At 35.5% G+C, this 63,965-nt stretch overlaps 3 protein-coding genes across 6 annotated transcripts; all 3 read left to right on the top strand.

Annotated features, from left to right (window-relative positions):
* The first annotated feature begins 15,762 nt into the window (after window positions 1-15,762).
* Window positions 15,763-37,160, top strand: LOC140801876 (importin beta-like SAD2). Its single transcript, XM_073157230.1, has 22 exons — window positions 15,763-15,990; window positions 18,214-18,349; window positions 18,427-18,514; window positions 20,064-20,219; window positions 20,926-21,088; window positions 21,188-21,372; window positions 21,456-21,629; window positions 22,645-22,790; window positions 22,914-23,037; window positions 23,118-23,298; window positions 24,597-24,756; window positions 24,848-24,889; window positions 24,962-25,080; window positions 25,159-25,357; window positions 28,286-28,417; window positions 30,944-31,047; window positions 31,191-31,370; window positions 33,591-33,730; window positions 33,825-33,964; window positions 34,475-34,632; window positions 36,167-36,290; window positions 36,391-37,160. Exons 1-22 carry the CDS (start codon window positions 15,901-15,903, stop codon window positions 36,540-36,542), a joined length of 3,093 nt encoding a protein of 1,030 aa, XP_073013331.1. The 5' UTR covers window positions 15,763-15,900; the 3' UTR covers window positions 36,543-37,160.
* Window positions 37,161-39,324: 2,164 nt separating this feature from the next.
* Window positions 39,325-51,943, top strand: LOC140802401 (2-methoxy-6-polyprenyl-1,4-benzoquinol methylase, mitochondrial). Of its 4 annotated transcripts, none has more exons than XM_073157916.1 (9): window positions 39,325-39,489; window positions 40,016-40,157; window positions 49,207-49,333; window positions 49,412-49,473; window positions 49,562-49,717; window positions 49,811-49,955; window positions 50,804-50,875; window positions 51,019-51,127; window positions 51,579-51,943. In XM_073157916.1, exons 2-9 carry the CDS (start codon window positions 40,061-40,063, stop codon window positions 51,678-51,680), a joined length of 870 nt encoding a protein of 289 aa, XP_073014017.1. In that variant the 5' UTR covers window positions 39,325-39,489; window positions 40,016-40,060; the 3' UTR covers window positions 51,681-51,943. The 4 variants fall into 4 exon arrangements, with proteins under 4 accessions (XP_073014017.1, XP_073014018.1, XP_073014019.1 ...); XM_073157917.1 differs by having other exon boundaries at window positions 39,374-39,489; window positions 40,007-40,157; XM_073157918.1 differs by having other exon boundaries at window positions 39,482-39,559.
* A 1,196-nt stretch (window positions 51,944-53,139) lies between these two features.
* On the top strand, window positions 53,140-54,840 carry LOC140802403 (oil body-associated protein 1A-like). Its single transcript, XM_073157920.1, has 3 exons — window positions 53,140-53,443; window positions 54,036-54,439; window positions 54,542-54,840. Exons 1-3 carry the CDS (start codon window positions 53,319-53,321, stop codon window positions 54,715-54,717), a joined length of 705 nt encoding a protein of 234 aa, XP_073014021.1. The 5' UTR covers window positions 53,140-53,318; the 3' UTR covers window positions 54,718-54,840.
* The last annotated feature ends 9,125 nt before the right edge of the window (window positions 54,841-63,965 follow it).

Genomic DNA, 63,965 nt, shown 5'->3' with positions numbered 1-63,965 from the left:
AGAGTAAAATAACTTGGGGCATTGGATTCGAGTGTAGGAAAGGACCGCCATGACCACCCTACAGGTGGTGTGGTTAACAGCACTATCGTGGACGATGGTGTCTCCTGTAACAGGACAGTTGACCAAAATTAATTAATTAATTAATTAATTTTGAGGCATGATGCAACTGGCTATGTGCCCAAGCCAAGCACAGTAGGTGAGACACATGCTAACATGTAGTAGGCCACGAGTAGGGATGCTCAGAAAGCCCATGAGCCCAAAGCTCGTCCATGTCCAATTCAATAAAATCAGGTCATAGTCCATCCCAAGCTCGCTTTGTATCCGACTTGACCCAACTTGAAAGTCTATTGGGCTAGCTCGAGATTAAGCCATGTCCAACCCCAAACTCGTAGTGCCTAGCCCATCCATTAAGGCCTATAGATAATGACTCGTCTTTTAAGATATGCCTATCTGCAATTTATTTGATCTGTGTTTATTAGATTTAAATTTAGATTCCTTAAATCCTATTTAATTGTTTATATGTTAAATATTGTTTCTATTATTGTGCTCATTAGATAGCATTAGCAATAATTATAAATTTTAATTATGACTAACTTGTTGAGATTTGAAACATTATAGAAGTGAGAATATTTAGAAAATTTTGAATCATATAGAAACATTCTTTCCAAGCATTTAGAAAATATCCTACAATATATAAACATTCTTTCCAAACATTTAGATTTAACTAGACATGGTACATCCGTCCGCTCACAATCCACCCAATAAAGAAAACTTGATCCAGACTTGAGCCCAGACTTGATCCAATACTAGTCTAGGAATGGACCTTGTCCAAGCCCAAGCCCGATTTTATTTTGTATGGGCCAGGTTCGACTCAGTCCATGAGCACCCGTAGCTACGAAGGTGCCATGCACCTCCATCTCTACTGCCACTACCACAGTCACCACCCTCCCTCCTCATTGCCTCCCTTTGCTGGCTTAAGTGAATATTTGAAAGGATTTGTTGCTTTTCGTCTTATATAAGCATCAACTTGCCTTATCCTTGCAGTATGTAGTAAAGAGTGTAGGTATGCAGCTTTAACCCCATAATGACCTTGTTGTAAGATCCCAAATGTAACACAATGTTTGACTATTAAGCTCGCAAACTAAACACAATTTTTGTGATTAAACTGATAAACAGAACGCAATACTTGATTATTAAGCTTGCAAACGAACACAATGCTTGCAATTAAGCCCGCAAACAAAACATAATGCTTGTGATTAAGCCCGCAAACAGAACACAATATTTGACGGAACATAATGCTTGACTATTAAGCCCACAAACTGAACACAATTCTTAATCATTAAGCTCACAAACAGAATGCAATGCTTGCGATTAAGCCTGCAAATGAAACACAATTCTTACGACTAAGTCTACAAACGAAACACATGCTTGACTATTAAGTCTGTAAATGGGACATAATTCTTACAATTAAGCCTGCAAACGGAACATAATTGGTAGGTGTTTCGCGATTAAGCCCGCAAATTGCCTAGTAAGCACACAAACATAAGACAAGTAAAAGAGCATAAGCCTGAAAACAATGCTATTACACTACCTATCTGTTAGGATTTTAGTGTTAGCAATTGTGTACAAAATATTTTAAATATTTTAAATATTTTAAATATTTTAAATATTTTAAATATTTTAAATATTTTAAATATTTTAAATATTTTTATAATGTATATGAGCATTTATACAAGTCTAGAAAGTATTTGGTTTGAAGAATTGCAAGATCAATCACATCGCGTTCACACCACGTTCGCACAGATAGTGACCGGTGCTTTTGAGCGCTTTCGAACGCAAGCACTAGTGTTCACACAGACAGAGAATGGCATTCACAAGCGTGTTCGAACGCGAGCGCAGGCGTTCGCACAGACAGAGAGTATTATTTTTGTACGCGTTCGAACGCAGTCATGGGTCGTTTGAACGCACCCTACTACGTTCAAAGCGCGTTCACACATCTAGAGGAGTGTACTTGCCCGTTCGAACGCAACCTGTGAAAATCAAGCCGCCGCGTTCGAATACACTTGGTCCCGTTCGAACTCACCTACAAAGTTTGCAATTTTTGGACTTCCGTGAGTTTGAATAAGACTTAGATTTGGCTCTATCTTTGAGATCTTATATGATCATTGTGTTGCCCTAACACTAGGGTGGTTGGGAAAGCAATTTGAAGGAGAATTTTTAAGGCTATATCGTTTCTTCAACCAACAAGGTTCGACTCTTCTACAAGTTTTAAGCTTTCGTCTTAAGAGCTATCTAGACGAAATATCAATCTCGAGGGCGGTGAATCGTGGGTTCTAGCGAGCAAGACTGAGAGAAACAAAATCGCGGGGATCGACGGGCTCTTTTGTGAGTCAGTCTTATAACTACAATTATTCTAGTGATTGGTTTTGATCCGAGTTTAGATCCGTAGTTTTTTCCTGTTTGGGTTTTTTCATGTTAAAATTTTAGTGTTCATCTCTGCTTTTGCTTTTTAATATTTCTTTCAATTTTTACTTAAGCAAAAGAGTGATATCATTGCCTAGGGTTTAGATACATATTGTGTCTCGGTGTTCTTTCACTATCCATACATATAAACATCTGAAAACCACTAGAATTATTCAAACTAAAAGTGAACATCAATATATCATTTATGCATTACATTACAACAATTCACCATTTTAAACTGCATTCTTACTAATTCATAGGAAAAATGACAATTACATTAAATAGTCTAAAATTTTCAATAGAATTTAATACAAACATCCTAAATTGTTTTCTCCAAATACTTTTGAAAATTGAATACAAAATAGAATTGCATACTAAGCTAAGACTTTCCTCGTCCTTTTCAACTTGCATATAACACCCCAGCTCCAATCAAACAAACTAAACTATTAGGTAAAAAAAATAAAAAATAGTTTCAATCTAATGTAATAAATTGAGAAGACAATGACAAATATTACAAATGCAAATCACACAGGATCCTTTAATTGCACTTTCTCGTTTCTACATATATAGAACTTTAACAATTTATCTAGGCATGCCCTAATGAAAGTCAGCACAATTATTTAGAATAAAACTATAAAGTGATTTACTGGCAATAGCACTACAAATAATTTACTGCTTATAGAAAATAACTAAAATGGTAAAGAAACCAATAAAAGCATCAATCCACTTAATAGTTTTTCTTACAAATAATTTACTGCCAATAGCACTACTGAGCTATACACCAAAATCCTTTAATTTATCCTGATTTGTATATTCTAAAATATGTATGAACCAAATACTAATTCTATGTATCAAAAACATGAATCATACAATTTGATTTGGTCAAAACTTAAACCATAGGTTATAAGTCATATTATGATTTATATTAAAAATAGTTCTGTCAAACATTTTTATAATAAGTTTTGTAGAGAGTAAATGTTGGGTTTTCCAGATTGACAATAAAATTTTATTAGTTTCTCTAGCATAAGTTATATGTGTCAATACATCAATTAAGGAAGATAATGATCAAATATGCTTTCCATTTTTTTATTTCGTTTGAGGATATTTTTCTTTATTCACACTTCTCTTCATGCATCAAATATGTATCAGTTGGATTATTATACCTTCAAATTTGCTTAAAAGAAAGAAATACATAAATTTTTGTATGTCCATTTGTATAATATCTGCATGTTTATTTGTACAATATCTAAACTAGATTATCAACAATATCCAAATCTGCTTAAAAAAGAGAAATGCATAAATTCAAAATAATATACATGTAATTGCATAGTTAATAAATAAATGCACATTCTATTGCTTATCCTTAGAAAGTAACAAGACACTTTTGATACCTTTTTGTTAAATGACACAATCAACACCTATCAATAAGTATTTTAACCTCATTTATTTTCAGTTCACAATCTGTGATTATATCTAATGCATGCTTTATTTGTAATAACCTATTCGTTTATGGGCACGACGTGGCCGACCACACTGTGGCTGGCCTCGTGCCCATGCACTAGTGTGTGGCTTGGGGGTGCCACGCACCCCCTAGCGTCGCCGCAGCCCAACTGGCGCGGCGGGCCCCAGCGCCGCCGCAGACACCGCCTCTCTCTCTATCTTTTTCTTCTCCTCTCTCTCTCTCTGGTCTCTCTCTCTCTCTCTCTCCTTCTTCCCTCAAACTCTTTCTCTCTTTTTCTCTCTCTCCCACTACTGACTCGTCGCCGCTGTCGTCGTGCTACCGCAGGTGAGCCTCCTCCTTCTTCCTCTTCCTTCTTCTTCTCTCTCTCTATCACTATATCTATCTCTCTCTTTCTCTATTTCTTGCCTCGGGCTCGGGCTCATCGGAGCCGAGCCATCGGTGAGAGGCTGGCCGCTGGATGGCCACTAATGGTCAGTGCCCTCCTCGCCGACCCAGGTCCGCAAACCCCCTCCCTCACCTTCTCTCTTTCTTCTCTTCTTCTCTTCTTCTTCTTCTTCTTCTTTCTTCTTTCTTCTTCCTTTCTCCTTTCTTTTCCCTCGTGTCCCCTCCTCTCTTCTTCTTCTTCTTCTTCTTCTTCTTCTTCTTCTTCTTCTTCTTCTTCTTCTTTCTTCTTTCTTCTTTCTTCTTTCTTCTTCTTTCTTCTTTCTTCTTCCTTTCTCCTTTCTTTTCCCTCAGCTCCCCTCCTCTCTTCTTCTTCTTCTTCTTCTTCTTCTTCTTCTTCTTCTTCTTCTTCTTCTTCTTCTTCTTCCTCGGCTTCTTCTCCTTATTTTTCTGCATAGTGCCCAGCACTGATGGTAGTATTTTAATTAATTAATTAATTATTTATTTATTTTATTGATGTTATTTATTTATGTTTTCCTTCTTAATTAATGCAAATAGATTACTTAGACATTAATTATTTTAATAATAATATATATTCTTCAAAATGATTAGTAGTAATTATAATTTGTATAATCAATGATTAATTAGGTATAAATATAGGTAATACTCATATTTATTTTTTTATATCTCTATTAGATTAATATATATATTTGTAAATTATAATTATTAAATTTATATACTAATATTTTTATGAGATACATTTTAAATAATTCTAATAATACATTATTATTTTGTAACAAATAAAATAATCAACTTATGTATTTATTTATTATTTTATAAAGTAATGACTATATAGTCCCTAATTAATCAAGGTATAATTTAATTATAATTAGGTTTTTATCTATATTTATATTTTTTATTTATAATTAAAAATCTAGCTAGTTATAAAAATAAGTAGAAATTCTAAAATCTAATAAATTATCATATTTTACTCGAACGGATTATAATGGACAACTAACTTTATGTTACTTAAACATTTTCAGATGTCGAACCCCTTATTTGAGACCCCGTGGACTTTGCTAGCGATGAGTATCACTCGGTTGGTTGACGGATGTAAGGGATACGTGGTTTGCGTCTTCGGATCAAAGTGAGTAGTTTTATCCCCTAGACACCTTTCTCAAATTAGGTTATATTATATATTATGTACATGCATTTGATATCATAGCATCGTCATGGTCGGCATGCATCATATGTCATATTTGAGAGAGAGTTATGATGATAGTATAACATGGAGATTTATTTATTCATTATCGAGGATTATACAATTTATCAGTCGTGACATGTTATCTATTTTTCATTTATGTATTATTGATGAACATTCATATACTCATTCATGACATGATGCTCTTTCTGATTTATATTATCATATACATGATTTACTCTCTGTTTGACATCACTAATTTGGGATAAAGTCTATTCACTGAGCCTTTTTCTCATGACTCTCTCTTTATTTCTTTTATAACCCTCTTATATATGTAGTACGTGATAACGACTTGAGATATCTTAAGAAGATATTTTAGAGTGATGATGAGGTGAGCTATAGATGCGAGATGGTATAAATGATAGTTTATATAGAAATTGAGTTGTACGAGTATTTAATATTTATACTCTTTTATATTAGACGATGATTTGTATAATATAGGTCGAATCATAGTGTACTCTTATATTAATTATTTTAGTTGTATCTTGATGATTTATTGTGGCCTGTGTGAGTCTTGTCAGATTATGTAGTGGTCTAGTGTATATTTATTGTAGACTTGAATATTCTTACGTTAATAGGTTTATTTGGTTATTAGTATGATTTATTTCATGATGGATTATGTGATCATAGATAGATTAGCATGTTTTATTTGATAATGTCATAATTATATGTGCATAGGAGTATCTGGTACGTGACGGGCCCCGCCCGTCTTGTCGCGTGCGCTGCGTATGCCGTGTGGGCGCGTAGGCGTGCACGTGCTCGTGCTGGGCGGGGGCATTTTATTATTCATAATCGCTTCATGTCTTTTTGTGCAAAGCCGACTTACGTTGAATACGATCTTCATATTCCGGTACAAAAATGGCATAATCTAAGCTTCCTTCTTGTCATGGTATGTATTTTGTTGATTCCATTTTCAATGCTCATTTTTTACTTCATTGATATAAATTTATATACCATATCTTTAATATATTGATGACATGAGCTAATATCTCTTCAAAATAAGGTCAATATCTTTTCAAATCAGGTCTCATGAAATTCCAAATTTTGTGAAGTTCCGCAATTGTGTTCGAACGGTCCCAGAGTATATTCGAACAGCCAAACGATGATCTCTCTATATGTAAACGCACTGTAAACGACTATAGGGTGCTTTCGAATGACCAAATCACCACTTTTGTATGTATGAACGTCTGTAGAGTGCGATGCGTTCAAACGACCAATATAAGCTCTCTATGTGCGCAAACGCGGTTTAAACGCAATGACTTAAATGCTTTAAATCTTGAAAAATTTTAAACCAAATCTTATTAAAACTTATAGATATCCTCATATATATATATATATATATATATATACTTTGAATATTTTATACATATTTACCAACACTAAATTATAACAAATCATATATTGACCTACGTTAAAGGATATACCATGGTTGGTGCTTAATGTCATGCATCAAAGGATTAGTGCTAGATTATATGATTTGAGTATAATATTTTTTTTATTTGAGTTTAAAAGGCTCATTGATCAAATTAGAAATGTATGTGATTGACAAAACTTACAGACTTGAAATCTCGTATTAGATTTTTATTTTGTGATTAGATTTGATGCCTTGATTTATGTAATCTTGACTCGGTTTTTACCATTGTTTTGACCATTGAAGTCTTGTCTTTTCAAGTGAGTTTCACATTTATTGTGTTTGCATTGATTTAAAATTATTTAAACAACAAAATCTTCATTCTTTTGTGAGATCTTTTCACTTCAACTCGCTAATTTATTGTTATTTTGTTGCACTTGTCAATTTGTGACGAATAGAGGAAGAATATAGTTTAGGATAAGAATGGATAGTATAGTATTTTATCTGGAGACTTAATATATATGTCATATGCTTGAGCCTCGTTTAGGGGTGGCAATCGGGTCGGGTTAAGCGGATTCGGGTCGGGTCGGGTCGGGTCGGGTCGGGTCAGATTCGGGTTGGGTCAATATTACCTTGACACGAACACGACTCGATTATTAAACGGGTTGCATTTGGTAAACATGAACACGACCAGATTAATAAACGGGTAACATGACACGACTCGCCTAACCCGTTTAATAAACGAGTTAAGTTAACACGACACGCTAACACAACCCGTCTAACCCGTATACTTAAACGGGTCATGTTAACCCAACCCGTTAACACAACCCGTCTAACCCGTTTAATATAAATCCTATATAAAATTTAATATTTACTAATTTATTATATATAAATGATGTATTACACAAATAAAATAACCTATTTTTAACTCAAAACTCATACAACATCAAAATTACAATAGAGTTTAGAACAAAGTTCCAACCCTTAAAAAGTGTCATACATTCATACAAACAAAATAATACATTTTCAACTCAAAACTTATACAATATCAAAATTGCAATCCTAATAATTCATGATAACAAAACCCATACAATAGAGTTTATAACAAAGTTCCAACTCTTAAAAATGTATTTTGAGAGTTTGTTGTTTGACAATTACACAAAATGTATTTTGAATCGTGGATCTAGAATGATAGCAATCGCTAAAATAATACTGTATTGTTTCTAATATTTTTCAAACTTCACATTCATCTGTGTGGCTATATTGAGATTCGCATGCCTTCCATTATATTCAATTAGATCAAAACCACATTAGAAAAGTACAAATTTGCTGTAGGGTATATAGATCCAGAAAATAGAGATGTAACATTATAAAACAACTTCAAAAAGTTGCAAATCTTTTCAGTTTTACCCCATTATTCTTGTTATGGAGGTCTACAAGTCAGATGTTAGACTGATTCTTCTAAGAATAGAATATAACCAATCTTTGAGTTTATTCTTCTCCCTTCTGTATATTTTCAAAACATCTACCTTAGTTGTATTTCTACTAATATGTTTAATCTCATCACATAAGTAACTGTGCAATATTCTAACTCCTTCATAATCAACAAATTGAAAAGGCAATTCATGCTTAACAATTGTTATTGTCATCAATTCACGGTATTTCTCCTAATCAAACTTAGAAACTTGTAAAGACATTGATTCTTCTGATTTGGCAAAGAATAATTGGCATATATCTTTAGTTTTCAACTTTGGGCATACAGATATACGACGTTTCATATTTTCAGTCCCATACTTACTATCTGATATGTATATAACACAACACAATTTGCATGTGGCTCTCTTTAATCCTTCTCCTTTTGGTAGTTTCGTAAACACTTTCTAAACACTAGATGTTTTTTTTTTCTTTACTGCTAGAATTCTCTCCACATACTATAGGAGGAGGAACCTCCTCACAAATATTTTCTCCATCTTTAGGAAATATCTCCACACTATCATCACCCATAACTAAAATGAGAGTAAGAGAAATAATATCATAACATGGAACCAAAGCTATGAAACTAAATTAAATTGAACTAAAATCAAGTGAGATAGACTTGACTAAATAGATCTAACAAGAAATTAAAAAAATAATACTATAAAATAAGTAACTAAACAATCATCAGTAATTAAAAAAATATAATAAGTAACTAAACAATAATCAGTAATTAAACAAATATATAATAAGTAACTAAATAATAATTAGTAATTAAACAAATAATCAGTAACTAAAAAAATAATACAGTAAAATAGTATCTCTGACATGGATCTAATGTCTGTCACTAGCATATATATTCCATCACTAATGTATTGATTTCTGCAAGAATCTGGATTGGACCTCTACTGCTCTACAAGTATTACTATAGCTATGCTAAGATAATCATTCCACGGAAGTGTAACCTTGACCCTAATTGTGAATAATTAGAATAATAAAAAAAATCAAACATATGCCATATGATAGCACCATGTTGTTGTTGATGAGATGCATTTGTACTCCAAAGTGAATGAGGTGTTGAGGATAATTATAGGTTAGGAAAATGCAGTGTTATAATTATAGGTCACGGACATGGCCAAGCACCATCGCATTCTTGGAACATGGTCGAGCAACACAAGCAGGAAATTGAACCAACTAATGCTTTTGAGTTTCTTACTCTTTTATTGATTCGTCTACAATTACATAGCCAAATTAGTTATGTGCTTAAAGACATACCTTACTTTAAAACCTACAGGATGAGCTAAAATTTCTTAGATCATAAAATGTTTCCATGAGATACAAAGACTTCAAAATGAGGCAAAATGTATTAAAGATAAGTACAGATCATGGTGAATTAAAGATAAAACTTTGCCTTTTAAAATTAAAAATAAATCTGAAAAATATCATGACTAAAATGTATTAGAAGTTTAGAACCTCAATCTATTATAAATTTAGAAGCTCGGGTGTCCGGCGGCGTGAGGAGCTCGATGTCCAGCGGCACGAGGAGCTCGAGGATCACCGGATCAGTGAGCTCAGGTGGCGTGAGGGGGGAGATTAGACGCCACGGGTGCCCTCGGGCAACGTGAGGGGGGAGATCAGACGCTACCGCAGCCCGCAGGTGTCATCAGGCGGCATGAGGGGGGAGCTCACGCGAGGAGCTCGGGTGTCCTCGGGCGGCGTGAGGGGGGAGATCAGACGCTGCCGCAGCCCGCAAGTGTCGTTGGCCGACGTGAGGGGGGAGCTCACGCGAGGAGCTTGTGTGTCCTTGGGCGGCATGAGGGAGGAGATCGACGCCGCCGCAAGGTGTCGTCGGGCGGCGTGAGGGGGAGCTTACGCGAGGATTGAGGTTTAGATTTGGGTGACTTGGGTTTTAGGGTATTAGGGTATTTTGGTCAAATTAAAAATTTAGAATATATATCATATATGTGTGTGTGGCGGGTTGGCAGGTTGGCAGGTCGACCGACCCGTTTACTTAAACGGGTTAAACGGGTCAAGCGGGTCAGAGGTATAAACCTGAACACGACCCGATTAATAATCGGGTTAGGCGGGTTGACCCTTTTATGACCCGAACCCGATTAACCTAAACCCAAACCCGATTAACAGTCAGGTTATCGTGTCGGATTATCGGGTCGAGTCAAGTTTTGCTACCCGTAGCCTCATTATCAAATATCATGTTTGGATCATATGCTTGACTTGCTTACTTTTCACATGAGTCGTCATATTTGAGCTTTATTGAAAAAGATATATTATCTAGAACTTATCTTTAGTAGGATCTCATTGAAAATCTTACTTGACTACTATGAGATTTGTTAAATATCTTTGCCACTTAGCTCTGCTCATGTCTAAGGTGTTGAAAATTATGTGTGATACAACTTTACTTGAAAAAAATCAATTTAATAAATTAATTATTTATTGTATCATAAATTAATTATGTTTATATACACTTGAATTTCACAGGTATTTTTATGTTTGCATGAACTTTTTTAATTTTAGGGGAGAAGTGTATCTTGATCATAGAATGATTGTATTGAACAAATTTTTATTTAGGTAGTTTTTACTATGAAATAGTATTGGACTTATTTTACAAATTTTAGCAAGAACTATATTTATTTCCGAGGTTTATAGAAGAGTACTAGAGGTTTTGGGAATAGATGCAACTCAAGAGAACACAAGGGAGATCAAGCTCTACATTTAGAGAGTTCTAGGTTTTCTGACGGAGTATATTTTATAACCAGAGTAAAGAGAGGTACATTCATTCATATGTCTTGAGTATATTTTATAACCATTGAATGAGCAAAAGTGACATCATCAACAATGATACCAACCATCATAATGATTTGATGACCAATTTGTAGCGATGTACTATGAAACATGTTTTTGTAGTGTTAACAAATATGTACAAAATAATCTAAATACGTTTATACATGTACATGAGCATTTTTACAAGTTTTGAAAGTATTCGAATTGAAGATTTTAAAATCCAGACAAAACAAGTCACTATGTTTGCATCGTGTTCGAACGCACTTGGATCACAAACTTAGACGTTTGCACATACAGAGATGGTGTTTCAGCCGTTCGAACGCTAGCTTAGGCGTTGCACATACAGAAATAGTGTATTGGTCATTTAAATGCACCCTGCATATGTTCACAGTGCATTCGCACATACAGATGTGATGTATTGGTCGCTTAAATGCACTTTGCATGCGTTCACAGTGTATTCACACATATAGAGGGGTGTATTTATGCGTTCAAATGTGTTTGTGAAAAATAAGTCAACATGTTCGAATGCACTAGGGTCACATTTGAACACCCCTTCTGAACATGATAAGTTTGGATTTCGGTAAAACTTACTAACTTGGATTTGATTTTATCTTATTAACCTATATAAGGGTTGAGATGTCTTTACCTTAGGGGAGAGTTGGTGATTACTTTTGAAAAATTTTTTTTGGAGTTACAACGTTCTTGCATCAATAAGGTTCGTCTCTTTTTCAACACACCAAGCTTTAATCTTAATAGTCATCTAGATGAATGATCAATCTCGAGGGCTACTAAGATTGGAGATTAATCACAGAAAACGGTGAATCGCAGATTCTAGTAAGTAAGACTGAGTAAAATAAAGTCATGGAGATTGACGGGTTACTTTGTAAGTCAGTCTTATAACTACTACAAGTTTAGTAATTGATTTTGATCCGAGTTTGAATCCGTGGTTTTTTTTTTCTGTTTGAGTTTTTTCACGTAAAATTCATGGTATTCATCCTTGCTTTGCACTTTGATATTTATTTCATATATCTATTTAAGCAAATTGTTGGAATCATTGCATAAGATTTAGATTCATACAAGTGTCTAAGTTTTGTTTTTTCAAATAAGTCGCCGACATAATCTATTGATGTAGTAGTTAACTATGGGGTAGTGCTAGCAAGAGATGAAACTTAAACATTTGGATGATAGATTGTCTAGGGGGTTTATAAGTGTTTACGATCCACTAATTTGTTAATTATGTTCCAACTCCCACTCAATATCAATAATAAATCAGCTAGTAGATCTCCTATGAAGATTATTTCCAACTTTGACTCTACCTATTCAAATCTATAACAAATAGAATACTTTATTTTCCATGCTTTACTCAATTTTGTTGTATCAAATATGTATAAGTAGTGATTAATGGAAAGAGGCTTGGTATCTCATTCAACCAGGTTTTTCCCCTTTCTTATTCTTCTTATACGGTATTAGAGCTATAAATCGCTAACTTTCGCAACCTCATTCTATCATGACTACTCCTGAATTTTCACCATCAACTTACCATGAATTTGTACAATAATTCTACCATAGTTTGCAATCTCTCTCTTGTGCGCGCTCTTTCTTCTCAATTTCTCTCTCTCTTGCTCTCTTTCACTCATTTTTTTTCTCTCATTACCATATAATCATTGTTTTTCTTACGGAGAGATTTAGTTTCAGTAAACTTCAGTGACAAATCAAGCCTCTAGGAATATATGTCCATATACAAATTTAAAAGATAAAACCTTCGCATGGGCTAAAGTCTAACTATGAAGAAAATAACAAGCAACACTAATAAGAAAATAAATTTGCTACTCCTTAATATCCGCATCATTCATATTTAACTTTGAAATGTTTTCACCAAAAAGACAGTGAGTACATAGCCCAGCAAGTATAATTCAATAATAGTTTATGAATAATGTGTTGCATAATAAATAGTAATGCATGACCATAACTATCAATATATTGAGGTAAATATGTACAATGCAATTTGTAATAAACTTTCATTTAATCATAACACAAGCACCTTCCGTCTCTCCACCCACATTGTAGTAACTTTCAGCTCCTGAACATGGCATATCATCATAGCTCAATGTGTCATTATCCACGTAGCAACCATGTCAATGATGTCATAATTCACATTGCAAACATAATAACAAGAAGGAATAGTTATCTAGCGATAATATCGCCCGTATATGCTTGACGAAGTTGCATATGACCAATTGTCTGTGATAATCAAATTAAGGATTCTAGTTGTAGGCCCATCATCATTACTGCTCTATATCGCACATAGCATAATCATCGCATATAGCAAAAAGTAGCTCACAGCTCAATTGACACCCTAATCGTGTATCATCAGGTATTGCTAGAACTATAACCCTACATCTCAAATATCTTTCTACTATCATCTTAGACTAGTCTCTAAAAAAGGCAATGTAAACACCTAAATGTTCTACTAGCTAACGACATCATGTGTAAACCACTAATATAATAATATATATAATATACTCTCCCTTAACCTCGGACTGAGTGGGTGAGAGGACACTATCTAGTTGGGACTACACTAATAATGATATATGTGATGCCATGTCTCCTATTACCTTATTTACATTATGATTATCAAGATAATATGTGTCATAACTAAGCATGAAATCTATTATAAATAAAATGTTTAGTAGTATATAATTAATAATTAAGTAGCAATAATGACATAAAGTAATCATCACATAGTTACATTATTCATAGACTAACATATGAACTAACTCGATTGAAATATCTTTGGAATATGACTAACTCTCTTCAACAATCGTGCTCATCTTGAATTTCAAAATCCTTCTTGTACAGTAATGAGTCTAATAATTTACAAAATAAAATAGTACACAAATTTATAGAGCTAACTTTCTTATTGTATAAATTAAGCTACACACTTTATGTCCGGCTAAGTTTGACTTGGTCTTGCATTTATTCTTTCCTACTAATAATATTATTTTGTATCAATTAAAATTTTCAATGATAGTAAAATTAGATGGAACTGCATACGAATCTAACTAGTTTTTTAAAATACAATTTTTTAAAATTAAAATACCAAACCAAATAATAGTTTTTGGGTTAAAAATTTATAAAATATTTAAAAATAGAGAAAATATAGATTGCGATTTTATAAAATTTTCATATACACAAAACACTCAACTTATTATAAATGGCATGAAATATATTTCTTTGAAATTAAATTTGGAGTGTGAATGTGTGATTCATTCCAATAGAAAGAAATTTAGAAGACCGGATAGTTTGGTCAAAAACTCCTACCATTCATATCAGTACCTTTTTAACCGCCGTGAATATATTATTGTTTGTGCCGAACGATGTTGTTTGATATGTATTACGTCGTCTTCCGAAGTCCATCCAAAAGGCATAATCTCCTTTTTTTTTACTAGTAGTACATGTTATTCAAGTGCGCCAGTTGATGTACTTACTTTTACTACTTACTTACAATCAACAAAATTTTAGAATTCCAATCTAAACTCCACTTCCGACTTCCCAGTCATATGGACAAGTCACCCTTAATTCTCTCTTATTATGTTAAATCTATCCACAATTACTAGAAAAATCAATATATATGTATTTTAAAGTACTAAATATCCTTGCATAACTGTCTAAAATTAAGCAGCATAAATGATCTTGTTGGATGGTTCCTAATAAATGTATACTTTCTCCAGCTGTTTGAAAAATTAAGGAGGAAGGGAACCGAGAGTTTTTGACCAAACTAGGTCTATTTTAAAACTTATTAATCAAAATAAATTATTCCTAATGACTCTAACTAAAATGCTTAAAATAAATGCTGTTAATATTTAGGCGGTTTAATTATGACTACAATAAAATAAACTCACGTTAATATTTAAATTTGAGGTTAATTTATTTTAGTAAATAAATTAAAAAATAAACCTATTTTGGTCAGCAGCTCAGGAAACCAAAGCCTGGTAGTTCCATTACATCAAACCCCCGTAGTACCTTCCAGATTCCATCAACTTAATGACCACCAGCTGTCACTCCTTTATCTCACCTCCCTCTAACTGTGAGAATCGCTTCAAATTTATGCCCTCGGATCACAATAATCAGGACTGGCAGCGTGCCGGCGAATGATTGGCTGCCAAAATAGTTAAGATATTTTTTGACCTTTATTTTGATTCCTACAGTCCAGGCTGCACAGGATCCAATCCCCAAGAATAACCGCGCACGTGCGGCAGTCAGTAAAAACTTGTGGCTTCATCCTCCGGGTCATCCGTATGCGGACGATTGATTGCCGCCGTCCGATTTCTTTTTGGGCGTTCCGATGCGTGCGGTTGCGTTATGCGGAGACTTCGTTTAGGTGAGTTGACTATAGTCGCAGGACGGATCCAGTCCGGACCGGTTTGGACAGCTTGGATCCGACTGTTTACTAGATTTCGGCTAACACCTGACCAAACCCTAGGGTTAAATACCCAGTTGATCTCGAGCTTTGGCTCTCTCTCTCTCTCTCTCTCCTTTTCTGTCTCTCTGTATCCAAGACGAGCTAAATCTTCTCTCGCCCCCCCCTCTCTCTCTTCTACGCTTACCGAGAAAACCCTAGTGAGGCGACCGAAGCCCTAGCCAGGGTCGCCTCCTCCATTGCCTCCCGATCGCGTCGGAGTCCGTGGGTTCCATCGGGGTCTCGTCGCCATGGATCTGCAAGGACTTGCCGTCGTTCTTCGGGCCGCACTTAGCCCCGTTCCCGACGAGCGGAAGGCAGCGGAGGAGAGCTTGAATCAGGTGAATTACCTCCGTTTTGGTTTTAATCTATAGATGGATGAGGTTTTCTGCTGCTGTTGGACGTGCGGATTACTGTTTGATTTGCTGAGGATTAGGACATGTTACAGTACTCTTAGTTGTTTCATATATCGTTTGTTTTTATGTCGTATTTATCGAATCCGTATGATCTGAGTCTTGTTAAACGTCTAGTAAAATGATGCTGTTGAAAATTTTCCCCTTGTAGTGGGCTTGGTTTCTCTTTAATCTGGAGAAACTTATCGCTTCATGTTTTGTCTTGTCAATGAGTTTCGCATCCATTTGGGATTGGCTAACATCTAATTATGCTTTAAATTGCGCTTTTCTTCCCCAAATCCTTCTTTTTCCCCATTAGGACTAATCGAAGCATTGTGGGAATAACGCATCTTACATGCTCAGATGCTCTTATTTCTATGTTGCTATTGTTGGGATTATGTGTATTTAAAATAGACCTAAGAAACACAGTCTTGGGGATTAGTCCAAACTAATTGAGGCTTGCTGGATCATTAAATTATTCTCATGGAATTTTATGCGTTTTTGTTACTTTACTTTTAATATATCTGTAATGGTATCTGATCATGATATTCATTACTCTGGTTATTCAGTGTATTTGTTGGCTCTGGGTAAATATAGTAACAATGTTTGGCTAGTGTATGCTAGTCGATCTGAATTATGAAGGATTATTGTGTCAATACAGCTCATCAATACTAAAAAGATTGACTTACAATTGCACTCTTTCGTTCAAGGGATTGCTTAATCTGCTACTAAGTCTCGTGATCTCTATTGCTTTGAAAAACGTCTACCTTAATTCCTAGGCTCTAGTATTAAATAAAATATAACTAGGCTATTCTTAGATGACTGCCTTAACATCTTGTATCATATTTTAGTGTGTAAATGGACTCTGAAGTTCAAAATTACCGTACATATTGTTGAATTAGTGGATTCGAATAGCTTACTATAATTCTTAAAGAAGTGCATCCTGACATGTTCACCGAATCCACTTCCATGTTTTTATATATTTGGAGAGAAATACAACTGAAATGATGTCAAACAGGTCTTTGAGTTATATGTTTTTCTATTTCATCTAATGCAATTCAAGCATTCTTCACCATCTGAGATATGGAATGCAATACTGGAGATACGTAAGCAATAGGAGCATTCTTCACTATCTCAGTTCTAGTGTTACTTTGTGGGAATCATGATTACCTACAACATTTTCATGATTAACCATGCTAGTAGCATGGGCTACCGAGGATGTAGATCTCCTGTCAAAAACTCATATAAGTGTTTAGTGAAAATCCTCTGATGTACTATTTTTACCTTAAATTGACTGATAGTTAAGTGTTCCATATCTTACTTTAGTAGTTAATAATATGTCTGATTATGAACTACACGTCAAAAGTGAAGATCCTAGATAACAATGTGTATGATGAGTGGAGCAGCAGATAGTATGTTGCTTTTTTCTTCTTCTTAAATTTCTTTTATTGGTTCTTGTTTCCTTTTCTTTTTTGGGACTTTGATAAAAGATATTGAAACCACCAAGATTGTTTAGGCCAGCACTCACCAGGGCACGTTGAAAATAAAAACTAAATCCAAGTTTTAGAAAAATGGAGTGCCTTGTTATCTCCTTATATTTCACTGTACTATCTAGAATCTACTTCAGTTGGTCACTTGGTTGTATGGTTATGTCTAATTTTAAATGGGTTCTTTAACATCACAAATGAGAAGCTTGGAATTCCGTACTTATTTAAGTACATCCATATTCTGGCTCTAAGGTTCTGATTTTCCCTTAATAGATAAACTGCAAACGACAAGCGTCAACTATTGCTGTTTTGTTCCCTCTCTCTTTCTCTCTCTTAAAGTCAGGTCTGAGCCCTAGTCAGGCTAGTCTAGTGCTACTTCTAAAACGATATAGTTGGTCGTCCTGATCTCATCCACGTATCAACATTAGGTCGACCGGAATTGCTGGGGCTTGGCTTTTTTGTATGATGACCATATTTTTCGCATATGAGGTTGCCGTATAGCCTCATATTTACTGGCAATTTCCATTAGTTGATCAAAATTATGAAGTAAATAATGTTATTCCTTAACAAAAGCTGAAGGATATTGAATGGGAAAATTGTAATGTTATTCCTTTCTGTCCTTTCTGTGCACATGTATCTGGTGTATTTTACGTATATAAACTGACGGAAAATTTCTTTTCCACAGTTTCAGTATGCACCACAACATTTGGTCCGATTGTTGCAGATCATTGTGGATGGTTCCTGTGACATGGCTGTACGCCAGGTGGCAAGCATTCATTTCAAAAACTTTGTGGCTAAAAATTGGTCATCTAACGAGCATGGTATATAAACAGTACAATTGAATTATTAATCAACTGATTCTTCTCATAATTAATTGGCTGTTTTCTTTCCTTTTTAGGAGAGGCCCAAAAGATATTAGAAAGCGACAAATCCATGGTTCGTGAGAATATTATGGGATTCATAACTCAACTTCCACCACTATTGAGGTATATTGTTCAATTTTCTTATGATGCAATCTGTGGTAATTAATTCCCATTGTAGTATAAAATGCTTCTATGCCAACTAGAATATATCTTCTTGCTTATATTCTCACAGATACATACGTTTTGCATATAATTTATGTTTGTACTGTAGGATACTTATGTGTCCCTCCTAATTATGTAGATATCCTTGCCTTCATAATTACTCGCCTTTATTTGCTCCTCTTTTTCTCTCATTTATGCTCTCTCCAATGTAATTGAGGGGAGCTATATGTTTGTTTTCCCACCATTCAACCCTATTTTGGGCAAACTCCTCTGTCAACATTGGGCTGTTATATCTTTCCTTACCATGTCTAACTAAACCCAATAAATATGCAAATGCCCGAGTATGATTATATATATGCTCAAACTCTCAACCAGAGTCTTTTTAATTTTTCATTGTATTTTATGTATTTACCCTCTTGATTTAGTGTGTTGTCTGGAAATGCGGTTTCTGTCAATAGTATTATTCACTGATCAGTTAGTTTATTTTGGCCCTATAAAATTTTCAATTACTGTTTCTGTCAGCCTAATGCTACCAATGGTTTCTTGTATAGAGATTATTAATTGTGCAATGGATCCAGTTAAAGTTTGTTGTCATGAAATCTATAGCCACTGTTTTTCCTATTAACTGACAGTCTTAATGATCTTAACATCTGCTATCAGAGGATCTATATATAACAGTTTTTTTTGACAGAAAGGCAAAAGCTCTGTTTCATTGAAACTTAAAAAAGCATCAAGTTGTATCTTCCAAGAGTAATAAAAACCCAATCAGAAACATCAGATAGCAGTTTACAGTAAAACGACCCAGAAAAGGAACTAAACTCCCACCTGCAGCAACAAAAAGCCTGGGTCAGAAAACTGACATCTGTACCAAAACACCACCATCTGCTACCTCAAGTCCAGATTTGTTAATCAGTAATCACTTAATTTGTTGAGTGTTGATTAAGTTTAATATTTTGTATCATATTATTTATTATAATTGTGAACTTGTTGCTAGAAACTTATAGTTGTGATAATTTAGAACTTTGATTATATATTTATGTTATTTTTTGTGGGCATTATGGTTGTGAATTTGTTAATTGTTACTATGGTTGTAAATTGTGATTTATATTATTTAGTATTTTGGTTTAGTGCACTATTAAATTTTTTGTATATAATGTATATTTTGTATTATATAAGTTTTTAAATTTTTTTTTATATTAAAAATGATAGACCTTCTTGTCACTCGCTTTGTCGCCCACCTTCTGCCTAGGCACTAGGCGGTGGGGTGACCACCCACTATCCGCTGCCGCCTTTTAAAACATTGAAATCAATTTTAGGCAACAAAACTATACCAGATAACATCCACAAAAGTAACAGTAAGAACAAACAGATCCACAAAACAGTAGACTATCTTTATGTTGTTAAAATAACAATTGTTGTTATTTCCTTTATAAGTTCTCTTGTTAAGTGAGTATATTATGTTCGTTATACTATCTTTATGATCTGTTTCTGATAATTATACTGCATACAGAGCGCAGCTTGGTGAATGTATCAAAACCATAATCCATGATGATTACCCCGAGCAGTGGCCAGGTCTTCTTCATTGGATAAAACACAACTTGCAATTACAAGATCAACAAGTATTTGGAGCTTTATATGTATTGAGGATTCTTACTAGGAAATATGAGTAAGTGGTAACTACTTGATGAATTGGAAAATTGATTGTCCATCTTGTGGTCCCTCATCAATCTCTATACTTACATTATTTGACTTACTGCTACATGGTCTGTAAGGTGTGAACTATATCAACCAATCTGGCTTTGTTTTGGTATTTGCTCAAACCCTTAGTATCTTGTGCTATTAATTTGATAGCAGTTGTAACTTTTTATTTACTTTCTCATGGAGATTTGTAAAGGAATAATAACTTCTGTTCGACGCCTACAATGTTGGAATTTAGGGTACATATATACTGGTGAATTTTCCTTTGGTGGTTTTATGTCCACTTGTCGCATGTGACACCTTATATTTAAGAAGTTGGAGGTCCTCTTTAGGTCTTTTTCCCTAGTAATCATGATTAAAGAATTTGGGGACAAAATATCAAATGAATTAAATGTAGAAATGCTTTTCATACGGTGTTTCCTCCAACATGTTTTTGTGCAACATCTTGTAAAGTGCTTCTTAGTTATTGCTAATTTACCATCGACTTTCTGTTGAAAAGCTTTTCATCTCTGTAATACTTATCAGGTATCAACAGAAATTCTTACTTGTATTCCAAAGTGTGGTTCATTGTGCATGATGTTTTCCTTTTCAAGATGTTATTTCTTGACATTTTTCTCTAAAGAGTTCCTTATCTGCTGCTAACTTGTCTTCTACTTTGTTTTTGCATTGTAAAGGTTCAAGTCAGATGAAGAGCGCACACCTCTACATCTTATTGTTGAAGAAACATTTCCTAATTTGTTAAGTATATTCAACAACCTTGTCCAGATTGTCAATCCTTCAATTGAAGTAGCTGATCTTATCAAGCTCATATGCAAAATATTCTGGTCATCAATATATGTATGTGACCCTGAGATTGCATTATTCCCTCCCTTTGAGTCTTAGATATATATGCTATGAACTTGATCTTGCCTTTTCCTTTGTACTTCTCTTTTGCAGCTGGAGATTCCGAAGCAACTTTTTGATCCAAATATCTTCAATGCATGGATGATTCTATTCCTGAATATATTGGAAAGGCCTGTTCCTGTTGAGAGTCAACCATCAGATCCCGAGACCCGGAAAACCTGGGGATGGTGGAAAGTCAAAAAGTGGACAGTCCACATCTTGAACCGTCTCTACACTCGGTGAGTCTTGTTAATTGAAGTAAGATGCAAACTCCATAAGTTGTCTTTGGTTTTTCTTTGTTTGATTGAATTACTGCTCTCAGATTTGGGGATCTGAAGCTTCAGAGGCCAGAGTGCAAAGCTTTTGCCCAAATGTTTCAGAAGAACTATGCTGGGAAAATACTGGAAAGTCACCTACAGTTGCTCAATGTGATCCGTACAGGTGGATATTTACCTGATAGAGTAATCAACCTTATACTCCAATATCTCAGCAGCAGGTTTGTTGATTAGATCTATAACTTTGTTCCTGTGTATGTACTTGTTACAATTAGTGAAGTAATTAAGCATGCAATTCTAATGTTCTTTTACTTACTGGCTTTATTGTTTTTATTTAGGCCTTTTCTATTCTCACCTTTTTGTTGAAATGTTTATATTGTTGTTGGGTCTCTAGGAAACTTTTTGTTAATTAATTATTTTAGCCTCCTTCTGATATATACATGTGATTATTGAGGACCTAGATGTTATGCTGAATCTAGAAGAGTTCATTATTTTAAGGGATTAAAAAGAGTACGTTGGACAATATAGATTGAAGGATACGGCAAAGATTTAACTATGTAAGTGTCATGCACTCCATGCCATGGACCATGCCCAAACCTTGTTGGTCTCATGCTGATACAGGAAATGTGGTATGACCTGGCATCACCCAAGGTATGCCAGGCCATTGTGGTCTTCCTGTACCTTGCTAGAAGTGTCAGGCATATGTTGCTCAACAAATAATCCTTGTTTCTAGAAATACTTCATGTACTTCTCCCTTCACAGTTATTAAATTGCAGTCAGAGTGATGGGAAGTCATTAACCATGTCTAGAAATATCAGTGAATTTCAATACCATCACCTGTATCCAAGAATACTAAAAATTTCTTGTAGTTCAATATTCTCTAATAGTATTGCAGAATGTAGATTTCCTATAATTTATTGATTTTTTCACTCTTTTACGATGATTGCTTCATGAGTAGTTTTCTTTAATCAATAGTAATACAATAATTGCATAAAGCTCAATCATAAATGGAAAGCCCTTTATCATTTAGTTTTTGGTTTATAGAATCTTGGACAATCTAGGATCCACATGCTACTGAATGAATGTTGTCAATTATTTTATTAGTTGCTTATTATCTATTGCATCATTGTCTTCTCCATTCTCTATATCAAACTAAATCATTTACTGCTTGATTAGTTATTTCTGATCAACTTTCATTGACTTAAACTTGACATGCACCTCTTTCGTCCTTTGCAGTATTTCAAAGAACAGTATGTTCCAATTGCTGCAGCCACAACTTGACATTGTTCTTTTTGAGATAATTTTTCCATTAATGTGTTTCAATGACAATGACCAAACGTTATGGAATGAAGATCCTCATGAGTACGTCAGAAAGGGTTATGGTGAGTCTTTAGGATCTTTATATTTTACTATGGGTTAGTCTTTGGATGTATATTTTTCCCAGACTATTTGTCTTTGTAATGGACAAGCATTTTCAGTTAATTTTATTGGTATTTTTGGCACAGATATCATTGAAGATCTATACAGCCCTCGAACAGCAGCCATGGATTTTGTGAGTGAATTAGTGAGGAAGCGTGGGAAAGGCAACCTCCAGAAGTTCATTCAGTTCATTGTGGAGATTTTTAGGAGGTATCTGTATAAACTGCCGTCATAATTATAATTTATGCAGAATTGAAGGTACATTTTTTGAGATAATTGCTTGTAATCAGATATGATGAGACATCCATTGAGTATAAACCATATCGTCAGAAAGATGGTGCTCTTCTTGCTATTGGAACATTATGTGACAAATTAAAACAAACTCAGCCATATAAATCTGAGCTAGAGCGCATGTTAGTTCAACATGTCTTCCCTGAATTCGGAAGTCCTGTTGGTCATCTACGGGCAAAGGTAGTGTGCCCTTTCCTTTGATCATGTTTCTAGTACTCAGTGTAGTTGCCCTTTCTGTTTAAATGATTGAAATTGGATCATCTTTATGTGACAATGAGCCATAGGTGAACATTGTTTTCTTGGATGTTTTGGCATTTCTTAATTCATGACATCATGGTATTTAACTCAATTTGCCTTTTAAAGTATTAGATTTAAGTGTAATATTGAGAACCTTGAATTTTGTGTCTATGACCTGCACATTTAACTTTCAAACACCTAGCAACATATCCTTTCTTGTATCAGTGTAACTCAGTATCCTTTTCTTATCTTAATCTAAGATATTGTTGAACTAGACTGTCCCATCTAATGTTGCTTCCTCAATTACTCAATTCATGCTACCTTGACCTTGTGCATTACGTTCACCTGCACATACTTTCTAATTTCGTGTTGTATCTAAAATCTGTACAAATGAACTATGCTGGACTGAAAGAAATGACATCTGAGAAGTAATGAACTTTTTTGTCACTTTTGGATTGGGCAGTGGAAATCAGATATGAGAAGTCAGTTCTAATAGAGTAATAGACTGCCGCAGGACTCCATAGGGTAGTGTGGGTGCATATATAAAAATACTAAACTCTATAAATATAAGCATAAGATCTGGTAAAGTGGAAGACCTGGAAGGCAGCATCAAAGATAGATATGTCTACTTGTCTAGTAATAGTTTAGTTAACAAAAGATTACTAAGATTTCAGACTTTTATCAAATTGTAAATTCTTGGGTTGCTTGAGTAAATAATGGATAAGGCTATTGGTTGCAAATTCTTGATTAGTGCGTGGTTTATAATTTTTGAATGTTGAATACAAATACCTTTACAAAGGTATGACAATAGAATGGACATACTCACTAACTCTGACAATCTTGAGCTAGTCTATTGTTCTTTCTGACTTCTCTATTATGCAGAATTGCAGATCCTTGTGTTGACACTTTATTGGGTACTGGCATATATTCAAAGTTTCTCTTGTGATTCATTTGTATGGGAATATCTAAAATTATAATCCCAGGATATACAACAATGTATATATTGTATATATGTGTGTATATGTTATCTAATGACTTCTAATTTCTGATGTTCTATGCTCCTGTCCTGTGTTGATTGTTGGAAGTTCTATATATTTATTGTCTATTTGTCTTCCAATTTTGTGGTTCATTTTTCCTGTAGTTTAGTATGGTATAGATATTGAATCAGTTCTTAGGTTTGAAAATATTTGCTTTGGGAATGCTGTATTGTCTAAATTGATTCATGTCCTGTGAGGCAATAGGCAGCATGGGTGGCAGGACAATATGCACATATTAACTTTTCAGACCAGAATAATTTTCGGAGAGCAATGCACTATGTTGTCTCTGGCATGCGTGATCCAGAGCTTCCTGTAAGAGTTGATTCAGTCTTTGCACTTCGCTCTTTTATTGAAGCATGCAAAGGCAGGTTATCTTGAATCTTGCAACTTGTCTAACTTTTTTTAACTTCTTTTTTTCAACCATTGAAGTTCCTGCATTTGGTTTTCTGATGCAGATCTAAATGAGATTCGGCCAATTCTTCCTCAATTACTTGATGGTATATAATATTTCATATTTCTTTAGTTATATTCATTGAAACATGTACATTATCTCTTATGTTTATATGCAGAATTCTTTAAACTTATGAATGAGATTGAGAATGAGGACCTTGTGTTCACTCTTGAGACAATTGTTGATAAATTTGGGGAAGAAATGGCACCATATGCTATTGGGTTGTGTCAGAATCTGGTATGCTTTTCATGCCTATTGATGAATTTAATATGTTTTGCAGCAACCTATCTAATCCTTTCTGATTGATTTTTGTAGGCTTCTGCATTCTGGAGGTGCATAGATACCTCTGAAGCAGATGATGAGGCTGATGATTCAGGTGCTTTGGCTGCTGTTGGCTGCTTGCGTGCCATAAGCACAATTCTTGAATCTGTGAGCAGGCTTCCTCACCTTTTTGTCCAAATCGAGGCTACCTTGTTACCAATAATGCGAAGGATGTTGACTTCGGATGGTCAAGGTATGGCTTTGTCTTCAATCTGCATGTTTTATGTGCTGTTGCATGCAATTCATTATTTTAATACAAGATATCATGTTCTTCACTAAAGTTGCAATCTGTTTTAATTGTCCTCTCTAGATGAACAGAACTTGTATTTTTGTCTAAATTGGTCAATCGAATCCCATGTAAGGGCACTTAAGAGTGTCAATCTGGTTAGGTTAGACAGGATTGGTTCATTCTGACTATGAAGTATTAGAACTAACATGCTAACTCAATCACAACTAGGGTTGTCAAAATAATTGAGCCGGCTCGAGCTCAACTCGATAAGGTTCGATCAAGCTCAGCTCAAATAAGCAGAGTCGAGCTTGATCTCGAGCCGGCTCGATATATATATATATATATTTAATATGAGTAATATGAACTATTAACTCTTTTGATCTAATAGCTCAGCTTCTCTCTCCCTAGGTCAGAACTTTCCAGAATTACTCCCATTCTATTCTCCCCTCCCAACTCCCAAGCTCCAAATCTACCCAGTCGGCAACCTTCTCTGCTTTTCTGTGATCGCGACCGACCTCCATTTCCATTTTTCTCCAAAACTCCAACTTCACACCTGTCACCATCTTTGCATGCTAGCACGCTGCTCCACCTCCATCCTTCGCCCATCGGTATGCGGCTCCACCTTTGTTCCTCGGCACGTCGCTCGACCTCCGCATCTTGGGACACTGCTCCACCTCTACACCTTAGAACGTCGGCATGCTGCTCCACCTCCGCATGCCTGCACATTACTCCACCGCCTCACCTCGGCCAGTCGGCACGTTGCTCCACCTCTATTAGGTTTTATAGTTCAATTAGGCTTTATTTATATCTTTATAGTTCAATTAAGCTATATTTCAAGTTTGATTCAAGCTTAAATCAATTCAAGTTTGCTCAGGCTCGAAAATAGCTTAAATTGATAAGGCTTGAAATTGCTAATTGATCAGCTCGTTTAAGCTTAAGCTTAACTCGAGTTTGAAATTGGCTCAAATTAAAATGATTTCAATTCAAGCTTGATCATAAATTTAGGTTTGAAATTAATTTCAATTCAAGCTTGATCAAAACCAGGCTCAATCAATCTTGGCTTGATTACACCTCTAATCACAACCTGATTATCAATTTGGTTAGAATATGTGAAGTCAAACATGGCTTGTATGCTAAAACATGTCACACAACCCTATACCCCATGTAAGAAGTAGGTCTTGTTGGGTTCTAGTTCAGCCCACATGTTAACCCATTCAGGTGTAGTAGTGTGAAACTGACTACGACATGGGGACCGGGGTATGGTCCCTATCCCTTGTTCTAGAAGAGTCTAGAATATTGATATTAGAGATAAAGTCCAATAGATACAAACCTAAATAATTTTTTTTTCATCTTACAACAATTCCACATTTTAAACATGAGAGAATATAATCTATAAGAGTGTCATTCTGATTGGGTTAGATAGGTTTGGGTCATGATAGTATTAAGACTAACATGCTAAACCAATCACAACCTGATTATCAATTGGGTTAGAGTGTTTGATCTCAAACATGGCCTGTATGTTAAACATGTCACATGACATAATCCTGTAACCCTTATAAGAAGTAGGTCATGTTGGGTTTTAGTTCAGCCCACATTAACCCGTTCTGGTGTGGTAGTGTGAAGTTGACTATGACATGGTTTCTTTCTCCAAGAGTCTAGAATATTGATATTAGAGATAAAATCCAATAGACACAAACCTAAAAAAGACTTCATCTTACAACAACTCCACATTTTAAACATGAGAGAGTATAAACTATAAGGATCCAAGGGGAATGGGTTTGAATGCATACTTTGGAGGGTTTGAAACTTTGAATGGGTGAGTTCCCAAACTACGTAGGACTCAGGAATTTTTTTTAATCTTTTATTGAGACCTCTGATAGAAATCCCAGGGCCGACCTGCAAGAGGGAGTTAGCATTTATAAACCTGAGGAACTAGGTTGTGTTAGAAGGATTTGTCAGCATCACAACAATTGAGCATGGGAACAAGAGTAATTTAGGTCAAACGATTTTCAGGTCATGTTGGCCTTTATATGCAGTAAGGGGTGGGTTAATGCATTGATATTTCATATATCTGGCATATATATGGTCATGTTGCATTAAGCGTCTCGACGTGAAAACAACACGAACTCTTCCTGCATACTGCCCATTTAAGTTATATGGTTGAAGTTAGGCTAATTGGTTGTAGTCTTGTAGATATAATCATATAAACGCAAACACGATCTGTTTAATGGACAGCCTGTTTATGGCCCTGGGTTCGTGTTAGGTTGGCATCTTGGGTCAAAAATGCCACCCTTAGCCTCAGGTTCCATTGGGCCACTTTTGCTCCTGATACATCTTGCATTTCATTTTGTTCGTATCCCTTGATGAAAAGGAGAGAGTTGTCGCTAAGTGTTTTCTACTGTACAATTGTGATAGTCAGGTGCAATGGGGGCAAAAATTTCCAGGAACATTTTGTCCTGGAATTTCTTCGTAGTGGTTCTATTCCATACCTCGTTTTATAGATAAAAAACAGAGTGACCTTGGCCCCTCTCTTTCCTAGCCACTAGCGTTTCATTCGATCCTCTTTCCACCTTGAGAACTAAATTTGAAGAAATATTTGACTAGTGCATTTTCTCACTTTAAGAGTCAGAATCGGTTACTCCATTAACTCTTTGAACTCTTGCTTAATCATGTAATATTAGTTAGAAGTGGCAAAACATCAATCCCAGTGAATTGATATTATGTTATTGTTTTTTAATTTTGAATTTCTTCTCTTCTCCATGGGGTTATGAGTTTTTATTTGTCTAGTATGTTAATTTTTTACAAACTGCAGATCTATTGACTTGTGTGGAAATCTTGTCTTTATCTTAACAATCTGATGTTTTCTCTTTATTTCCTCTCTGTGTTCTGCAGATGTTTTTGAAGAAGTTCTGGAAATTGTCTCATATATGACATTTTTCTCCCCAACTATTTCATTGGATATGTGGAGCCTTTGGCCATTAATGATGGATGCACTTAATGATTGGGCTATAGATTTCTTTGAGAGTAAGTTTAATATTCAGCCATTTGTCTGGAAGCACTGTACAATTGGTGTCAATTTTTTCAGTTTCAAATTTGAAAGGGTTCTTATGATGTCATTCTTACCCATTTTGTAATGCTTATGTTCTGTTATGTTTGATCTATTTCAATCAATTCTGAAAAGCATGAATCTGTTGTCTACTCATTGTTGATTATCATATATCATGCTGTTCGATATACTCGCATCAGTAATGAAGGTCTCTTTTGCTTGTTCCTGCTAACAGTTTATTAGTCATGGGATCTCTCTCATATATAGCTTTTCTAATGATCCTTATTCTAATATGATTTAATATATTTGTTCTTTTATTATTCTTAAATTTCATAACTTTATGATGCAAGCCTCTACAAGTCCGGCGTTGGAGCCACACCTTCTGATCATGAAAAATATTCCCTTTTCTGGTTGTCTGGATGAAGTTAATTTTCTAGACCTCATTCTGATCCCTGAGGCTGTTTTTGGCTAGAAATTTGAAGCTATTGATATATTACACATTTACTCTACTTGGTAGTTTGGGACATCTACATTATTGTCGCAGTTAGAATAAACCAAAGTGGCTAATGAAAACTTCATCTTCAGAACTGTTATGTAGATGAGAGTGACATGTTTTCAATTGTCAGAAATCATAATCCTTTTAGACGATTCAGTTTGAAATTGCGTTCAATTCATTATACTATAGGTTGGTGTCTGATGGGGATCAGAAATATTTCTTATGCATTGTATATCTTAGGATATTTACGTAGTTTAATTTTTGTATGACTATTGTTTCCTTCCATTAATTACTTGTAGCATACTTAGGAATGCAAGTGCAGTCTTGCTTATATTCTCTGGCATGAATGCTAGAGATATTTAAAGCTAGAAGTTCTTTTAGAGGTACATCATCACTTACTAGAGTTGTTAATTTGAAAAGAAACTTGGTTTCGTTGTTCTTTTCTCTTCATTGGGCATGATTTTATTGCGTAAGTTTGTGTGGAAGATGTGCTTTTTAGGAAGATCCGTTGTCAGCTCCGTATTGGCTAATGGTTATACATACATTATTATTGCTAACCTATAAAATTATTGGTCTAGATTGTGTTCAACTGTTGCTTCTTGGGAACATGACTCTTGGCCATTAAGATTGTTAATTTTGTGCAGCAGACAACTCTTACTATGCCATCAATCTGCAAATATCATTTTTGAATCTTTAGGGATGTGTGAATGAGAACAGACTTGACGGAAAGCATGATGTTCTTGATTCCATAATCGATTAAGTGGTCTGATATGCTTGTCAATTTCAACCGATTATTAGACAAGGGGCATCCTCAGCACAGAGACCCAAGTTTGGCTGTAAAGCAAGATCATCGTGCTATTAGTATTATCTTTGAGGAAAAACCACATAAACAACATGAATCGTGAATTAATTAGTGTTTATCTTTGCAGAACAAAAGTTAGGATGTAACTGGACATCATAGGATGACTCGATGAAGTTTTTGAGAACTATCTTTTGGACAGACTTGTAGAAAATGTGAGGGACACCCTCATTGTTTATCCTGTTTCATTCATGACAAATGCATAACGAAATTGTTGTCAATAATCCTCTGATTTGTCTTCTTATTAAGAAATATACCTCAAATTTAAAATCCTAGATGATGCAAAAGTTAACAAGAGGTACTTTGTATGTTCTGTTGCATTTGTTTGTTGTCTTTCCTTGTTGAAAAGAAAGTTTACCAAGTGTAAAATCTTTCCTATCAACAACCTTCAAGTTGTACATTGCAATGTAAGTCATTATGTCGATATCTAATTATGCCATACAGTGAGATGATCTATATTTTACATGCATCACATTTGGCACAGATGTAAAATTCAAAGTTTTAAGGAATTAAGGAAGGTCTTAAAGCAAAATACTCACTTGCGATAGGGTATACTTGCACTTTTAACATTATATTTTATATATGAAATTAAGTATTTCTCCATGTGCATAGGCAATTAATTAGTTTGCTAGTTGCACAAGGAAAAAACAGTTCTCTTGGAAAGTAATTGCCACAGTGGAGGTTTTTTCCCCTTTCTGTAGAATTTCATGTCAATTCTGCGTGATCACTTTAAGCTGAACATGACCCAGATATTCCTTTGCTTCTTTGACTGCTGATATGGGGCACATGTAAGTGCTCTGAAATAGCAAATAAAAGATATTTTTATGTTAAATCACATCATGCTGTGTCACATAAGGAACACTATGTTGGCTGTAGAGTCCCTCTTATTGAGTCACTTTCTTTGTTTTCTTCTGTTAGCTTTGTTTTACATTGAAAATTCCCCTACTTTTTCTTTTATAGCCTTGATTATACCTAAGAAAACGAGGTAAGAATAATTCTTTGTTTTATTGCTCAGAATAATAATTTATTTTGTTGCTTTATTTATGGTGTGATACTCAATGCTTTGCAGTTGATTTTCTATGCTTCTGCTTTTTCACAAAATTGCACCTTGACATCTCACATATTTTTATCTTCCTTCTCCTGGTGCAGATATTCTTGTTCCACTGGACAACTATATATCTCGCAGTACGGCTCATTTTCTTACTTGCAAAAATCCTGACTACCAGCAAAGCCTATGGAATGCACTTTCATCTGTGAGTGACAATGTTATTAAATGCATTTTCTAATTAAGATCCTTATTTCTTCTACCTTTTTCCTTAAGCATAGACAAGGTCTCTCATCCTTACATATTTCTGTTCTTAGCATAAATCTTTATGTAATATGACATGTAATGCAGATAATGTCTGATAAAAACATGGAAGACTCAGATATTGAATCTGCACCTAAGCTCATTCAGGTAGTCTTCCAAAACTGTAAAGGTCAAGTTGACCACTGGATTGAGCCATATCTGAGGATCACGATTAATCGACTGCATCGAGCTGAGAAGCCATACTTCAAATGCCTGCTGATACAAGTGGTAAGAAGCCACACGTGATATTGATTTCCTTTGTTATCCAGTTCTGCACCTAATGTGCTTAGTCTGCTGATGACACGATAGCTTGCTGTTGTTGCTTTAAGTTGGATGATTTACTATAAAATATGTACAACAATAAGCAATTTTGATATAAGTATTTATTATTATGTTCTCATTTGAGTTTAGTAGTCTGGTTGTGTAGGTAAACTAGTTAATTCAGGAAGCAATTTGTTTTGTAATCGGCTTACTATCTTGTGTATCTGAGCTATGTGTAATGTTCTCTTTTAGGAAGAGGTCCATGGCTGCAGTACATATCATAGTTATCATTTCAATGTTTTGGCTGCAATCCATATTATAACCATCTGGACCAAAATTATTAACCTTCTCTACAATGTCCACTAGATATCAAGTGATTCAGCATTTTAAATAGAAGAAATATTTCCATTGTTCCAATCCTAAATTATGGGGAAAGAAATTTAGATACATTCCTACATTATGGATGCTCTTTTTCAAATTTAAAATAATTATGCCTAAGAGAAGTAGGTGGCATGGAAAATGAGAAATACCCTATTTGATAATTTACGAGTTTATACGTGGCTAGTGCATTAGGATACCGTGTACATATATTAGTGATTGCCTCACAATAATATACCCATATATTAGAGGCAAGCACTTTATATGATCATCCTTGTTGACAATTTTAGATAGCATTGTTCGGGGTGATGATAAGGCTTGCCCCTTGCATCAAAGTGGTCATGGGTTCAAGTCTTGGAAATAGTCTCATGTCAGAAATAAAGGTAAGGCTGTACACATCTACACTTACTCAGACCTTGCTTGGGAATGGGACATTTTTGCATGGTTTGCCGGATCGGCCGATCCTGATCCAGATCAACCAAACCTAATCCGAACTCTCTCTCTCTCTCCTCACTCTCTCTCTCTCCCTCTCTTTTTCACTCTTTCTTTCTCCTTTTCTCTTCTTACCATATAGCCATTGTTTTTCTTACGGAGAGATCTAGCTCTGGTGAACTCCGATGACGCAGGTCTCATGGATGGCCGCGTCGATTGGTGGTTGCACGACACGGTACGTGCAGCAGCACTTGTCGGCCGTGCCGCAAGAGGGACAGAAAAAGAGGAGAGAGACTAGTAACATTTCGTCATCGTCGTCGCCGCCGCCATTTACCGTCGCCGCCGACCTTGCCATCGCCCATCACGCCTGAGGTTGTCGATCGCGACACGAATGCCCTAGCTTTTGTTGGCTCGAGAAGGAAGACGACCTGAGTGGGTTGGGTCGTCGAGTCGATTTTGAATAAAACCTTAAAGTTACGTATCCACGACAAGCGACGACGAACGATGATGACGAAGAGTCTTCAGTGAAGCATTGCTAGGAGGGATGCTGTGCAGCACCCCTCGTGTCATGTGCTGGTACGCTGTCGGCATGCCTTGTGCCGATCGGCACAGCCATCGTTGGCAGGTCTAACTCCGGTGAACTCTAGTATGTAGTTTTTTAATTTTATTTCTTTATTTCTCTCTTAGTTTTTTACATTTCTTCCACTCTCTGTCTTCTTTTCTTCTCCTTTTTCACTGCACCATAGTTTTTTTTTCTTATTTTTTGTCATTTTAATTTTTAAAAAATTTATGCATTTTTAAATAATATTTAAAATTTATGTAATTTAAAAAAGTTCGATCTGATCTAGGCAACCGATATGGCTGATATAAATCATTAATTCGGAAGACCGATCCCGATCCCGATCCCGATTTATTGAACCTTGCACTCTTATTGACAATTTTCAATTTTATTCTTCCGAATGGTCTAACTAAACTTGCAATGATAAGAATTCTATAACCTTGTGTAATTAAGCTGTATTTGCTATATTTCTCTTTTGATAATGTTATACATTTCAGATTTGAATACATGTATGTGCTGGTACTATTTGCTCTCCTAGATAACTGCATCTAAAGCCGTCTCTAAGATTTAAGCACTGGAAACATTATAAATTTATAGGTGTTTGTAATTTTCATGCATTTGTCTCAGCTATCTCAGCCAATTTGTGCCAAAATAGTGCAGATCCTATTACTCTCTTGTAGTCTCATGTAATTAGTCCTTGGCAAATAATTTGTTGGTTTACTGTTACAACAAATGTGCCTCAACATTCTATTCTCTTATGCAGTTAATCCTTTTGTGAGTGCTCTCTGATAATTTAAGTCATCTTGTTTATTCTCCAGATAGCAGATGCTTTATATTACAATGCTTCCTTGACACTTGGTACTTTATATAAGCTTGGGGTTGCAACAGAAGTTTTTAACCTTTGGTTCCAGATGTTACAACAAGTTAAAAAGAGTGGTGTGCGTGCAAATTTCAAAAGGTAAAATTATTGACATTATATGCTATATTTCTTTTCCTTTTTGGTTTTTGATTAATTTTAGCATTATTGATTACTCTAATCTGCATTTTGTCAGAGAATATGATAAAAAAGTTTGCTGTTTGGGGTTGACTTCTCTTCTTGGCCTCCCGGCTGACCAATTACCAGTGGAAGCTTTGGAGCGTATCTTCAAAGCAACTCTCGAGCTGCTTGTCTCTTACAAGGACCAAGTTGCAGGTGCTGGAACATCTGTAAATTTAGTCTTATGAGGAGGTTCATGATAGATTGCATTGAATATTTCTATTTTGTAGGCATTGCAGCTAAGATAATCCTTGCATCATTTTTGCAAGAACCACCTCCTGTAGTTTCCTTGATATAAATTTCCTGGTCCTTCCAAATCCATACACGATATGACATACACTATCCGATAGTTTTGTGTCTCTTGGATTAGTTGTTTTACTGATCTTGCTTCTTTGGCTTCTTTTGATGGTAAGAATTCACTTGTAAGAAAATGTAAGCTTGTGTAGTCCCTTTGAAGTTGTTATATTGTATTCTTTATTGTATTAAAATGATATACTTATTCTCCAGTCTTGTATCAGTGTAGCTTGTCTTATTTCAGTTTGGTCTTGTTTTTCCCATCTTTGTTGTGAGATGTGCAGTAAGATTGTAGAAGGATTGAGGATCTTGCTGTTAAGCATTTGTGGGTTCTTTGTTATTTAATCCCTATATTATCTTTCTAATGTGCAGAATCTAAGAAACAAAATGATGCTGCTGATGATGATATGGATGGGTTTGAAGATGATGAAGATGATGAAGAAGAGGATGAGTCTGACAAGGAAATGGGGCTTGATGCTGAGGAAGGGGATGAAGCTGATAGTCTTAGGCTCCACAAGTTGGCCGCAGAGGTTAGCATTTGCCGATTTCACATAAGCTCAAATTGTTCACTTGAATCATGCACCATTTAGTTTATATGTGATCTTGTATGGTTGTACCCATGTACATTTCTTCTTACAGGTATGTATCTTGCGATATTTCATTATCTTGTAATAAACATTATCACCTTATTGACTTTGAGTTTATGCTTACTACACAGCATCTCTCCATGGTAAGGACCATCTATTAGTGTTATGCTATCACTCTCTTGCTATTCATTTGGTTAGCTTGCCTTTTATATATATGTATGTTTTTCAAGTCTTAACCCTATCTAACTTGAGAGTTTGTTAGGAACTTGAAAAAAGTAATGTGAAACAGCAAATAACAGCATAAGGTATCAGTGTCATATATAGATCAATAGGCATTGGGTGCTATTTACATATGTGGTGCATGTCTTTTGTTATCATATGTATGGATGGTCATGCTAAGCATAGTGATCTATACCATGTACCTTGGCTGTTGTCCCTTACTGACATTGGTAAAGGATATTGTTAAGACCCGTCCTCATTAATCTTAACACTCCCTTGTTTGAGGGTATAAATCTTGTGGAGACACATGATCAGTTGTGTAAATCCTATTCCAACTAGTGACAGTTTAGCATTAACTTTATAAGCTAATACTGGTCTATTTGGTACTAGGGCATGTCATAGGCAACCTGTATTGACTTGGTAGTGAGGCAGTGTGGTGCAATAAGTTTATTTCGTTGTATGATGCATCAACTATTAAACTGGATGAGAATGAATTAAATCTAGATGCTCAAAGAGTGCTGTGATTACTAAACCACTGGCATATTATATGCTAGCGAGCTTAGATTTCATTGGCATATAAAATAGCATGAAGCCATACACAACACCATATTGTCCGGTAATAAGTTTATTTTGTAACTTATTTTTATGTGAAGCTTGCTAAATTTGGAAGTTGGAACCTCATGCATATTCCACTCCAGATAGGTCCTTATGTGATCTATGCATTGCACCTGATCATGAAGTAGATTAACTTCATGATTTACATTGCATGGGGGAATCTAATTTCTTTTAATGACCAATATTTGGTTAATATGTTATTTAAAATGATTAAGTTGGACCTTTCTTTGTGCCATTTTCATGTGAAAGTAATGAAAATTTCATTGGACTATATTCTAAATTAAGCATATCTAATTGGTTTCTATTTTGGAGACAGATTCTCTACTTATCTCAATCTAATGGCTACTGCATGTTGGTTAATCTGTTTTTCATTATGTTGCTTTTCTATCCCATGCCACATTTCCAAATTTCTGGGACATACTTATTTTCTTTTCTCATCCAATCCACTTTCAGCATATTCATAAAATACTGATATCACTTATTTTAATTGTATCTTATTATGTTTGTCTAGTTAATCAGGACATTTTCTATTAGTAGTTTGATAAATCTTTAGTGCATGTACCTTGTATAAAAAGTATTCATTGCAGTATGTTGGCCTCATATTTCAATTCTGAGTCCCTTTTATCTGTTAATGATGGATCAGGCCAGAGGTTTCCAGTCAAATGATGATGACGACGAGTCAGACGATGATTACAGTGATGACGAAGAGTTGCAATCACCACTTGATGAAGTGGACCCTTTTATTTTCTTTGTTGAAACCATCCAAGGTACTACTATCTTCACTATGCTAGGATGGTCTACTAATCTTTAATTTTAATGTTTAAGATTTTGTACAAAAATGTCTGAGAGAGTAACCAATTTGTCCAGCTGTCCAAGCATCCAATCCTACTAGGTTCCAGAGTCTGATGCAGACCTTGGACTTCCATCATCAGGCAATTGCCAGTGGCATAGCTCAACATGCTGAACAGAGAAGAGTGGAGATTGAGAAAGAGAAATTGGAGAAGGCGACCGCACAGTGATTAGTACTGTAGCATGCACTGAGTTCATCTGCCTGCAGTATTCTTATTGTTCACCATTTTTCAGTTGGGTAGAAACTAGGGTCAGATACTTTGGTTGTCTCAGTTGCTGAGGTTTTAGAGTTATGGTTTGTCCTGGTCCTAAGATCCCTTCATTGAGGTGTGAGAAGATGATAATAGACGCATCATGTCTGATGACTGCTCTATTATCTAGGTCAGTTTCATCATCATTTTTTTTGGGGGCACTGGCAGCCAATTCTATAAACAAGGCTGTCATGTCCACAGGGTCACCCTGTTTTCCTTCGCTTGAGTTTCTATGTGGAAGTGGAAGTAAATGAGTCTTTACTTGCTTGGGAAGAGTTCCCTATCAGTCGGCCTACCTGTTAGAGTATATTGTTTGAAGCTCATATCTCCGCCCTTTCTTTCGAAAGGACGACGTCGTTCTGCTATAGAGTGTATATGATTTAATTTTGTATCAGGAACAGCAGGGAGAGGATGTGATATATTAGACTAGCGAGGTCAAGTGCTTGTTAAGGATTATTCTGCCCGTCGGATGGGTGGGTTTTGTGTAAACCAGCTCTATTCTTTTGGTTTTTCATAAATGAAAAATGGCATTTATTATTTTGAAGCTTCCATAATCACCGGTGGATATTGATTTGTTATTTTTATGATTTTGACAAAGGAAGTAGGGGAGTAAGGCTATCAGTTTGTTATTTATTGTCTCCGGTTGTGGAAATGGATGGATAGTTTGAATAACCAACTAAAGTGTTTGTGATTTACTTCTACTTTTATGTATTTAATTTTTATTTCCTTGAGGCAGTGAGATGTAGTTCCAAATTTTGGACTTTGTTTTTTCTTTATACTATTATGCATGGTTGGTGTCTTAACTGCCTTCTGTTTGGAGTTTAAAGTGTATGCATGCCACAAATCAGTCACCTTGTTCAATTCCCCTATTCTATATAAAGATAGAAAATAAATATAATATTCTAATTTTTGGCAAAACTGGTACTTATTAATACAGAAATCTAATTACAGTTTGCTAATCTGCATTATATTCGATTGTGAAAAGGATGTATCATTCTTTTGATCCTAAACCTGACACTCCAAAGCCTCAACGCTTAGACGAATTTACTTATCCACTTAGGGGATGACAATTGGGCCGTGATAATGCAAACATGATAACACCACGTAAAAATCCACCCCATAACAGGTTGGAGAATCATCAGTTATTGCTCTTCCTGTTTAAATGGTTGAAATTGGATGGTCTTTATATGTGACTATTGGCTGTAAGTGAACATTGTTTTCTTGGATGTTGGTGGCATTTCCTTTATTCATGACATCATAGTATTCAACTCAATTTGCCTTTAAAGTTTTGCCTTTTAAAGGATTGAATTTAAGTGTATGTAATATTGACAAGTTTTGAATTCTGTGTCTGTGATCTTCACAATTTAACTTTGAAGCATCTAGTAGCATATCCTTTCTTGTATCACCCTAACCCATTATCCTTTTCTTATCTTAATCAGAGATATTCTTGAACTAGACTGTCTCATCTAATGTTGTCAATAACTCAATTCATACAACCTTGACCTTTATACGTCACATTCACCTGTTAGAACAACACACTTCATTTGTACATCTTTTCAGATACAACAAGGAATCTTAATAGATAACTTGGGTTGCTTGAGAGAATAATGGGGACTAGGCCATTGGTTGTAAGTTCTTGATTAGTGTGTGGTTTATATATTGTGAATGTGGAATACCTTTATATGGACCATAAAATAGGTTCTATTACATGACTCCAAACCATATATTAGACTTCTTTCTTTCTTGTCACACATGTAATACTGTTGTTATTTCTAGATGTGTTATAAGAACCATCTCTTCAACTTTTATTTGTATCCCTTTGCCTTCGTGTAGTTTTGACTAATATGATACCATTAAAATTTTTTATCCAAACTTTAACCAGAAAGTTACTAGAAAATTTTAAAACATTCTTAGAGGGATATTTTCTAGCCAAAATAGACAACAGAATGTTAGAATTGTCCTTTTTCTTCTATTAAATTTACTCACTATATTTAGTCCTCAAACTTAGGGTAAAATACATTTTTTTTCCCTCTTATATCATCTCATATCTAAGATTACAATCTTCAAATACGTGATTGTAGAACAAAATATTTGTTTATATCATCGTAAAAATATTAGTTGAAAATTCATAGTTACTCAAACAATGAGATAATTACTATTATAGAGATATTATAGTAATTTAATTACCTCATTAATAACTATCCAATTTTTTTACATTAGTGTAAATCACAAGATCATAAACACAAAGGAGAGAGAGAAAAAATAAATAAATTATATATAACACATAATGCCTCGTTTACTTTAGTTATGATGCCAAATCTATAATAAATATTTTTTAATTATTTTTAAAATAAGATCTTTATTCTAAAAATAACTATTCTTATGTTCACTTGTATTATAAAATAATAGTGTAATAATTAATTGTGATTAGATATAAAGTGAAAAAAATGGAAAAAATGTGTATTATTTATTTTTATAAAATTACGATGAATATCCTTTGATTTGATATAAAGTAGGTTGATATAATAGATTTCAAAGATAAATTAATAATTTGAGTTAGTAGGTGGTATAAGATATAAGTTTAATGAATAATTTATATTTTAGAATAGGGGTAATTACCATGTTCAGCTATTATTTTAGAATAAAGAGTTATATTCTAGAATAAAAAAAAAAGTTATTACGGCTAAACTTTGATCTGTGAGGGAGCACAAATTTTAGGCATAAGGGTGTTCTTTGCTATTAAAGTTTTTGGGCCGGCCTGGTGACGATTTTGAGCAGCCCTAAATTTCACTATCTTTCCGTCGCATCCTCCTCTTCTCGTTCTTGGTCTCGTCTCACATCTCATCGGACCTACACCGAGCCAGAGGTACTCCTCCTCCTCCTCCTCCTCCTCCGTTGTTTCTCCGTTTGGTTACCTGCCACGCCCATCAAACAAGGTCTCGGCATTTGGTACTCTAGATGGGAGAATAATTATGTGCTCTAACATTGGCATGTTTACTTCTCTACAAGATCAATGAATTAACTTGCCAATTTGGAGCATTACTCCATTGACGACGAGCAATTTTATATATTGTTATTTCCTGTCTCTCCAATTGAAGCGTCACTAATTCTGTCGAACTTTTTCTTCCTTATAAATGATTGCCTAATATTGAGCAATATGTAAGTCTTTTGCTGCATTCTTTGGTAAATATTTTATCTGCTTAGTTTATTAGATTACTCCCTTAGTTGATTGAATTGTGACAATTTATGTGCTGTAATTTGTTGATTTGGGCAGATTCAGTAACTTGTGCATATTTTTAATTCCTTTTTCTGTAAACAACTGTACAAATTTTGATAGTTCCGAATGGGTTCCTTCAAAATTCTCTAATATGCTTTTCCACTAGTGAATTCAGCATCTTTCTGTTGGAGGGAAGAGAAGACACCTGGCAGGGTGTAGTATGGCTCTGCGTCGGGGTGCAAGCAGACTCACAAGCAGCCTCCCATCTGTTGTTTCTCGGAGTGTTTCTCTCCTCCATTCCCATGCCACTAGCTTTGGTAAAATTATTCGCCTTTCTTCCTCGATTTTGTTGTGTTAAAAAAAACCAATACTTTATTGATTCTTGTTGTTAAGATCCTGTGACAAAGACGACATGATTTATTTCTTTTACTTTATTTGCTTATTAGTCGTCTTTACATTTATTTGCTTATGATTTTTCTCTAATATCTCTCAAATGCATGACAAGTCATACCGTTTTAAGGTCCTGTGACAGAGACATGCTTTATTTTCTTTTAGTTTATTCGCTTATTAGTCATATGGTTGCCTTTGTCCCAATTAGTTGAAAGTCTTCACAGAATCACAGGTTCTTTATTTGCTCTAAGTTATAATATCAGATAAAGGTAAGGGTATGCATTATGCAATCAGAGATGAATATTAGGAAGTTGTTGATCCTGATTTCTGTCCATTGTCCAGTCTCATAATATGCTAAGTCCTAAGAGAGCGAAGTACTTAGATGTAATCCAAAGGATGGGCTTAAAAGAATTACCTTGCTAGGGAAATGAAAGAGTTTGCTAGGTTTGCCAAAATATTTAGATAAGAATGCATACCCTTTTCCTATTTGATGAATGATGAGCTTGTCAAGTTACAGACCATGTTACAGCACCAATATGGCCATTGAGCATTGGGGAGTGTCTCCCAACTCCAAGTGGACTTTTGAAAAATTGAATCCTATTAGGTTTAAGAAAATTGAATAAGAATAGTATTTGTAAAACGACATCAAATAGGAAATCCGAATCCTACTCATACTAAGAAACCGAACTCAAGTTGGTGAATGAAAATGAAGAGTAGAAAAATGTAAAGCCAAATACAAGTAGTAAAAAGTAAACATGGCTAACACTAAGACATGAAAAACCTCTCTCGCATAACTACATACTTGTCCAAATCCAATCGATTATTTTTTTTTATACTAAGCAATAGAAATAAGAGTTATTTACAACCCGTTCTGACACTCTAATACCATAGTGTTTAGGTAACCTCTTGAATATGTATTGTGTAATTAACTATCCTTAGAAAGAAGGTTGCATCCCTTTGGTAAAGCACTTAAGCGACAGATCAACCTCCAAAGCAATGTGTCGATGGTGTTTGATGTCGATGAATGGTTCAGCTTCTCCCGATGCTACTGGATCATCCTCAGCAGTGGCTCAAGCAATTAGACATTGGTGCAGTTTCCTCACACTAAATATTCATATGAATCCGTGAGAGAGATAATATAACTCTTTTAAGATAAGAGTAGTAATTCTTAGAATTTTCTTTGGGATTGGTGATTCAATTTTTGGCTTTGAGCTCCTTAAATAAAGGTTAAGAATATCTAAGATTTGTGTTAGGACAAGCCACCAAAAGAAATCTTCAAAATCGTTTTTGAATGTAAACTTTCCTTTGTTGTCCTATGCATGCAATCAAGGAGGCCATTCATCTACTAGAGAACATTTTACTTCAAGAGACCAAAATAAAAATGTCAGAAAGCAACCCTGCCTCATGACTTCTATAGTTATATTATATTGTGGCCAATGCTTATATTTTTAGCTTATTCTTTGAATTCTTCAAATTTTATAATCAATTATGTTGGTTATAGAAGTGTGTGAAATGAAGAGCTATTTTGCTATACTTGACGTTTAAGATTAGAGAATGATTCATAACGGCCATTAGCAATGGATCATTATGTTTCAAGAACTTTGCTTATTTCCGTAATTTGCCTTTGTTGTTTGGTTGCATCAAATTTCCATATAACTATCAATGCATTCGAAGGACTCCTTAAGTGCTCTTACATGCTAGAAGGAAGACGTTGGGATGGTTGCAATCACAATTGGAGAGTATTCAATAGATGTAGAATTTTCTATCATAAAAAGAATAGAAGTAAGGGTGTAAACAAGCCGAGCTTGAGTGAGTTGGGCCTACCTCGGCTCGATAGCAAATTTTTCTCAGCTAGAGATCGGCTCGAGCTTGAGACAAGCTAGAAAATGCTGACTCGAGTCGGTTCATCTCAAGCTTTGAAAACCCGAGCTCGGCTATTGGGCTGATGCGGTGAAGCCTGATGGACATAGGAAATAAAATCCTAAAAGCCAAAGCTAGGCTTGTAAAAATCCTGAAAGCCAAGATTAGCACATACAACATACATTATACATACATCAATATTCAATACATACAATAACTAATTAGCACAAAAAGAAATCCTGAAAGACAAGATCACGTTCACATACAACATAGAGAACTTATATAACTCCTAAAGGAAGACAAAACAAGCAAGAAACATACATCAATACATGAATGCACACTATCAATAATTATACATGCATCCAACAACACAAGTGCACAATTAAATAGTTCAAACTTCAATGGAAAGGAACATTGATATTCCCACAAGAGTTACAAAAAATGTGACGACAAATAAACAAAATGTGATGACAAATCAAAATAAATAAAATGTGCAAGCTGAACTCCATTGCTTGCCACCAATGAATCTTGGTTGCTTGGTATTATCTGCACTCTACTAGCAATTGAAAAAAGTTAGTTAAAAAAAAATTAATATCAATACAAAATAAAATTTCACACTATTAATATGAATATGTTATATTAAGTATCTTAAAATAGGAAGATATACCGACAATGTAATTTTTTAGACATGTGATGAACAATCTAGCAAGTCAATATAGAGACCCCCTTCTTCAATGTGTTCTCCTTGAAATAAAAGAGGTTAACTTGTAGTTATAATATTATAAATAAAGAAAACTGAAGTACTAATTTAATAACTTACAATGGACATTTCATTATCTTCGGAGAAGCTTTATTACAATTCCTAGTGCAAACCAAAGCTTCGACTATCTTTAGAGTCAAAGAACTTCGAGAATCATCTAATACCCTCCCTCCAGCACTAGAGACAAATTTTGATACTACAATGGTGTTTGGTATAGAAAGAATATCATGAGTTATCTTAGACATAATAGGGAATTTCAATATATTCATTTTTCTCCAATTTCATATATTGAAAGTGTTAGGATCATATGTTTAATTTGGTTCCTGCAAATATATCTCCAACTTTGATTAAAGAGGTCTAGTGGTACTAGTGAAGTCATTGAATTTTGAATTGATCCTTGTAATAGGTCTCTTTTTACTTGAAGATAGAAGCCTTGATATCAATGAAGCACGGATACGGATACGGATACGGATACGGATACGGATACAGATACGGGATATGGATATGATACGATACAAATACGGGGATATGGCAAATTCTTAAAAAATAGGATACGATACGTCTAGGATACGACAATTAAAAAATTATATAAAAATATTATATTCTAATGACAACCTATATATGTGTATGTACAAAAAGAAATTTATATTCTAATGACAACATATACATAATATTGCATTCAATATATTAATACATCTATTATCTACATAAGCATTTAATAGAGAGTAATAGATATCAAAGACAATTAGCCAAAAAATACATCAACATTCAACAAATAATGCACCAAAATGAGAATAGTAGATATCATTGCATTCCATATGAGCAACTCATAGACTCATAGGTCATAGCACTAAAGTTTATAAAGTATCCACCAATATTTCACAATTTGTATGACACCAAAATGAGAGTAATCATAAGTCAGTAGTGTAATTAGCAATGACATTAATTATTCATTTCCATTTAAGTCATTCTCCTCATTGCCTTCATTAGTGAATACAATAGCCTCCAAATCAGGTTCATCAAGCGAGAGGTCAGCAACTTCAAGAATACCCGCTCCATCGAATAAATCAAATGAATCTATTTCAACATCCCACATTTTGGTCTCCCCTTCCATATACTCAGTCGATCTTCTAGAGAGAGGACGAAGATTGTTATGGACAAAAACTAGATCCTCTGCTCGTTGTGGAGTGATCTTGTTTCTTTTCATTGAGTGAATAAATGAATATGTGCTCCAATTCCTCTCACAACATGATAAACACGGTTGCCCGAGTAATTTAAGTGCTAAATTCTGAAGGTTAGGTGCAAAAGCACCATGAATGACCCACCACTTCTTTGGATCAAGAATATTTCTATCTTCAATAGAGTCATGGTTATCAAAACCAAGGATTCTAGTTTCGGCCTGTAGCAGACAGCTGCAACAGCTGTCACACAGAGAGAGAGAGAGAGAGAGAGAGAGAGAGAGATTAAAAAAAAAAATAGGGTGAGAGAAAAAAAATGAAGAGAGAGTGAGGGAGAGGGAAAGATTAAAAAAAAGAGAGTGAGAAAGAGAGAGAAAAAGATAGGAAAAAAAAGTATGGGAGAGAATGAATATTTCAGACTAACAGTTAGAGGAATAGGAAAGAAGAGAGGGAGGAAGAGAGATTTTTATTTTTTAGGCTTTATATGTAAGTAATTATTATTTCTTATTTTCTTATAATTTTTTCTAAATTTTTAGAAATTTCTCAACATTTTTAATAATATTTAGAATTTTATTTAATTAAAATAGTCTGATCCGATACAGGCGGCCGATACGGCCGATACGTATCATTTTTCTGGACGGCCGATCCTGATCCCGATACCGATTTTTGGAACCTTGATCAAAACCCTCTGTTGCAGTTGAGAAATTGGCATACTCATTATTTATAATTCTCCTTTCTTCTCTATTTGGAAAGAACCTCTTCAAACACTTGTTTCTCATACGAGAAATTTCTAGATCTTTGTGTAGAGTAGTGCGGTTTGGATCCTCACTAATCCAAGTATTAGTATAATACCTAGTAAGAAGAGCACAAAAATTAAATTAATAAAACTAAACCAAAAGGAACAACTAACTATGTAATAAATCTTTAAGCATCAACTAATAATGAAGAGGAGTATTGCTTCTATATCATCTATCAACAAGAATTTTATGCACAACTGAGTAGAAAGATGACTCTTCATCTTCTTTTTTTGTCTCATGTCTGTATATAGTTGTTTTTATTCTTTCAATCATATCATCTCACATTTCATAAATCAAATGGAGGCAAGGTTTTGTCAGTATCAACAAATTTCAGCATTGAATAAATAGGCTCAGTAAAAGATAATATATATTCAATTTTGTCCCACCATATATCATCAAGAACTTTCTCTTTCACAAATTGCGCCTTTCCTACATCATCTCTCCATAAGAATTTCATTTATCACTAATAATCATCATTTGTAGCCCACGTTTGATAGTTTTGAATCTCCTCGGCATCACAATAGTTGAGGCAAAATGTGTATCTACAACAGCAAGCAACTTCAAATTTACAAATTCATTGAAAATGGCAAGTTGCATAGAGTGTTGCATGATAACATTTTTGATGCACATCACATCCCCTGCCACAATGGATATCCAACTGCATTCATCAAAAACAAGCTCATTCCCCTCAGTGTTTTTTAATGCACATATATTTTTTAATGCAAGGTTGAGGGTATAGATAACATATGGAGTCCAAAAAATATTTGAATACTGAGCCTCTATAAACATCCCAGTTGACTTACAAACAGGGGCATTATAAATAATGACTTGCACCACATTTTGTTGTCTAACCTCTTCAATTACTTTACTGATCAAGCTAGATATAAAGAATTTATATTTATACTCCCCCTCACAGTTTACAGCTCTAAAAAACATGGGACCATTCTTAGTCACTGCCAAAAAATTGATAAAAGGTCTTCTTTGTGCATCTATCCATCCATCACACATAATGCTAACCCCTTTTTCCCTCCATGTGCCCTTAATGTGTTCCAATAACCTTTCAATGTTTGGCCTTTCTTGTAGCAGAAGTGTGGTTCTCAACATATTATATCCAGAAGGCATAATATGGGTTCCTAGCAAGATGAAAATGTTACCTAGCAGAGTAAAACATCCTAGCAATTTGACTGTGTAATTGATTACGAGAAACCATATTAAATGACTTCTCAAGAGCTATTTCTCCAGACCTTCTCTTCTTTGATCCATAGGGCATATTAGAAAAATAAGTTGCAAAGGGCATACTAGAAATTCCATGTTGAGTTGACATTGGCAATGGTACTGACTTTGACATAGAGTTTTTTATTTTTAACTTAGCCTGCTCCATTATCCTTTTCATCTCCACAATATGCTGACTATTTACTTTAGGGCATGGTTTGATTCCACATCCACTAATTCTCATCACATGAGCTTTTACTCTATAATAAGATCCTTTGTATATTTGCTGACAATAATTGTACTGAAACCTCATATTCCCTCCTCCTTCTCCCATTTTTTCTAATTTGGTTACATATTTCCAAAGCGGAGCACTCACATCTACCGCCACACTACCAATACTAGAACTCATACTTTCAGTAGCCATTTATCTGTGATAAAAATAAAACAAAGAAATTCTAAGTTCTTACACTGTACTAATCTAACTATTAGTATGAGTTCTAACTGCCATACTAATATTTAAGAAGATGAATTCACGTCATTCAAATTAAATATAACCAACTAATCTAGGAATCTAATAAAGCAATAAATCTGAAAATTCAGAATTGCAATACTTAAGCAACTAGGGAAGGTTTAAAGCAATAAATCTTTGAAAATTTAGACATGCAATACTTAAGTGATCATACAGAATTAATTAAACTGTAAATAAGGCAAAGAAGAAAAGGAAAAAAAATCAGAGAAGAAATCTGCACAATTTCAAAGAAAAAAATTCAGAGAAGGGAGAAAAAAAACTAAGAAAAGAAAAGGAAAAAAAGAAGAAAAAAAAACTGAGGAAAGTAACTTAAAACAGAATTTAAGAAGGGGAAAGTGGAAGAAATCAAATGGAAAATTCAAAGAAGAAATCGAGGAAAAACTAAGAAGAAATTGAAGGAAAAAAGAGCTAGTTTGTCGAGAGAAGAAATGAACAGAACATACCTTCGTCGGCTGGTTCGTCGAGAGAGAGGGGGGAGAAGGGAGAGCGATGGCGGCGCCGGCTGGCTTGTCGAGAGAGAGGGAGAGAACCGAGAGCGGCGGTGTTGTCAGCTGGTTCGTTGAGAGAGAAGGGGAGAACAGAGAGTGGCGGCGTCGTCGTGGTCGAGAGAGAGAGGGAGCAACGTCGTCGAGAGAGGAAGGGGAGCGGCGTCATCGAGAGAGAGAGAGAGAGAGAGCTAGGGCATGGAAAAGGGAGAATGAATTGGGGGAGGGGGGTGTGAATGGGTGGGTAAGTTAAATTTCTTAACGGGTTTCTTAATGGGTTAACCTAATTAAACCCAAAATGTATTTGAAACGTATCCCTAATGTATTCAGCCGTATCCATCCCGTATCCAAAAATAAAAATTAATTATTTAAATTTATGATCTTCGAAAACGTATCGGATATGGATACTCCACCCAAAATGGAGTATCCGTGCTTCCCAGCTTGATATGTTTGGAGCTATATTTGATGTATGAGAACAATATTCTTGGGTACTTGAGTAATTATTTGCAAAATCCTCTAATATAATTGGAATTGAATTTATAACATCAATAACCTCACTTGTGGAATAAATATTGGGCTTTATTTTATATTTTGGATCCAAAATTGATGTTATTGCCATTAATATATTGAATTCACCCCAATATTATCATACTTGTATTTTTATTATTGTCACCATTGCTTTTATGTATTCATTAGAAGAATTTGACTCATCCATCAATATTCTTATAACATTGTAATTTCTAGAAGGAATTGGTTGGATATAAGAAATATAAATCTAGAAAATGCATTAGTTGCATCATTTACGATTGTCAATATCTTTTGAATTTTTTCAAACTTGCATTAGTCTTTCTCAATAGGAAGCCACTTGTAATTACCATTTCTATCTGCATAAAGTCTAAATACCATTTTGTAAGTGAAAACAGAATTAAGCATATCATATGTAGAGTTCCACTTAGTAGGAACTTTAATATATTATATATCATTATTTTTACTTTTTACATATTAAATATGCTATATTGCCTTGGTGCCCGCCTTTTACCTAGGCGCTAAGTGATGGGGTGACTGCCCACCACCTACGACCGACTTTCCATACATTGATCAACAATAGATTGAAGAACCAAGAATCGATAGAGATGAATTTAAAGATAGGTCTAGAGTATAAAGGCAGTCAAATTTTTGTAGTAAAAAGCACTAAGGTGGTGGATCATAAGAGTGGGGACCAAAGAAGATTTTTTTGATTAGATCCCACTCAATGGAATTTATATTGCTTGGAGCCTTTCCAGACTTTGCTTTTGCCTTCAATTCTGGACATTAGAAGAGCCTTGATTTGCTGCAGTAGCCTTTCAGACAGTGGTAATCAGCATGAAAAGAGGATGAAGGGAGGGTGAACTTTAAAATGAAAAGGAAAAAAAAAAAGAGAGTAGAAAGTGGAGAGGAGTGAGGAAGGACGAAGGAGAAGAGGATCAACAGAAGTACAGTGGGAGAAAAAGAAGTGATGAGAGGAGAGAGATGGATTCGTGGTATGGAGGCAGAGATATGAGAGGAAAGAAGAACAATACTATTTCTGTCATATAGAACAATGAGAATAAGTGCTAGATAGAGAATAGTTGGAGAGAAAGGATGTATACACTATTTCTAGGTCTTAAAGTGAGAAAGGTAGAGAAAAGAGGGAATGGCTTGTGTATATTAACATAATTGTATTCTATGTCCTTTCTGGTTGCCTCAGCATTTGTTTTGTAGCTTCTTTTGGGTCCTCAATTAGGATTTAGACTGATCCTAATTTGAAAGGTTTGGATTCAGAAAGAGTATCTAGGAATTAATTGGGGAACTTAGTATTTCAATAAGGTTAGGCTCCACATTAAGGCTGGTGGTAGTTCGCGACCAACAATGGGTTTCCCCAATTAATACTAAATGAATTCCTAATCTAATGCTTGATATAATCAGTCGATCTAATTTATATGGACAACCCCCAGTTCTAATGATCCTGCAGTCTGTGATTTGCTTCTATAGTCAGCTTTAGATAGAGTATTAGAAGATAACAAAGACAGAGAGTTTGATATGTACTGTTCAGTTTGTTGACTTTCCTTAAGGTGTTAAAAAGTTGATGCCCCATCCTTTTTTGGCCTATGCTATAAAGACTGAACTTCTGATGCAGGATTTAAGGAAGTGCCAGAAGAAGAAAAAAGCAAATTGGTCGGTAATGTTTTCAGCAGTGTTGCATCAAGTTATGACCTTATGAATGATCTTATGAGTGGCGGACTTCATAGATTGTGGAAAGACAGGTTAGCCATTTACAGCTGTATTATTTTGCATAATGCTTTTGTATAGTCTAAGCTAAGATTTTTGCTAAAATTTTGTAGGTTGGTTTCAAAATTGAATCCCTTCCCTGGAATGAAGCATCTCGATGTGGCTGGTGGAACAGGTAGGTCAAGCTGCTATCATTTTGTTTTATTCAAGTTGTAGAGCCAATGCTAATTCAAAAAGTTGTTACCAATTTGTTGGTATTGTAGGTGATGTAGCTTTTCGTGTCTTGGATAGTATAAAAAGTGTGAGCCGAAGAGCTATGCAGGATGGTTTAACTGAAACAGAAGACGAAACACAAATACACATATGTGACATAAACCCAAATATGTTAACAGTCGGAAAGAAGCGTGCCGCTGAGAGAGGTATGGACTATGAATTCTGAACATCTGCACATTTGTCATATCTTTTTTTGTACATATTGTTTCTATATTTCCAACCATGATTCTGATTTGAAGGTCTTGGAGAGGAATGCTGCCTTCACTGGGTAGTAGGGGATGCAGAAGCCTTGAGTTTTGAGGACGGATCTATGGATGGTTACACTATTGCTTTTGGGATCAGAAATGTAACACACATTGAGAAAGCCCTTAGTGAGGCTTCTAGGTGAAGTTCTAAGAACGGTTTATACTTTATAGATGATGCTTTTTTAGTTGATTTCATGCTCAAAAATCTATAATTTTGATGACTAGTTTTTATGAATGTTTAGTTACTTCTTAAGTTTATATGATCCCCATGTCATGACAATCATGGTTCACCGGATCAGGATCGGCCGAACCCGATCTTGACCCAAGCCTAATTTGAACTCTCTCTTGCTTTCTTTCGCTCTTTCTTGTCGCTCTCTCTCCTTTTCTCTTTCTCTCTTTCACTTTTTTTTCTCTCTTTTTTTCTCGTCATTGTTTCTCTTATGGAGGGATCTAGCTTCGGCGAACTCTGGCAAACTCCAGTATGTAATTTTTTAATTTTATTTCTTTATTTTTCTCTCAGTTTTTTTCATTTCTTTCACTTTTTTTTTCTTCACTGCACTATGCTTTTTTTTTTTCTTTTGTTTTATTTTCTTTCACTTGCTCTCTTTCTAATCTTTTCTTCTTTTCAATTTTCACTGCACTATAGTTTTTCTTTCTTTATTTTCTTATTTTTTATAATTTTTTCTGAGTTTTTAGAAGTTTTCTTGTATTTTTAAATAATATTTAGAATTTTACGTAATTAAAAAGTCTAATTTGATTCGAGCGACCGATACGGCCAATATGGCCATCCAGCCAATACGTATCATTTTCTCGGAAGGCCGATCCCGATCTCGATTTTTCAAACCTTGATGACAATTATATTACTAAATGAACCAGCAAAGAAAGAATTTTCTTTTTATATTTATTTTGTGCACAAAATTGTATCTTATTGAAGAACAGAATCCACATTTGACTGGCTTGTTATGAATTACATCTTTGATCTTCCAGGGTACTGAAACGAGGAGGGAGGTTCTTGTGCCTAGAGTTAAGTCATGTGGACCTCCCTATTTTTAAGCAGATGTGAGTCTTCTCAATCTATTATCACGAGTTCTATTCTAGTCTCTTGTGCCTCTCAAACTTATTCAATTTGTAAGTTTTTTTTCTGTGTCTGACATCTGCAATTTCCTCGCTATTCTTTATCTGAATATTTTGTTCCTTGGCAGCTATGATTATTATTCATTTTCAGTCATTCCAGCTGTGGGAGAACTAGTTGCAGGTGACAGAGAATCGTACCAGTACTTGGTCGAGAGTATCCGTCGGTTCCCTAATCAGGTGATACCATTGTTTTAAAAAACTTCCGCCTTAATGCCTAGGCTCCCGTCTTAGATAGAATAAATTAGGCTCCGCTTAGGTCCTGCCTAGGTAAGTCTTAACATCTGGTATCATATTTTAGTATGTAGATTGAATTTAAAATTTAAAATTATTGTACATGTTGATGAATTAATGAATTCAAATAGCTTACTATAGTTTTTAACAAGAATTACTCTCGCCACATGGTTAGTTATCCAGCATAAATAATGGAGTGGCAATTATCTAATTATCTTGACCATAAGATTTTCGCAACACTGAAGCAGTTTTCATTGAAATTAGCCTCCATATATGTGTTGTTTATGTCTGACATCCATTATGAAATGGTAATGGAAGACTGTTATGTTCATGATTTTTATTCAGTTGCTTCTTCATCTCTCCCTCTTCAATCCTGATATATTTTATGGCTTTACAGGATAAGTTTGCTCGCATGATTGTTGATGCTGGTTTTCAGAAAGTTGAATATGAAAACCTTGTTGGTGGAGTGGTTGCCATTCACTCTGGTTTGAAGTTGTAGAAAACATACAAGGTATCGCCTCAAAAGCTCATGGTCATACCTGAAGTAGTTGCCTTGATCCCCTTGGAATAATAAGTCATCAGTTGGAACAAAATGCCCATTGGATCAGGCTGTCATAGTATATGTAGGATTATCATCTTAATTCTCTGGCAGCTTTTCCTATATTATGAGGCAAATGTTGTAGATAAAGAATAGGTTCCAATTCATGGGTATTCTTTCTCTGTGCCACTTTATTGAGCTCATCTTCTCTTTTTCATGTTCTATATATATATTGAACTCGCATTAATTCTTTTTTGCCTGTCATATATTGTGATAAGCCATGATCTTGAGTTTCTTGGTGAACCTCGGCTGCTCCCACAATGTTAACTCATCCCGTTCTCTCTCGTCCTTTTCTCATCTTCCAGGTACTACTCTTACCATTGATGGTTGAATTTGATGGATTAGAAAGTTTGAAATCTTCACTCTAACAACGCATAAAAGTTTAATGAATTACTGCCCTTTTAACGGGTGCATAAATCAATCCTTGCTACAAATATTAAGTTATTTTCCTTCAGTGGAGGATCAATAGTGATGGAAAAGACGAATTTTTCTGCAACGTCTTTTTGCTCATTGTCTTCTCAATCTTTTGTAGAAATTACGAAAAAGAAAAAAAGAAGGAAATTTTGGTCTTCTTTCCAAGCCAAAATTGTTCTCCCTTGCCTTTAGAAACTTGTTTTAACCTAATAAGATGAAGTGAAAGGATGATATATCAAGAACAATTCAAAAGCAAAGGATAGATGTGAAATATTTTCGTAGAGATACCCTTTGTTGTTGATAGGTGAGTCTTCTGATGAGGTGCGAGCAAAAGGAATATAGTAGTTCTGGACTGTGTATTTTGCCTGCCATCAAATGATGAGTCGGTCTAGGGGTGTAATTGAGCTATCGAATTTTAAATTTCGAGCCTATATTTGTAATTAAATTTAAATTTAAATTATTTTAATTTGAATTAATTTTGAGCTAATTTTGCGCTCTAGTCTAAATGAGCCGATCAATAAATAATTTTAAGACTTAATCAAGCTAAAATTTGAGACCGATCAAGTTTGATTTAGGCTTAAATAAATTAAGCTTAAAATAAGATCTAATTTAAAAATTAAAAATTAATAGAATTAAAATTATTACTAAACTATATAAGATCAGTGTATATAATAATCTACTTAAGTAAATTTTAGAATATAATAGAACTATAATATAACATTAAAAGTATTAGTCATATTATATATATATATATATATAATTATTTTAAGCCTTCCCGAGCTTTATCGAGCTTATTTGATCGAGCTGTCAAACTTGGCTTAAAATTATTTTTGAGCTTATTTATCGAGCCATTAAGCTTAATTTAAAATTATTTTGAAGATCAAGTTTAGTTCAACTTATTTTTAAGTTGAGATTAATTATTTTGACAGCACTAAACATCGTGCAGCTGTACTAAGTAGAGGAGCAACGAAGCAAGACACATAGTCACACTTTCAAACTCCACGTGTAGCTCTGCATGGACGGAATCCCATCTCTCATATCAACACTTCCAATATAAACATCACAAAAGAGATCGACGATCATTAAAAGAAGAAGAAGGAAGAAGAAGAAGAAAGAGAGGTAGAGATGGCTACGTCCCACGTGGAAGTCCCCGGCGAGCCGACGCAAACCGGCACCGCCCTACTGGAAACCGCCACCGGCACAATCCAAGGCTTCGCCCCCATCAACCAAATCCATCAGCACCTCTGCGCGTATATAATCTTTCCTCTTTGCCTTCGTATTTTTTTGTTTTTGTTTTTGTTTTTACAAATAACCGCCTGTGTTTCATATTTATTATTGATGATCTCCTCCCTTACGGATATAAATTTTAGATGGACTCCTCAGTAGACGTATAACCGGAATACTCTATATTTATATATTTTTTTTATAACATAAATGTCCTTTTATTTCTAAGGTGGAAAAGGGAGGGAAAAAAGGTATTTTCATACGAAATGGAATATACTTGGAATATTTGTTATGAGCAAAAAAAGAACATGCTTAGAATATTTATATTGAAAAATTCTTGTAAGTTAGTGATGCGTACGAGTTAGTGTTTGTAAGTTAATTTCCATATATATGATTAATTAAAGAGTAATTGATATATATATTCTAGCTGTATAATCGTAGGGTTCAAGGTGTTAATGATAATAAAAAGCTAAATATAGGGTTTTTTTTAAAAAAAAAATGTTTCTAGTGTATTGTTAACTATGAAAGAAAATAAAATAAGACGAGAGGAGAAAGTTTTATGCAATAAGATTGAAATTTAGGTGGTTATTTGCAAGAAAAAAAATTCTTTTTGCACAGGTTCCACTTCTACGCCGACGACATGAGCCGGCAAGTGGAGGCCCACCACTTCTGCGCCCACCTGAACGAGGACATGCGTCAGTGCCTCATCTACGACGGCCCGGACGCGGGCGCCAGGCTCATCGGCGTGGAGTACTTGGTCTCGGAGGAGCTGTTCCTGACGCTGCCGGACGAGGAGAAGCCGCTGTGGCACTCCCACGAGTACGAGGTGCGCAGCGGCGTGCTCTTCCTCCCCGGCTTGCCGGGCCTCGTGGAGCGCCGCGACCTGGAGAAGGTGTGCAAGACGTACGGGAAGACCATCCACTTCTGGCAGGTCGACCGCGGCGACGCGCTGCCGCTCGGTCTGCCGCAGGTCATGATGGCCCTCACGCGCGACGGCCAGCTCCACGACCACCTCGCCAAAGGTACGTCGACCCGTCACCCAACGAAGCTTTAATTTACCTATCGACTTTGAATCTGGAATGAGTAATTAATATTTATCTCATGGAATTTGAACATTTCTTTAGACGTTGAGAAGAGGTTCGGGGTGTCGTTCGAGGCGGAGAGGAAGAAGAGAGAGTACATGAGTGGACCAGATCATGGCATACATCCATTGGCTAATGCTGCAGGGAAGGGGCTGAAGACGGAGTTGAGGGAGGTGGAGATCCCACCACCTACTTCTATGCCAAGGATCTTCGTTTGATGCTGGACTGTCATCATAATTAATAATAACAGATAATAATACAAACTGAGAGGAGAAAGTATGGGTCTTATTATCTTGTAATATTATTAGGTTAGTTTAGTATATGAATGGGGTGTTTCATGTTTGTTAGTTTTCATCATGTCGATATATATAGGTTTCTGTGCTCGTTGTGTGTGTTTTTCAGTTTTATTTTCTTCCTCTTACTATATGGTTTTGAGTAGAGTACTTAGAATTCCAAAATCACTGAACAACTACTTTATTCCCTTGGAAAGAAGCAAACAGGTGCGCAACTTTATTCTATTGGTACCAAAGATCAAAAATTGATCTTTGTATCTAGTTGCCTGTAGGTCTCGTGAGAAACAAAATCACTAGTTTTTCGATAAAGAGAGAAGAGGATTGCTGGAGAAAATACAATTGGGATTAAGAAGTTTATCCATTTTGTTTAATTTATGGTGATTTGGAAAGAAAGACTCATTATGAATTTTTGCGTACAACTGCAGATAATTTGCATCGAAAACACAATTAGATTTCGGATTATTTTTGGTGGCTTTTTTTTTTCGGTGCTGCTACTTTTTTTAATCTTTTAATTTTTTTAATTTTTTAATTTTATATTCTATGCAAGTCTTTTTAATCTAAAAAATTAATTAGATATAATAATGAGATAATTAAAATTAATTAATTAAATAAAAATATTTTTAATTAATATTTTAAAAAGAGAATTTATTTTAGTAAATATATTAAAAGTACCTATTTAAAATAATTATACATTATAGGTTATAGCTTTATACTTAAATTATGAATTTTTTTAGTTTTACCATAAATAGATTTTTAGTTTGAAAGATATTTTAAATACAAAAGTTTTAAATTATGATGTCATCGGTTTTATTTGATTTTATACTATTTGAAATTGAGTATTTTTAAAAAATTGTGTAAAATTAAAATGTGGCAGAAATTTGTACTATAAATTTATTTAAATTACAAAAATTTTAATTCTGTGAATTTTTAGAAAAGTATTTAGGAAATATTTATGTAATATTTAAATATTATAAAATTAATTGGATAAGATAGCTGATATCGTGATTTAAATTTTTTTAAATTTTTTGTATTCAGAGCGTTTTAGATTCAGACTTTATCTAGAACAAATAATTTATAGTTCAAGTATAAAATTTTAACCGTTTAACTAATGTTAATTATCTTACTATTATTATTAATTAGTCTCTTAATCTTTTTTTCTATAAAATTCTCAGCAAGTGTTATTTAGTATAATTGGAGACAATGGTAAGATAATTAGGATTAGATATAAAAAATAAAAGGACAATGGTGAGATAATTAGGTCTAGATATAAAAAATAAAATTAGACACACGTATATATCTAAATTTTAGATAATATTTATAACCTTTTGCTTAAGGAAATATACAAAATAAAAATCAACGATTAAAATAAAGATGAATACTAAGATTTTTACGTAAAAAAATTTAAACGGATAAAAATTCATGGATCCAAATTTGGATCAAACTAATCATTAATAAATCGTAGTAGTTTATAAAATTGACTTACAAAACAACTGTTGATCCCTATGACTTTGTTTAACTCAGTGAAGACGGTTAGATCTCACGATTTACTGTTTTCCATGATTAATCTATAATCTCAGTAGCGCTTGAGATTAATCTTTCGCCTCATTAAGACTAAAACCTTGATGTGTAGAAGATGAGATGAACCTATTGGTGAGAAACCTTGTTTCTTAATTTTTTTTTTAATCAATAACCAACGTACTCTAGGGTTAGGGTATTCCAACCCTTTTATACCTTATTGAGATAAGGCCAAACCTAAGTCAAATAAGGTCTCATGAAATCCTAGAATATGCAAATTTCATGGTTGTGTTCATACACAGATCAAGCCCGTCTGAACGTGGTGACTTGACTTCAAGGCGCGTTGACAAAAATTCACCTCTTTAAAGGCAAACACCAATGAATGGTGCATAGTGCTTTCGAATGGCCAAAAGAGATTCACTGTATGTGCGAATGTAATACAATTAGAGCTGGATCAAGTTGTATTAGAATAAACAAATTTGCTCAAGAAATAAAGCTTTCTGTCGGGGTGCGTTCGAACAAAATTTGCGCGTTCAAACGGCCTCGGGCGCATTAGAATGTACCATGACGAATTGGTTTTCAGGGATTTATTTTAGTTGTTTGGGTCAAAAGGGTAGCCTCTAAATATTGTGGAGTGCACCTTAGTTGGATTTTAGGATTGAATCTTCTTTCTCCTTACCTCTCTTCATCTCTCTTCCTCCTCGTGCCCTAACCTTCCCATCGACCCAAACCCGATCTCGGTTAGATTCTTCCCCCTCGTCTGTCGCTGCCTTACTTCTTCTAGGAGCAACCCTCTCTCCCTTCTCGTCCTATCTCTCCCCTATCCTCTCGCATCCCCATCTCCACATTCATCCCACCTTCATCTCCTTCCATCTTCATTAAAGAGCTACTTTCAATCCAAATACCCAACCTAATACCCTAAATAGTCTGTCTTGTAATAGTGTTATTAGAGCCACCGGTTCTTGGACCATGACTAACACAAGGTCGATGGCGAGGCACGGGACGATGGATGTCAATTCAGACCTAGACCCAAGCACACCAATGACCACGGGCGGCACCAATGATGCTAGCACTAACGCCACGCCAAGTGCGCTCTTTCCACGCTGCTCGATCTGAATGTTGTAGTAGTTATCCAGCAAATGATGGATCAACAACAAATGATAATGGACTAGCATCAGCGAATGCAGGACGCCCTTGTGTAGTCCCTACGCAAGGAGATCTGAATGATATCTTGCAAAGGCTCCACCGGGTGTGAACCATGGCATAGATGGAGGAAGACCGAGCACCATCAAGGTAAGGGTGAACCGAGATCAGCGTGGCCATATGATAACGAACATGAAGCTACTCGCGAGGAAGAAGATAGGAGGTGTCGTGGTCCATAGATTCACATCCTTCATGGTGTCATCTGTTTTATTCGATTTTATAATATTTGGACATTATATCTTTTGAATATTTTTTGAAATTGTGTAAAATTAAAATTTCTTAGAAATTCGTACTATAAATTTATTTAAATTACAAAATTTTAATTCTGCGTATTTTTTAAAAGTATTTAGAAAATATTTATCTAATATTTAAATATTATAAAATTAATTGGATAAGATTGGTGATATCATGATCTAAAATTTTTGTATTTAGAACTTTTTAGATTTAGACTCTATCTACAATAGAACGAATAATTTGTAGTTTAAGTATATAATTTTAACTATTTGACTAATGCTAATTATCTCACTACTATCTCTAATTAGTTTCTTGATCTTTTTTTTTTCTATACAAGTCTCTCTAAGTATTATTTAATTAATACAGTAAGAGGCTAATTGGAGACAATTGTGAGATAATTAGGATTAAATATATAAAAAATAAAACTAGAAAAATGTGTATATCTAAATCCTAGGTAATATTTTCAACCTTTTGCTTAAGAAAATATGCAAAATAAAAATTAACGAGTAAAACAAAGATGAACACTAAGATTTTTTTTGTGGAAAAACTCTAAACTGACTCGATTGACTCAACTGACTTAACCTATATGGTTGGATCGTAACAATCCATTATGCTTCTAACACCTTGTCTTTAAGGTGACTAGTACGCAAGCTAGATTTTTTGGCTAATGTCGTGCTCGTTGGTCTATGGGTCTGCATGTAGGTCTGGCTTATTTAGTTGACGCAAGTCCACCGGTTGTTCCACCAATTATCCCTGAGCTTGTACTCAGACCCTAAGTTGCACTCATGGGTTCCCAACTAGTTCACACTAGGTGGCCAAGCCAGATCGCAAAATTTAGCATGCCTCAATATACGTGCACTTCATCTCTTCCACTCGATAACCAAAACCCTAACCCTAGGGCTAAAAATATTTTCTAGCCTAGGGCATCGCAGTGGGTTGCATGGGTGTTGGTGGCGGTTGGACAAGGTTGCTAGCTAGTGACAGTTGGTGTCTGGTGGGTCATCGCGGTGGCAGAGCGGCGGTGGAAGCTAAAAACTGAGCTCAAGCTCGGGTTGCTGCAGCAGCAGCCATGGCTCATCGTCGACGGGTCCATTGGCGGCTGATGGCTATGGTTGGTGGCCATGGCCCTATTGTAGTGGAAGGACGATGGCGGGAAGCCCCGACGAAGCCACCCTAATGTATGATTAGCTTCTTGTGGTAGTAGCTATCGAGTTTAGCCACACGACGATTATCGGTAGTTGTAGTAGCCACCACTAGCTGGCAGTTAGCCCGAGGAAGCCAACTATGGCTACCAATGGTCATGGAAGCTCGAGATTGTTAAGCTCTAATACCACTTGTTAAGATCTGGAGCCAAAGATAAGCTACGCAACTATTCCTTCAAGATCTGAATGTATTACAAGAATCAGTCCGTGCAACCGTAGGAAAATATTTTTCATATATTCTCCTATAGTAAGAAAATTATGAAAACAATTGGGTTAGATCCGTAACTTCATAATCTACAACTTTCGTATTTATGCCCTTTGCAAATTCGAACTGTAGCAGGGACTAAAATACAGAATAACGTGGGTGATGGTAGTGGTGATGGGTGGAGTGGATGTTAGGGTTATGGATGGGTATGGAGATGAAGGTGGATTGTGGATGTGATTTAGGAATATAGACGAAGGGAATGAAGTGGTCGAGATCCCAAAGAAGAGGGGTGACTTGACAGCCGAAGGAGATTAGAAGTTAGGAGAAACCTTGCCAACAGTAGAGTTGGAAGGATGGTGAAGAGGGAGGAAGGAGAGCATCTAGAGAGAAAATAGGAGGTAAGAAATCAATATTCCCATAGTATAATGAACTTGGCTGCCATCCACATATTTATAGAGGCTAACCAACAAATCCTAAAATAATATGTAACCCTAGTTCTAGAGGATTCCCACCGATCGCGTTCGAATGCACAAAAGACGTTCTCTGTATGTGTGAACGCGATGCAGGTGTTCGAACGCGAGCGCTTGAACTCGCCCGACCGCATTTGAATGCACAATATGCATTTTTTGTATTTGCAAACCTGATGCAGGCGTTTGTAAGGGCGTTCGAACGCGACCCCACTTGCGTTCGAACGTGACTTACATGAATTGTAAATATATTATAGTCACTTGGTAATTGAATCTTGTAAGCATTCTCATTTACCTTTTCCAACACTTTGAAAGGTCCTTCGGCTCGGGGCATGAGTTTGGATTTTCTCTTGCTTGGAAATCTTTTCTTCCTCAAGTGTATCCAAACTAAATCTCCTAGATCATAGGTAACTTGCTTCTCATAACTTGCATTTTGCTGCTCAATCTACTTCTTAACCTTCTCATACATTGTTTTGATAAATTCTACCTTTTGTGTGCCATCTAGACAAGCTCTTTCACCAGCAGGAATCGGTAATAGATCAAGTGGAGTATTTGGGTTTAACCCATAAACTACCTCAAAAGGAGTGTGTTTAGTGGTCCTATGCAAGCTTCTGTTGTAAGGAAACTTAACAAAAGGCAGACGCTCATCCCTAGTTCTTCAAATATTTTTGAATAATAGTACAAAGCAAAGAAGAAAGAGTTCGATTTACCACTTTAGTTTGGCCACCTGTTTGAGGATGACATGTTGTGCTAAAGAGAAGTTGGTGTCTAGCTTTTTCCATAATGTCTTCCAAAAATAACTTAAGAATTTGGCATCTTGGTCTGAAACTATGCTCCTTGGAATTCCATGCAAGTGAATGATACACTTAGTTAGGATCTTTTCTTATTGCATTAGGTGTTTATTTTTATTAAAATAAAATTCTTGTAGGTCGCGTTCGAATGCAGGTAGAGACGCGTTCGAACGCTTGTGAACCCTCGTGAACACCTTGTGAACGCCTTGTGAGTGCTTGTGAATGCCTTGTGAATGCCTTGTGAATGCCTTGTGAACGCCCACATTACTAAACGCCTTGTGAACGCGTTTGTGAATGCTCGCGTTCGAACGACTTGTGAACACCTGTGTCACATTCGCATATCCAGAGAATGGGCTTTTTGAGTGCGTTCGAATGGGCGTGTTTGAACGCGATCGACGGGAATCCTCTAGAATTAGGGTTTCATATTATTTTAGGACTTGTTGGCTAGCCTCTATAAATATGTGGATGGCAACCAACTTCATAATGGAATTAGATTCTTGATTTCTTACCTCCTATCTTCTCTTTAGACTCCTCCCTCCATTCCTCCTCCCTCTTCACTATCCTTCCACCTCTGCCGTTGGCAAGGTTTCTCCTCGCTTCTAATCTCCTTTGTCTGTCGAATCACCCCTCTTCTTTGGGATCTCGACCACTTTGTTCCCTTCGTCTACTTTTCTTAATCACTTCCACAATCCACCCTCATCTCCATACCCATCCATAATCCTAACATCGACTCCACCCATCACTACCACCATCACCCATGTTATTCCGTATTTTCGTCCCTACTACATTTCGAATCTGTGAAGGGCATAAATACGATATCTGATAAATATTTTTCCTCGATTGCGCGGACTGATTTCTGTAATAAATTCAGATTTTGAAGGAATCTTAGCGTAGCCTATCTTTGGTTCCAGATCTTATCAAATTGGTATCAGAGCCTAATAATTGGTATCAGAGCCTAACAATTGGTATTAGAGCAGGCGAACCTTAGACCTCCATTAATGGTTGAAACAAAGAAGATGGCATCAACAAGGAGAACTGAAAAACCCCTAGACACAAGTATGTATCTAAATACTAGGCAATGATATCACTTGTTCGCTTAAGTAAAAGTCCGAAGAAATATTAAAAATGAAAGCAGAGATGAACACTAAGATTTTAATGTTGAAAAACCCAAATGGGAAAAAACCACGGATCCAAACTCGGATCAAAACTAATCACTAGAATAGTAGCAGTTAGAAGACTGACTCACAAAATAACCCATCGATCCAAACGACTTTGTTCCTCTCAGTCTTGCTCGCTAGAACCCACGATTCATTGCTTCTCGTGATTGAAGTCCAACCTCAGTAGCCCTCGAGATTGATCTTTCATTTAGATAGCCCTTAAAATGAAAGATTAAGTTTTGTAGATGAGTGAAACCTTGATAGTTGAAGAACCGATGTAGCCTCAAGAAGTCTCCTTTAATAATGCTTCTTTAACCACCTTAGAGATAGGGCATCACAATCCTTATATATGATCTCCAAGATAGAGCCAAATCCAAGTCTTATCCGAACTCACGAGAATCCAATATTTTCAAACTTTGTTGGTGTGTTCAAACGCGGCCCGGGTGCGTTCGAACGGCCTGACTTGATCTTAGGTGCGTTCGAACAGGCCCGAGTGCATTCGAACGCGACAACTTAAATTCTTCAGGTTGCGTTCGAATGCGTTTGTGAACATAGCTCTCGGTCTCTGTGAACGCAGTACCCGCATTCGAATGCGTTTGTGAACGCAGCTCTCAGTATGTGTGAACGCAAGTACCCACGTTCGAACGCGTTTGTGAACACATCTCTCAGTCTGTGTGAACGCAAGTACCCGCGTTTGAACGCTTTTGTGAACGCAGCTCTCGGTCTGTGTGAACGCAAGTACCTGCATTTGAACGCATTTGTGAACGTAGCTCTCGGTCTGTGTGAACGCAAGTGCCCGCGTTCGAACGCGTTTGTGAACGCGGTGTGAACTCAACAGCTTTTCTCCAATAATTTTGCAATTCTGCAAACCAGAGATATTCTAGACTTGTATAAAGCTCATATACATTTAAAAATACACTTAGAATATTTTGTACACAATTGCTAATAATTAAAAACCTAACAATCTCCCCCTTTGGCAATTTGTGACATAACATCTAGTTTACAAGATATTACGAAGAATTCAAAATGAGCATTCAACAAGTCTAGTACTTTTAGCACATCAATCCCTGCAAATAAAAATATACCAATCCAAGATCAAGTGAAAATAACTAGAAATGAATAACAATCCAAACACAAGTTATAAGTTCACAAGTACTCAAGCAAGCATAAGTTCACAAGTACTCAAGCAAAGTTATTATGCAGTAAACATAAACCAGTAAACTCCCCCTATGCCCAGCACTCCCCATACACCAGTAAACTCCTAAACTCTAAACACACGTCTAAACTCACACACACTCTCCCCCTTTTTGACACAAATGCCAAAGACTAGGAACTCGGTGGGAACTGACGATGCAGAATTGACAACACGGAGTCGAGTACGGTCCCCTGACGAGCTTGCTCAGCTCGTAAATCATTCACGACCGAATGGAGGTCCTGGACCTGAGTGCTAAGCTGATCAAAACGGTTAGAGAACTATGGTAACTCCCCCTTAGTTTGAGATGAATCATCATCAGAACTGTCATCAGAAATGTCGAGGTGTGATGAACGTCCAACGGTGGAAGATGACGGCTTGAGAGGAGACGACTGATCATGAGCTTGACTCCGCTTAAGAGTTATCCGATCCAATGGTTTTTGCAAAGTAAGGGAAGCTTCCGAGGCATCCACTCGCACCCCACTCTGAGTGCACAAATTGGTAATAAATATGCCAAACGACAACCCTACACGAGGCACTTCTTTCTATGCAGCTGTCAGAATGGAATCGTAGATCACCGCAGCCAAATCAACAGAAACTCCCGACAGCATCGCATGAAGGAGGAAGGCATGATCCGGACTAATACTGGAATGTCGAGTCTTGGGGGTGACGTTGTACAGACACAGAAGGTGAAGCATGCGAGCCACTGATGCCAGTTTCGCATGAGGCATCATGTTTCCCTTCCAACGTTCCCCTTTGATTAACATAGTACTAGCATAGTCGTTGACATCAGGAAGTGAAGCAGACGATGGATACTGGAACTCACCATTAGGAAGTTGGAGTTCAGCATGAATAACATCGGAGTCCAAGTATATCGAAACCCCACGGACAGTAGAACGTATACAACGTTCTAAAACCGTGGCATTACTAAAAAATTCCCTAACAACTTTCACATATGCAGTCCCGCTCATCTGACACACGGATAACCATCCTCGCTCAGTAAAGATCTGTTCGATCCTCAAGGCAGAAAAATCAGAAATGACCACGGGCCGTTCATAGATAACAGGTCGAATGCCAAAATTATGTTTATATCGCCCTGCAGCCGTAGATGTAGAAAACTTGGGAGCCGAAGTAGGTGACGAAGGCGGCCTTGGTTTCTTGGAATCTGCAGCTTTTCTAGGCATTCTTGAGAAAGAAACAAGTTGCA

This window comes from Typha latifolia, chromosome 15, assembly GCF_019914945.1.
Source record: "Typha latifolia isolate L0001 chromosome 15, TyphaL0001v2, whole genome shotgun sequence".
Classification (NCBI taxonomy): domain Eukaryota; kingdom Viridiplantae; phylum Streptophyta; class Magnoliopsida; order Poales; family Typhaceae; genus Typha; species Typha latifolia.
This window is presented reverse-complemented; position numbering and strand designations above follow the sequence as displayed.

Excerpts from the sequence above, each read along its gene's own strand:
- LOC140802403 (XM_073157920.1), top strand. The coding sequence starts at position 53,319 with ATGGCTACGTCCCACGTGGAAGTCCCCGGCGAGCCGACGCAAACCGGC. Across the intron at positions 53,444-54,035 it reads ATCCATCAGCACCTCTGCGC|GTTCCACTTCTACGCCGACG; the intron begins GTATATAATCTT and ends CTTTTTGCACAG. Across the intron at positions 54,440-54,541 it reads CCACGACCACCTCGCCAAAG|ACGTTGAGAAGAGGTTCGGG; the intron begins GTACGTCGACCC and ends ACATTTCTTTAG.
- LOC140802401 (XM_073157916.1), top strand. The coding sequence starts at position 40,061 with ATGGCTCTGCGTCGGGGTGCAAGCAGACTCACAAGCAGCCTCCCATCT. Across the intron at positions 49,718-49,810 it reads GAAGCGTGCCGCTGAGAGAG|GTCTTGGAGAGGAATGCTGC; the intron begins GTATGGACTATG and ends TCTGATTTGAAG. Across the intron at positions 49,956-50,803 it reads GCCCTTAGTGAGGCTTCTAG|GGTACTGAAACGAGGAGGGA; the intron begins GTGAAGTTCTAA and ends TTGATCTTCCAG.
- LOC140801876 (XM_073157230.1), top strand. The coding sequence starts at position 15,901 with ATGGATCTGCAAGGACTTGCCGTCGTTCTTCGGGCCGCACTTAGCCCC. Across the intron at positions 31,371-33,590 it reads AATGCCTGCTGATACAAGTG|ATAGCAGATGCTTTATATTA; the intron begins GTAAGAAGCCAC and ends TTTATTCTCCAG. Across the intron at positions 33,965-34,474 it reads TTACAAGGACCAAGTTGCAG|AATCTAAGAAACAAAATGAT; the intron begins GTGCTGGAACAT and ends TCTAATGTGCAG.